The sequence below is a fragment of the Salvelinus sp. IW2-2015 genome, linkage group LG33, assembly GCF_002910315.2.
Source record: "Salvelinus sp. IW2-2015 linkage group LG33, ASM291031v2, whole genome shotgun sequence".
Classification (NCBI taxonomy): domain Eukaryota; kingdom Metazoa; phylum Chordata; class Actinopteri; order Salmoniformes; family Salmonidae; genus Salvelinus; species Salvelinus sp. IW2-2015.
In genome coordinates this window covers 678155-750243 of record NC_036872.1, presented here as the reverse complement: position 1 = coordinate 750243, position 72089 = coordinate 678155, and the positions used below count along the sequence as shown (strand labels likewise).

Sequence of the window (72089 nt, the reverse complement as noted above, 5' to 3'; positions counted from 1 at the left end):
GGCCTTGGAGCAGGAAGTCAACTCTGTCATAAATCTGTGAAGTACTTGTCATTACCTCCTCTAACATAGGTATTTTTAATCAGTCCACCCCCCTAAATCAATATACATCACTATATTGTCCTTAACACTTATTTTAAATATACATACGGTCTCTAAACCATAACAGGTTCAAATATGGTCTCAACTCTGATGGGCTGCTCGAGGCATTGGGGAACCACCCTGACAGCTTCCGAGCACTTTTTGTGGACTCCAGAAAGCCTCCCACTGCCAGGGACCTGTTTAAAGTAACCTATTCCATACCTGAAAGAAACCGGCGGTGTTTGGAGTAGAGGTCGACCGATTAATCGGAATGGCCGATTTAATTAGGGCGATTTCAAGTTTTCATATTTTTGGACACCGATTTGGCCGATATTTTTGATTTTTTTCTACACCTTTATTTAACTAGGCAAGTCAGTTAAGAACACATTCTTATTTTCAATGACGGCCTAGGAACGGTTGGTTAACTGCCTTGCTCAGGGGCAGAACGACAGATTTTTACCTTGTCAGCTCGGGGATTCAATCTTGCAACCTTACGGTTAAACTAGTCCAATGCTCTAACCACCTGCTTTACATTGCACTCCACGAGGAGCCTGCCTGTTACGCGAATGCAGTGAGAAGCCAAGGTAAGTTGTTAGCTAGCATTAAACTTATCTTATAAAAAACAATCAATCAATCATAATCACTAGTTAACTACACATGGTTGATGATATTATTAGTTTATCTAGCGTGTCCTCCGTTGCATATAATCGATGCAGTGCGCATTGGTGAAACAGGACTGTCGTTGCTCCAACGTGTACCTAACCATAAACATCAATGCCTTTCTTAAAATCAATACACAAGTATATATTTTTAAACCTGCATATTTAGTTAATATTGCCTGCTAACATTAATTTCTTTTAACTAGGGAATTGTGTCACTTCTCTTGCAACAGAGTCAGGGTATATGCAGCAGTTTGGGCCGCCTGGCTCTTTGCGAACTGTGTAAAGACTATTTCTTCCTAACAAAGACAGCCAACTTCGCCAAACGGGGGATGATTTAACAAAAGCGCATTTGCAAAAAAAGCACAATCGTTGCACGACTGTACCTAACCATAAACATCAATGCCTTTCTTAAAATCAATACACAGAGGTATATATTTTTTAAACCTGCATATTTAGCTAAAAGATATCCAGGTTAGCAGGCAATATTAACCAGGTGAAATTGTGTCACTTCTCTTGCGTTCATTGCACGCAGAGTCAGGGTATATGCAACAGTTTGGGCCGCCTGGATCGTTGCGAACTAATTTGCCAGAATTTTACGTAATTATGACATAACATTGAAGGTTGTGCAATGTAACAGGAATATTTAGACTTATGGATGCCACCCGTTAGATAAAATACGAAACTGTTCTGTATTTCACTGAAAGAATAAACGTTTTGTTTTCGAGATGATAGTTTCCGGATTCGACCATATTAATGACCTAAGGTTCGTATTTCTGTGTGTTATTATGTTATAATTAAGTCTATGATTTGATAGAGCAGTCTGACTGAGCGGTGGTAGGCAGCAGCAGGCTCGTAAGCATTCATTCAAACAGCACTTTCGTGCGTTTTGCCAGCAGCTCTTCGCAATGATTCAAGCATTGCGCTGTTTATGACTTCAAACCTATCAACTCCCGAGATTAGGCTGGTGTAACCGATGTGAAATAGCTAGCTAGTTAGCGGGGTGCGCGCTAATAGCGTTTCAAATGTCACTCGCTCTGAGACTTGGAGTAGTTGTTCCCCTTGCTCTGCATGGGTAATGCTGCTTCGAGGGTGGCTGTTGTTGATGTGTTCCTGGTTCGAGCCCAGGTAGGAGCGAGGAGAGGAACGGAAGCTGTACTGTTACACTGGCAATACTAAAGTGCCTATAAGAACATCCAATAGTCAAAGGTACTGTATATGAAATACAAATGGTATAGAGAGAAATAGTCCTATAATTCCTATAATAACTACAACCTAAAACTTCTTACCTGGGAATATTGAAGACTCATGTTAAAAGGAACCACCAACTTTCATATGTTCTCATGTTCTGAGAAAGGAACTTAAACGTTAGCTTTCTTACATGGCACATATTGCACTTTTAATTTCTTCTCCAACACTTTGTTTTTGCATTATTTAAACCAAATTGAACATGTTTCATTATTTATTTGAGACTAAATAGATTTTATTGATGTATTATATTAAGTTAAAATAGGTGTTCATTCAGTATTGTTGTAATTGTCATTATTACAAATAAAATTAAAAAATTCGCTGATTAACCTCTAGTTTGGAGAACGACTGGCTGGCTGAGGTGCAAGGTAAAATAGTAAATTGTTCAAGTTTATCGGTAACTGCAAATGATTCCATTTTGTGATTTAAATGTGTATTTTAAATGTTTTACTGTGTACTCCTCAGATGGAGAATATTCTCTAACAGTGGCGATGGTGTTGGAGTTTGCTACTGGGGCAACGGTGGTGCCACCCCTTGGGTTTGAGGACACCCCGACCATCGAATTCCTCCACACAGCGCGAGGGCGTCTCGCTGGGCAGCAGAAGAAAAAGTACCTAGAGGCAAACACGTGTGCTGTGACACTAAAGCTCCCTCTTCATAGCACCTACAATGCCTTTAGGGAATTGTGGTGGCATTTTTCTGTATTACCAAATACTTTTCTTTCTTTTTTCACCTTTATTTAACCCGGTAGGCTAGTTGAGAACAAGTTCTCATTTGCAACTGCGACCTGGCCAAGATAAAGCAAAGCAGTGTGACACAGACAACAACACAGAGTTACACATGGAGTAAACAATAAACAAGCCAATAACACAATAAACAAGTCGATGACGCAGTAGAAAAAAATAAGTCTATATACAGTGTGTGCAAAAGGCATGAGGAGGTAGGCAATAAATAGGCCATAGGAGTGAATAATTACCATTTAGCCAAGTAACACTGGAGTGATAAATGAGCAGATGATGATGTGCAAGTAGAGATACTGGTGTGCAAAAGAGCAGAAAAGTAAATAAAATAAAAACAGTATGGGGATGAGGTAGGTAGATTGGGTGGGCTATTTACAGATGGACTATGTACAGCTGCATTGATCGGTTAGCTGCTCAGATAGTTGATGTTTAAAGTTGGTGAGGGAAATAAAAGTCTCCAACTTCAGCGATTTTTGCAATTCGTTCCAGTCACTGGCAGCAGAGAACTGGAAGGAAAGGAGGCCAAATTAGGTGTTGGCTTTGGGGATGATCAGTGAGATATACCTGCTGGAACGTGTGCTACGGGTGGGTGTTGTTATCGTGACCAGTGAACTGAGATAAGGCGGAGCTTTACCTAGCATAGACTTATAGATGACCTGGAGCCAGTGGGTCTGGCGACGAGTATGTAGCGAGGTCCAGCCGACTAGGTCGCAGTGGTGGGTGGTATAAGGGGATTTGGTAACGGATGGCACTGTGATAGACTGCATCCAGTTTGCTGAGTATAGTGTTGGAAGCTATTTTGTAGATGACATCGCCGAAGTCGAGGATCGTTATGTTTAATATGAGTCTGGAAGGAGAGTTTACAGTCTAGCCAGACACCTAGGTATTTATAGTTGTCCACATGTCTCTAGGTCATACACTATCCCAGGATAAGCGCACAGACATTGTGGAGACAAGTAATTGGTTCCCCATTAATCACGCCATCCCTTCACATGGTTTAAGAATAGGTAAAGACACATTCACATATGAAGACAATGTTCCATTCTGTCCTCTTCCCTTTCTCATATTCTGCATAGCATCAGGGACATGTGAAAGACAAGGCTGACCTCTCCCCTCTCTGTGCCCCAAGTGACTGAGCCCCAGCTGAGGGAAAAGTGCAACTGCCAACACTATAGTCCAAAAGGATACATTCTATCTCACATAAGCATATTATGCAAATAAAACATCTAAATTATCTATGTTACCCAACTAATTCTGATTCATCCGCCACAGAATTCATGACCTCCAATATTGTGAATTCCCCACATTTTGGTGTTGCATTATTATTATTTTTTATTTTTTTATTTTTAATTTAATTTTTTATCCTGACTAGCTCAGATACCCCTCCAGAGAAGGACAAGGGCTCCACCGGGTCCAACTTCCACAGGATGAGCTCGCTGTAAATGGCATTGGAGTTCTTCGACATGGCACCCAGGGACACCCGACAGGGCCTGCCCCTGAGGGCCTGGGAGAGGGCGGCTATGACACTGTCCACGTCGGGGTGCGCAGGGCATTGTGGTGCGAGGTGGTGAGGAGCAGGGGCAGCAGGGAGTGGCAGGACAGGTCATTGAGGTGGAAGCAGTGGCCGCAGTAGCGCGACTTGTGCGACACGCTAAGAACGGTTGAGAAGGCTGACTCCTTGGCGAAGCTGACCGCCCACTGGTTCGTGGAGCCTTCCGCGTGCATGGAGATCATGAGCGCATTGGGGGTGAAGAGGCTGCCTTGCTCTGGTCGTAGGTGATGAGCACCGAGGAGGAGTGGGGCAGGCCGGCGGATGCCATGTTGGATGGCCAGTTCCACGTTCTTGTTGCAGGCGTACATGACCAAGCTGCGGCTCAGAGAGTTGGTTTCAACCGTGGGGAAGGCCACAGGGATCTGAGACACAAAGGACACCTGTCACTGGCCAATGGAAACACATTTGCCAGTCAGTGCTACTTCAGTTCCTCACAAAAATTCCTTAGCATCATTATGCACTGCGTTTTCCGTTGTAAAAAAAAAAAAAAATTCGGCAGCCAGCCCTAATTAACCTGTATGTCACTGCAGATAAAGGAAATTTCCGATTTCATATAATGTAACACTTCGAATATACAGTAATTAACCCAGCGTCAGTGAGAATCCATTAAAATGGAAGCTGTACAATGCAACTGTCAAAATGATTCAATGTTACAGAGACAGCTAATGTTGTTTTCAAAGAGGGGCACTTTGTTTTATGTTATTATTGCACGTATAAAAAGACACGCAAAACAGAAATTATTGGTCAATCGGTCACAGGATACAATCAGTCACACCACATATACTATATCTAATTTATCTTCTATTATGATGGAGAAACCATAGGAGATATCAGTTTTGCTAGTTTGCTGATGCAAATACAATATTTTGACAAACTGCATAGGTCAAAGATGAAATGCATCGTTCTATTGTAATGTATAACAGAAATGTCAGTCAGTTTGCTTTCCTGATGAAGGTAACGTACCTGGACCTGGCGGAACATGCCGGGGTGATACTCATCCAGCATGTCAACGTGCCACTCCAGCAGAGAGCCGTCCATGGGGTGTATACTGAACAGCATGTCCGCCCCTCTGTTCCAGTTCTCCAGTAGCATCTGCACCTGGTGCCTTACCGCTGCAGCAGGCAGCTGGATGGACGCCACGTCGGGTCCTCCTTCTGCCGCACGCCTAGCAGCCTCCTCTACCTCCTGTTCATAGTCAGGCTCTGGGAGACAGACATACACACAGGAGAAAACTCACAGCCTAGTCTTCATATCCACACCACTAAAGGGTAAATACATGATAGGCTCTCAAATGATAAATTATTCATAAGTCTTTCGCTTTCATTTTGGTAAATATTAAACTGCTCTGGAATTCTAAAAATGTTTAGTTAGAATAGAGTTATGGATAACTTCTTGTCATTGTAAAACAATTTATCAAAAGAGGTATATTACACCACAACAAAAAATTGCACTAGAATTTCAAAGTTAAAAGTTAATCATAATCTTTTTGAACGACGTGTTGTGCAATCTGGTCAAGTGTGAGAATGCAGTCATTTAGAGCGCTGGCGTGTGTTCCCTAGGAACCAAGCGGAAGCAAACCGCCAAAAACAGTGAGGGACTAACGTGAACTTTTCCAATAAGAAAATGCTACATTTTATTCTAAAACGTTTTAATTGCTAAACGTTTTCCATTACAAAAATGTTTTCCATTGCATAACGTTTCGCTACGGTGTGCACTAATGAATACACCGCTGCACGCTACCTACCCTCCTGGGAGTTCTTTTAGTTGTGCTGTTCCATGCTGCCCCTGAGCTGCTGCAGGAACACCTCCATGGCTAGGGTAAGGTACAGCTCCTTGTTGTTGAGCCAGTGCACGGTGAAGGGCCCGCCAGGCTCCTCGTCATCCCACCCACACAGTGACGTGATGGAGGGCAGCAGGGGGATATCTGCACCAGACAACACACCCATATCATCACTAACTCTGTACAGTAATGTGTGTGTGTAGGGCCCAGTGTTAACCCTGGTCATGTTACATTGCCAGGAAACACTTTAGAGCCTAAATATGTGCAACAATGACTGATCCGTCAGATGTGCTTGTAAGACCAAGTCTAATCCTATTCTTAACCATTAAGTACAGTAGAGTTTGTGAGGGGCTGGTAAAGAGAAGTTTTATCCTAAAATGAACTGTTACGCAATGTAAACAATGCTACTGAACCTCTTTATTAATGGTGACAGTTGGTTTGTGTCTTGAATACCTGTGACAGGGTTGATGCTGGCAGCGATGTGGAAGTGGCAGAGAGAGTTGGCATGGGGCATGCTGTTGTAGTGTGTGCTCTGCTGGTACGGGAGGCAGCCGTCAGGGAGGGCCGGGCCACACCTCTCAACAGGGCTCTGCATAACTCCTGCAGGTTCAAAATGGCAAGAGACAAAATGGCTCCTAAGTAGGGCTCCCTCTCTCTGGCTTTGGAAAGCCAGATGAACTAAAATAGTAGCTCTGATATCGCAGTCAGTGATTTTAATGAATGATGTCAAACTTTCATCACATTTACATATACATTTTTACCCCAATGTAATTTGTCTCTTGCTTATGTGTTTCTGCGTTTCTGGCGAGACGCATAACCATGTAATGACCATCTTCAAACTTTGTACACTAGAAGTAATGAGGAGAGTGCATCTGATCATACAACTAGTTACTAGGTCACCTCAACAAAGGCCAAAATACATTAAGAAAAAAAGAGCGGAAGTACAGGAATTCAAGAGTGTACTGTACAGTGTCGTGTCTTTGGCTATGCCGGATTAAGTGATATGACATGCTATAAAATCCTTTCTCCGTAATTAATATTACCTGATTGAGCTAATCATGTAAATGTAATTAACTAGAAAGTCGGGGCACCACGAAAGAATATTTATAGAGCTGTTATCTTCCGAATAAACTCTTAAAGACCTAGTAATATTTTACATCAATAGCAGTCAATATTAATCGTCACCTTATTTCAGCCTTATCTGAAAGTTGTAAATTCTTGGTTATCTTCACGAACCCTGGCTAACAAGTTGAATCAGCAATACAAAATTGGGTTTAATTATTTATTTACTAAATACCTAACTAATCACACAGAATTACATATACACAGAATAAATCATACCTTGATTACAAATTATGTCATAAAGGAAAACGTCCCTAGCGGACAGAACAGATATGACAGCTGGTTACACAAAGGAAAATGGGTTGGGTTTGAGTAAAAGAGCGGGAAGACTGAGGAACAAAGGGAGAAGCCGTGCTATCGTAAATACAATATCCTATGCATTCTAAATTACCGCCCATTTGAAAAAGGAAAATGCAATAAATATTTACTCTGAGCTGCGCTTCAATAGGTTGGTGGTAGATGGAAGGCCGTGTTGCCCAACAGAGTCCTTTGTCCTTTGAAGAGTGTCTCTGGTGGTGAACCGTATACGTTGTAGTGTCGTCGTTGTGTGATAGACGGGATACTCTGTCTGTCCTTTCCTAGCCCACATTTACAGCTGCTGTTGCTAACTCAACGGCTAGGATGTCCCACTTCTTTAGTGAATAAGAGTTCAAAGTTCATACCATTCACAACCAAAGCTCACGCTGAGGTTGGCTTAGTTCTGTAGTTGACATGTTAGTCCTTTTTAACGTATGGACCGTCGTCCTCACATCCTCGGAACAGGAGGTTACATTTTCGTCAAGGGCTTTATATAGTGGAGGGAGAAGGGTGTGTTTTCATAGTTTTATAACCCATGTCTCTTCACAGGGGCGGGCCACTGATTGAGCAGAGCCCTAACCTTATGAAAACCCAAATCTCTCATTTGGAAGCMAAAATTACYTTTAATCTTTTCACCAATAATTTTATATTCAAACATTTAAATTGCCCAACAATTCCATGTGAATCTGATAACTATAATGTGTAGACTTTCCACTGTAGNAATCTTTTCACCAATAATTTTATATTCAAACATTTAAATTGCCCAACAATTCCATGTGAATCTGATAACTATAATGTGTAGACTTTCCACTGTAGCGTTTATGTCATCCTATCATTGATGAGAATGTCTCAGATGACAACCGAACTGACATCATATTCATTAAGTACCAACGCAATGTTCAACTGGCCACTCTGTTTAACAAAGGCTATTCAAGAGTCCCTCTGTAGAGTCAAGAGAGAGAGGGAAGGGAGAAAGGTATTCATGGGGGGGTCATAAACCTTACCCACAGGCCAGCGTCATGACAACGGAAACAAGGACAATTTTCTTAATGAAGTTCTCAAGGGCTGCAAATCCTGTAAAACAATCTTCCTGACAGATATCCAATTCATTCTGCCATTTAGCTCTAAGCCAGCTGCTCTCACATCTTCTCACCAGCCTGATGGACTATGCAGCTGCGCTGGAGACACTTTTCCTACCTCCAAGGTGTTCCTGCCCTGCGTTTTGATATGAGAGGGAGTCTTCCTGCTGCCGCCTGTCGATTTGAGCATGTCGCTGTTCTGGCTGTTATTAACATGTCTGAGCGTGTGTCCGGACAGCAAGGTGTCACTGGGAAGCCGGGTCTCGGCCCACAGGCGACACGCACTGTCCTTAGAACAGGTCAGTAGCATATTACCCACAGAAGCCCTGGAGGGAAGGGAAACACAGAGAATAGAGCTTTGTCAGATCAGGTATGGACAAACAAGGACAATATCAGTGCTTCTAAAACCTTTAACGATGGGCATTTCCGTGGCATGTACTTGCTGGTCTTTCTCCAGAAGAAGCCTGTCACAGATTGTGGGTGGGCCAGGTAGACAAACGAGAAGTCCAGCTCCCCCTGAGAGCTGTGCTTCGGGGGGGTAAACAGTTCATGAGCTGAACCGGCTCAAAGACACAAACTATGCTTCCATATTAAGCTGCAATCTGTCAGCAACAATGAAGAGGGGGGACATTTTAATCAACATGAAGACATTGTCACTGATTATACCATGCACATACTTGTGACTTTTGAGAGAACTGTGAGTTGCAGACCAATGTGGAGAGTGAAGATGATCAAAGATGACAGTACTGAAATATGCATCAAAGAAATTAGTACATAAGCTAGCCCAATTGTTGTTAAGGAATCCTCACAGATTGTCATTAGCCACATGTTCAGGGAACCGAACAGAATAAAATCCTACCCAAGGAACAAATATCCAAGAATCAGAAAAATGTATTGGGACCTTAGAAATGTTATGCAATTTTACTTTAAGCATTTTACCACATGCTAAATGTTTTATGTCTACTTAGCATAATTTGAAATCTGCACCAGACCAAATAACTTACACATAGAAATAATGTTGGCCTAACTAATGACTGATCTAAATGAGGTATTTCCATGGCTATGCACAAAATGAACTACAGGCAAATGCTTCCTTGCTTAGAGAATATAGGTTTTGTCTAAGAGAATAGAATATTCCAACTGTCAGGAAGACTAAATGTCATAGAGTATTGAGTCTGAGTCACAGTTGTTTGTCTATTTATTGCTACAATGACAGACTAAGGCTCATGGGACAAAATGACGTATCAGGACCTTTTCCCCCGTCTTTAGTCGCTGGCTGGGTTTGCTTCTGTCACGCCCTGACCTTAGTTATATATGTTTTCTGTATTATTTTGGTCAGGTCAGGGTGTGACGAGGGTGGGTATGCGTGTTTTGTGTTGTCTAGGGGTTTTGTAGATCTATGGGTTTTTTGTAAGTCTAGGTGTTTGTAGGTCTATGGTGGCCTGAATTGGTTCCCAATCAGAGGCAGCTGTTTATCGTTGTCTCTGATTGGGGATCCTATTTAGGTTGCCATTTTCCATTTAGGTATTGTGGGTAATTGTCTATGTGTAGTTGCATGTCAGCACTCATTTGATTAGCTTCACGGTCGTTTTGTTATTTTGTTAGTTTGTTTAGTGTTCTTCGTTAAATGAAAGAAGAACGTATTCAAATCACGCTGTGCCTTGGTCTCCTCGTTATGACGAACGTGACAGAATAACCCACCAAACCAGGACCAAGCAGCGTGAAAAGAAGGAACAACGCATAATGTGGAAATGGACCTGGGAGGATATATTAGATGGAGCAGGACCCTGGACGCAGCCGGGGGAGTATCGCCGTCCTAAGGAGGAGATAGAGGCAGCGAAAGCGGAACGGTGATACTACGAGGAGAAATACCGGAGAATTGAGGAACGGCGAGGATATGAGGGTACACGGCTAGCACGGAAGCCCGAGAGGCAGCCCCAATTAAAAAATGGGGGGGCACACGAGGTGTTTGGCTGAGTCAGGGTGGAGACCTGAGCCAACTACTCATGCTTACCATGGGGAGCGTGTTACTGGTCAGGCACCGTGTTATGCGGTGGAGTGCACAGTGTCTCCAGTGCGCTATTCTAGCACGGTGCACTCTATTCCAGCTCCTCGCATTGGCCGGGCTAGATCCAGCCAGGAAGGAAGGTGCCGGCTCAGCGCTCCTGGTCTCCAGTATACCTCCTTGGACCAGGATATCCTGCTCCGGCTCTGCGTACTATGTCTCCGGTGAGTCTGCGCAGCCCAGTGCGTCCTGTGCCAGCGCACTGCATTTGCAGGGCGAAAATAAACATCCAGCCAGACCTGAGGTGCGTATCCCCAGCCCGGTACCACCAGTTCCGGCACCACACACCAGGCCTAGTGTGCGCCTCGGCAGTCCAGAGCGTCCGGCGACAGTACCCAGTCCAGAGCGTCCGGCGACAGTACCCAGTCCAGAGCGTCCGGCGACAGTACCCAGTCCAGAGCGTCCGGCGACAGTACCCAGTCCAGAGCGGGCCACAGTCGGGCCACAGTCTGGAACCTCCAACGGCGGGCCACAGTCCGGAATCTCAGGCGACGATCCCCAGTCCGGAGCCTCCGGCGACGGTCCCCAGTCCGGAGCCTCCGGCGACAGTCCCCAGTCCGGGGTCTCCGGCGACAGTCCCCAGTCCGGGGTCTCCGGCGATATAAGAAATCATAGCTTTCACCTGATCAGTCTGTCATGGAAAGAGAAGGTGTTAATATTTCATATTTCATATACTCAGTGTGCAGACGCACAGAAACGTCAACGACATCACACCTGCACAGACCCACCTGTTCTCACCCCCATCTCCAGTGCTTGCACTACTCTCCAACCACGCCCTCAAATTGCACCATTTTGTTCCTCACCGTTGCCCATATTCTTTCAATATTTAGATAATGAAGCACAGGATTTCTCCATTGTCTTAACGATGGAGGATCGGTTGATTTCCAGTTAGGTATACATTTTCTCAAGATAATTGATGAGTATCATCCAACCCATCGGGTTTCTCTGCACACTCATATGACATGTCTTGAAATCTGCAGACAGACGATTAAAAAGTACATTTACATTACATTACATTGTGATACTTCTGACAGCCAACTTCCTAACTCCGCCCATAACTTTGACTTTATAGCATTCCCAGAAGGCATAGATTATTGAGTTATTGTTAGTTTACACTTAAGACAAGACTGTCGTTATGCTGTAAAATGTGTGAACTTTGTCTCTTGTATAATAAATTCTATACATAGTTTTAACTGGATTAAATGTACATTATTTCAATAGTTATGTTCCAACATTCCCCCCATCTTGTGCCAATATCAGTTATTTTTAAGTCTTGGTTCCAATAGTTTATTATTATTTTCTAAGAGGTTGTCAGTTGGATAGCCTCTCTGCAAGGTTTTGTATATCTTACCTATCATATGAATATCATTTTCTGACTCAAATAGGATTCCCTCAAGATTGCGCTGATGTCCAAATTATTTCAAAATAAAATTGTGAAATGAAACTTATGAAAATGAAATGAAATGAAACTTTAAAAAAAATCTACATTGATCAGTCCAAAATTGCATTTGAATTCTGTCATGGTAATACATGTATTTACGGTTTCTATGTGGACCAATTTATCGGTGCATTCTGAAAAGCTTTCCAAGGATTGTTCCATAGGGTTGTGTTTTTGGGAGCAACATTGGTTATTGTAGAATCTGTTTCATTCTCTTTCATTTTCTTTAAAACACATTTTTATTTCACCTTTATTTAAACAGGTTGAGAACACGTTCTCATTTACAACTGCGCCCCGACCAAGATAAAGCAAAGCAGTTACGACACAAACAACAACACAAAGTTACACATGGAATAAACAAACATACAGTCAATAATACAATAGCGAAAGTCTATATACAGTGTATGCAAATGAGGTAGGATAAGGGGGGTGAGGCAATAAATAGGCCATAGTGGCGAAATTATTACAGTATGTCAAATTAAACACTGGGGTGATAGATGTGCAGAAGATGAGTGTGCAAGTAGCGGTACTGGGGTGCAAAGGAGCAAAATAAATAAAATAAATAACAATTTTGTGATGAGGTAGTTGGATGGGCTATTTACAGATTGGCTATGTACAGGTGCAGTGATCTGTGAGCTGCTCTGACAGCTGGTGCTTAAAGCTAGTGAGGGAGATATGAGTCTCCAGCTTCAGTGATTTTTGCAGTTCGTTCCAGTCATTGGCAGCAGAGAACTGGATGGAAAGGCGGCCGAAGGAGGAATTGGCTTTGGGGGTGACCAGTGAGATATACCTGCTGGAGCGCGTGCTGCGGGTGGGTGCTGCTATGGTGACCAGTGAGCTGAGATAAGGCGGGGCTTTACCTAGCAACGACTTATAGATGACCTGGAGCCAGTGGGTTTGGCGACGGATATGAAGCGAGGGCCAGCCAACGAGAGCATACAGTTCGCAGTGGTGGGTAGTATATGGGGCTTTGGTGACAAAACAGATGGCACTGTGATAGACTGCATCCAATTTGCTGAGTAGAGTGTTGGAGGCTATTTTGTAAATGACATCGTCGAAGTCAAGGATCGGTAGGATAGTCAGTTTTACTAGGTTATGTTTGGCAGCATGAGTGAAGGATGCTTTGTTGCGGAATAGGAAGCCGATTCTAGATTTAATTTTGGGTTGGAGATGCTTAATGTGAGTCTGGAAGGAGAGTTTACAGTCTAACCAGACACCTAGGTATTTGAAGTTGTCCACATATTCTAAGTCAGAACCGTCCAGAGTAGTGATGCTGGACGGATGGGTAGGTGTACGATCGGTTGGTGTACCAAGGGAATACCCCAAGGCTCATTCCTAGGCCCCACGCTCTTCAATTTACATCATCAGCATAGCTCAGGCTTTAGGAAGCTCTCTCATTCATTTATATGCAGATGTAAGTCTTATACTCAGCTGGCCCCTCCCTGGATTTTGTGTTAAACGCTCGACAACAAAGCTTTCTTAGTGTTCAACAAGCTTTCTCTGCCCTTAACTTGTTCTGAACACCACCAAAATAAAAGTAATGTGGTTTGGTAAGAAGAATGCCTCTCTCCCCACCGGTGTGATTACTACCTCCTGAGGGTTTAGAGCTTGAGGTAGTCACCTAATACAAGTACTTAGGAGTATGGCTAGACGGTACACTGTCCTTCTCTCAGCACATATCAAAGCTGCAGGCTTAAGTTAAATCTAGACTTGGTTTCCTCTATCGTAATCGCTCCTCTTTGACCCCAGCTGCCAAACTAACTCTGATTCAGATGACTTCGTAGTATATCTATGGAAGATGGAAACAAGTTCTTATGTGAGCACATGCAGATTTTCACTGACCTTCTTCAGCTCCATGGTTGGGGTATGCTTGGCATAGCAAGCGCACTCAGATATTCTATACTGAATTCTATGTTAACATATTGTTTAATGGCTCAATCAGTGGAGGCTGCTCATAATAATGTCCAGAATAGAGTAAATGGAATGGTATCAAACACATGGTTTTCATGCGTTTGATACCATTCCATTCACTCCATTCCAGCCATTACACTCCATTCAAGACAGTATTGTGAGCCGTCCTCCTCTCAGCAGCCTCCACTGATCTCAATAAAAAGGTCAGCCATGCCATAGATGTTTTACACTGTAGCCTAGCCAGTACGCCTTAAATCAGGCGGAACTACCACCAATTTTCCCTTGGGGAAAATAGTCTATCCTATTCTGTGCTTTGCAGCATGGGAAGGAGACTCGGCTGCAACATGTATTTGAGGAGGATCTCATTCTGGGCAGTGATCGGACAGATGCTACTCAGGAAGCTCCCGCTACAGACACTGGTAGGATAAGGAAACATACACTACTATAACCTTCACTTTGCTCTTGTGTCCCATCTCATTCAGTGTAATAAACATGTCATTGTGTGTTTGTTTTTCACCTGCATCCTCCTGCCAGCCAGGCTTCTCTGCCCGCTTCTTCCTGGTAGTGGTAGAGTTTACCCAGACTGGCAGGTCCCTCCTGCATATGTGGCATCTGCAACTGGCAGCTCTCCCAATCATTATGGGTGTGTACCAACAACTACACTCAAGGATTAATTTATATCTTAAAGTGTTGTGTGCAAGTCAGCTAGCTTTAACTTGGCTACCAATTTTTGGCTCCCATCTGTTTTTGTGTGTCCTTACAGACGATACCAGCGGTCCACCTGAAAGGGCAAATGTAACCTCATCAACTCTGAATTGCCCCTTTAACTTTGACATGTTCACTTCCCCTGCGGCCCAGAAGAACAAGCCTTGCACATTCAACTTGCAGTGCCTGCCACCTCACCCTGACCACTCACAGGCTGTACAGTTAGGAGCTGGCTCTTCCAGACGATGTGAAAGTGATCAACATCACGCCTTCAGCAGGTAAGAGAGAGCACTGAACCACAGTCACACTGCCCTTCACTCCTGTATAACGGGGCAGTCCAGTTTGTTCCTCCATGGGAATGTAATCAACTCCCAAGGCATTGGCTAATTTTATTGAACGGAACCAGTTACACTGAAATTGGATTAGTGTGGGGGGTGGTCTTAATTGCTAGGCTGGTATTTTAACTGTATATTTCCGGGTTCATATAGCCCAAGTCAATTGTATTGAGTTTTTGTACGAGCTTACCCATGAAATGTGGCTAAACTAACTACCTAATTATTGTTCTTGTTTCAGGTCATCTGAGCGCATCCTCCCTGCAGCCGGCCGGTGGCGCTCCGTATCTCCTGGCCACGTTCTGTTCAGACGTGAAGGTGAGGTTCTGGAGATGCAGGGCGGCTGCAGTGGAGCCAGATGCCCAACACCTGGGATGAGTGGCCTCTGCTGGTGGAAGAGGGGCTGGGCAACAGCCGTGCCGTTACTGTGCTGGGCACACCAGTAGAGCTCAGCTGTTGTCACACCAGCCGCATCGCAGTGGCCTACCGACACAACCCTAGCCCTCACCTAACCCTAACCACCTAAGCCATAACCCTCAGCCGGGTGTCAGAGAACCACTGGTCCACGTAGGGATATTCCAGTGTGAGTCCACAGGAAGCTCCCAATGGGTGCTAGAGCAGACCCTCGTCCTGGATGCCACCACTCCCACAGACAACAACATGGAGAGTGGTACCAAGAAGCTGAATCTGCAGAATAATAATCTGGACATCTACCTGCCCAGCGATGACTGCCAGGGGACCTCTGGTAAGAGTCTGGTCCACCTGGACTGGGTCTCCAGGGAAGACGGCTCCCACATTCTCACTGCGGGGATTGGTTCCAAAATCTACATGTACGGCCTGCTCTCCGGTAAACCTCCCGAGCTGGGACTGTCTGAGGGCCACAGGGAGTAGAGCTCCTCCCATCTGGTCCCAAAGCGCTCCCCGAACCTTGTCTCCTCCGTGGAGGGCTCCCTTCCCATCCCCGTCTCCCTGTCCTGGGTGAAGGACAGCATCCTGGTGGTGGGCATGTACTGCAAGATGCATGTGTACTCCCAGTGGCAGCCTCCTGCCCTGGCCAAGTCCACGGCTCCCAACACCACCACGACAGAAATGGGCAGCGCCCATGACCAGCCTAGCCCAGAAACTGAGTGGTAAGAGGACAGCTTATGACCTGCCTGCAGAGATGGAGGACTAGGGCTGTTTGAGGCAGCGCACCACCTGTTCCCAACGCTGCCCCAATACCACCGGGTACAGCTGCTGGAGCTCATGGACCTGGGGAAGGTCAGGCGGGCCAAGGCCATCCTCTCCCAGCTGGCCAAGTGCATCGCTGGAGAGATCGTGGCCCTCGAAGACGATGACACCAACCAGGAGAAGCGTCTCCGCTTCCGTACCATCAGCACCGGCGGCAGCACCACCAGGGACCCCAAGCCCTTCAGCAAGGGTGAGAGTTACTCAGAGATTGAGTCCATCACTCCACTGCCCTGGTACGCGCTGCTGGCAGCCAACGAGGACTGCTCTCCCAAGCCCAAAGACAAGGTGGCCAGCTTGTGTGGCCACGGGTCCAGTCAGACGGACGCCTACGATGAACTTTTCCAGAGCAGCGGGGTGTGTGTGGAGGACCTGGAGCCCATGAACAGTGACCAGGAGGATGGCGGTGCTAAGGTCATAGACCAGTCCCAGTATCACCTTCTTTGGGCCCGAGCATGCCCAGGTCCTATCCAGCCACCTGCTCCACTCCAGCCTGCCGGGTCTGACCCGCATGGAGCAGATGTCAAAGGCCTTGCCAACACCACCACAAGCACCGGCATCAGGGCGAGTGCACAAACTGCCCTCCACAGTCCTTCTCCAAATAAATGTTGTTTTATGGACTAATATAAACCATATCTCAAAGGGGTGTATTTGTTTCACTCTGGTAGAAGGCCTGTGAGGAGAAGTACTGTAGATGGTAATGTTCTTTTCATTGACTAGGTGGAGAAACTTTGGATGAGTGCAGTCGGAAGTTCCTGCTGACCACCCTGCTCATCGCGCCCAGCTGCTCCGACAAGGTAGGCAAGGCTGAACTCAACAGTATAGAATACAGCACAGTGGGTTTGATTCCTGCATGGGCCACCTATACTGATTTAGCCAATTTATTGTGGGGTTACCCCTTGACATGGTCAAATATACTAAAAAGACTTTAAAAAAACCTTTTCATGAAACATGAGTCAGATTGACTCCAGATTTGGTATATAGACTCAATGAATTGGCCTCTAATTAATTTGAGAATGGTTAGATGCGGCATTCAAAGTCTGCCACGCTACACCACTAGATGGCACCGTATCACACCAGGGCTATAAGAACTGACCCGATGGACATGGGGCCATGAAGTTTGGTATGTAAACCTTATGTATAGCTCCTTAGAACATCATTTCCCAAACTCTGCCCTGGGGAACCCAAGGGGTGCAGGTTTTGTTTTTTGCCCTTGCGCCAGTGGTGGAAAAAGTACCCAATTGTCATGCTTGAGTAAAAGTAAAGATACCTTAATCAAATCAAATTGTATTTGTCACATACACATGGTTAGCAGATGTTAATGCAAGTGTAGGGAAATGCTTGTGCATCTAGTTCCGACAATGCAGTAATAACCAACGAGTAATCTAACCTAACAATTCCACAACTACTACCTTATACACACAAGTGTAAAGGGATAAAGAATATGTACATAAAGATATATGAATAGGTGATGGTACAGAACGGCATAGGCAAAATGCAGTAGATGGTATCGAGTACAGTATATACATATGAGATGAGTAATGTAGGGTATGTAAACATAAAAGTGCATAGTTTAAAGTGGCTAGTGATACATGTATTACATAAAGATGGCAAGATGCAGTGGATGATATAGAGTACAGTATATACATATACATTATATTAAGTGGCATTGTTTAAAGTGGCTAGTGATACATTTTTGATCAATTTCCATCAATTTCCATTATTAAAGTGAGCTGGAGTTGAGTCAGTATGTTGGCAGGAGCCACTCGATGTTAGTGGTGGCTGTTTAAAAGTCTGATGGCCTTGAGATAGAAGCTGTTTTTCAGTCTCTCGGTCCCTGCTTTGATGCACCTGTACTGACCTCGCCTTCTGGATGATAGCAGGGTGAACAGGCAGTGGCTCGGGTGGTTGTTGTCCTTSATGATCTTTATGGCCTTCCTGTGACATCGGGTGGTGTAGGTGTCCTGGAGGGCAGGTAGTTTGCCCCCAGTGATGCGTTGTGCAGACCTCACTACCCTCTGGAGAGCCTTACGGTTGTGGGCGGAGCAGTTGCCGTACCAGGCGGTGATACAGCCCGACAGGATGCTCTCGATTGTGCGTCTGTAGAAGTTTGTGAGTGCTTTTGGTGACAAGCCGAATTTCTTCAGCCTCCTGAGGTTGAAGAGGCACTGCTGCGCCTTCTTCACAACGCTGTCTGTGTGGGTGGACCAATTCAGTTTGTCCGTGATGTGTACGCCGAGGAACTTAAAACTTACTACCCTCTCCACTACTGTCCCGTCGATATGGATAGGGGGGTGCTCCCTCTGCTGTTTCCTGAAGTCCATAATCATCTCCTTTGTTTTGTTGACGTTGAGTGTGAGGTTATTTTCCTGACACCACACTCCGAGGGCCCTTAATAGAAAATGACTGAAGTGAGTCACCCAATAAAATACTACTTGAGTTAAAGTAAAAAAATATTTGGTTTTAAATATACTTAAGTATTGAAAGTTAAAGTAAATAATTTCAAATTCCTTATATTAAGCAAACCAGACAGCATAATTTTCTTTTTTTTCAAATTTACAGATAGCCAGGAGCACACTCCAACATCCTTTACAAATGCAACATGTGTTTAGTGAGTCTGCCAGATCACAGGCAGTATGGATGTTCTGTTGATAAGTGCGTGAATTGGACCATTTCTGTCCTGCTAAGCATTCAAAATGTAACAAGTACTTTTGGGTGTCAGGGAAAATCTATGGAGTAAAAAGTACATTATTTATAAGTTGTCAAAAATATAGATACTCCAAAAAACTACTGAAGTACTTTACAACACTGCCTAGCACTACACAGCTGATTCAAATAATGAACACATCACGCTTTGATTATCTGAATCATCTGTGTAGTGCTAGGGTAAAAACCTAAATATGCACCCCTTGAGGTCCCCAGGACCAAGTTTGGGAAATGCTGCCTTAGAGGCTGTGTGAATATAAAGTTACTGCAACCCATAGAGAATTATAGAGCCTCTTGCGGCCAGTATTAGCATGGGAAGTGCCATTGAGGGCTTCAACCATTTTAATGTAGTCAACTGGGTGGGACTTCCAACTTCATTGGAGTCATGTCCAACCGGGTCATCAGGAGGGATCAGCCAGTCAGTCGTGAGGAAGAAAATTGTCTACTTCAAAATGGAGATTGCTTCAAAGGTGCGGCCCATGCGCACAGACGCCACAATGGGATCTGTATAGGGATGCTTATTTTTATTTATTTGTATTAGCTGAAATCACTTTGGATAAATTACCATAATATTAGTATTATATGATCAAGTTTCAAAGTTTTTTCGTCACGTGCACCGGATACGACGGGTGTACAACAGTACAGTGAAATTCTTACATTGAGAGCTCTTTCCAACAATAGAGTGATAATTACAATAGCAAATTCAATACAAAAAAATAAAATAATAAAAACCACACAAGAACAACAATGAGAGGTAAAGAAACATGAGAATGCAAGTATATACAGGTCAGTGCCAGTACCTTATTCGATGTGCAGGGGAAGTGGAGAAGTTGAGGTGGGTATATAAATACAATGGCAAGAAAAAGTACTGTAGTTACTGGTAGTAGGATATACATGTATAAAGGGCTGAAAAAGTGACTGATAGCAGGAATATATAAATACTTATGGTAATATACTAATGGTATTTGTGTGTGTGTGTGTGTAAGTAAGTAAGTAAGTAAGTAAGTAACAGGAGTAATAGTGACCAGTAGCAGGATAAATCAAACAACCGTAGCTCCTGAGGCCTGGTGCTGTGTAGACTTGTGTGATGATGGATTGTCTGATAACCTGTATTTGGTTCTCCAGGCTTGTCCACCTGTCAATACGCCTGGGCTTTCCACTCTGAGGCTGAGGAGGAGCTTCTCAACATGCTGCCTGCCCTGCAGAAGGGAGGCCCCACATGACCTGAGCTACACGCCATGGGCGTGGGCTGGTGGCTCAGGAGCACCAATAAACTCCGGCGGTATATTGAAGCCCAAGTGCTTTCAGAAAGTATTCACACCCCTTGACATTTTCCACATTTTGTTCCAGCCTGAATTTAAAATGGATTAAATTGAAAGTATGTGTCACTGGCCTACACATAATACCCCATAATGTCAAAGTGGAATTATGTTTTTTTTTTATAAATGTTACAAATTAATTTAAAATGAAAAGCTGAACTGTGTTGAGTCAGTAAGTATTCAACCATGTGTTATGACAAGCCTAAATAAGTTGAAGTTAAAATTTGTTTAAGTCAAATAAGTTGCATGGACTCACTCTGTGTGCAATGGTGTTTAACGTGATTTTTGAATGACTACCTCATCTCTGTACCCCACACGTACAATTATCTGTAAGATCCCTCAGTCGAGCACCCACAAAGACCAGGGAGCTTTTCCAACCACAAAGACCAGGGAGCTTTTCCAACCACAAAGACCAGGGAGCTTTTCCAACCACAAAGACCAGGGAAGCTTTTCCAACCACAAAGACCAGGAGCTTTTCCAACCACAAAGACCAGGAGCTTTTCCAACCACAAAGACCAGGAAGCTTTCCAACCACAAAGACCAGGGAGCTTTTCCAACACACCAAGACCAGGGAGCTTTTCAAAGTTCAACAAAGACCACAGGAGCTTTTCCACCACAAAGACCAGGGAGCTTTTTCAACCCACAAAGACGCAGGGAGCTTTTCCAACCACAAAGACCAGGGAGCTTTTCCAACCACAAAGACCAGGGAGCTTTTCCAACCACAAAGACCAGGGAGCTTTTCCAATGCCTCGCAATGAGTTTGAGTTTGAGTTTATTTTTATTTTTACAGGGACAGTGCACATTAATCAACGTTTCAGTAAAAGTGCCGGTTTTAGCCAGCCGGCTAATTTTCAACCGCAGTCCCTGGGCAGGTTATTAAAAACAATTACAATAGGGCACCTATTGATAGATGGGTAAAAATAAAAAAGCAGACAGTGAATATCCCTTTGAGCATGGTAAAATTATGAATTACTCGTTAGATGGTGTATCAAAACACCCAGTCACGACAAAGATACAGGCGTCCTTCCTAAATCAGCTGCCGGAGAAGAAGGAAACCGTTCAGGGATTTCACCATGAGGCCAATGGTGACTTAAACTTAAAACAGTTAGCGTTTAATGGCTGTGATTGGAGAGAACGGAGGATTGATCAACAACATTGTAGTTACTCCACAATACTAACCTAAATGAGAGTGGAAAGAAGGAAGCCTGTACAGAATAAAAAATATTCCAAAAACATCCATCCTGTTTGCAATAAGGCACTAAAGTAAAACTGCAAATAAATTAACTTTATGTCCTGAATAAAAAGCATTATGTTTGGGGCAAATCAAACACATCACTGAGTACCACGCTTTGTATTTTCAAGCATGGTGTTGGCTGCATCATGTTATGGGTATGCCGGTCATCGGCAAGGACTATGGAGTTTTTTAGGATAAAAATAAAGGGAATAGAGCTAAGCGCAGGCAAAATCCTAGAGGAAAACCTGGTTCAGTCTGTTTTCCAACAAACACTGGGAGACATTCACTTTTCAGCAGGTAAATAACCTAAAACACAAGGCCAAATATATAAACTGCAGTTGCTTACTAAGACAGCATTGAATGTTCTTGAGCGGCCTAGTTTTGAATTAAATCGGTTTGAATATCTATGGCAAGACTTAAATGGCTGTCTTGCAATGATCAACAACCAACTTGACAGAGCTTGAAGAATTGTGAAAACATTAATGTGCAAATATTGTACTATCCAGGTGTGCAAAGCTCTGACTTACCCAGAAAGACTCACAGCTGTAATCGCTGCCAAAGGTGATTCTAACATGTATTGACTCAGGTGTGAATACCTATGTAAATGAGAGATTTCTGTATTTAATTTTCAATACATTTGCAGAAATGTCTAAGAGCATGTTTTCAATTAGTCAGTATGGGTGTGTGTGTGTGTGTGTGTGTGTGTGTGTGTGTGTGTGTTTTATTGTATTTCTTTGTGTGTGTGTGTGTGCATGTGTGTGTGTGCGTGTACGTGTGTGCATGTGCGTGTGCGCGTGTGTGTATGTGTATGTGTGTGTGTGAGAGAAAAAAAATGAAATCCATTTTGAAATCAGGCTGTAAAACAACAAAATGTGGAATAAGTCAAGGGGTTTGAATACTTTCTGAAGGCATTGTACATCTTTATATATGTAATTATTGATTGATTGTCCTACTTTTATATCTCAAAGAATAAGGCAAACTCCGGTTTTGCTGCACTACTGAATTCAGTATTGTAAATGAGCGTGTGTGTGGTATGACCTATATACTAATGTTTTTTTATACCTCTGTTATTCATCAGGTAGCAAAAGCATATTTTTAAAGGCAGAACGATCCTCTGGACGCCGCCATATTCTATCTCGCTATGTAAAAGAAAGCGGTGGTCTGGAGACTGTTCAGGTAATGTCTTTGAGAAGATCTTGAATATCATTCCCCAAAACTCCTGACAAGATTGGAACAATTCTTTCACATTATAGAAAGTCAGTCTAATGTCAACTTGTGTTGTTCCGTTAAGGTCTAAGAAGAATGTCAAAATGACAGCTTTCTTCAGCAACAACTCAAGTGAGGACCGGTGGAGGAAGGTTGCTTTAAAGAACGCCTTCTCTCTGCTTTAAAGAATGCCTTCTCTCTGCTTTAAAGAATGCCTTCTCTCTGCTGGGGAAGCAGCACTTCCAGTACTCTGCATCCTACCTCCTACTGGCAGGCTCCCTCAAGGGTGCTGTGGAGGTAAACATGTCCGCATATCGCTGTAAGCAGATAGATAGTGTGCCACCTTTTTCATACAAAGATTTTCAGGAGAGAGGTTACCTACTTTAATTTTGTACTTTTTTTTCTTCTTAAATAATAAATTATAAAGGTGTTTTTGAGCATTTTATGCAAATTATGTCTGGCCAGGCCAAGGGTAGAGGTGACCTTGTTGGATATTCCTGATATTCCTGGAGGTATTTTTCTGTTCTGCTACTGCAATTGCTTTCAACACTAATGCTGGGTGGGGGTTGGCTTGCCTTGTTCAGGTTTGCCTGGAAAAGATGCAGGACCTGCAGCTGGCCCTGGTGATCTCCCGGCTATACGAGTCTGAGTTTGAGACGTTCTCCACCTACAAGCACATCCTGCAGAAGCACATGCGAGGAGGCTGTTCTTTACGGCAGCCTACGCTCACATGCAGGCCGGCTGCCCTATGCTGGCCCCGGAGGTCCTCCAAAATGCCCAAAGTCCTCAAAAGATCCATGGGACAGCGACAACGAGGAGAAGGACGATGATTATGAACCAAAGGGCTTGAACATGAAAAACACCAGCACTAATAACAGCAGCAGTGTCCTCCAGGACGCCGTCTCTCAGTTGACGGAGACACCACTAGAAGAGGACAACATACTCATTCCCTCAGGGGACATCCTGGCCACAACTCAAGTTCAGCGCCCGCCTGAAGATCCTGACCACAGAACTACGGACGCTGTCCACGGGGTACGAGCTGGACAGGGGGAAGCTGCGCTACCAGGTGTGCCAGTGGCTGAAGAGGGAGGTGGTTGCCCTGCAGAGGTGCTGCAGCTACAAGCCCTGCCTGCTGGAGCTGGCCCAGGGCATGGCAGGACCAGGGAGAGAGGAGGCCCAGGCCCAGCCTGGAGAGGTCCAACACGCAGATACTGGCTCCAGAGCAACCAGCCTCTCCTGCACATGTTCCTCAGCTACTGCAGCCTGCACGGCTCCCACGGGGAGGCTTTGCTTCTGTGCGCATGGAGCTCATCCTGCTACTGCAGGAGTCCCAACAGGTACAGCACACACAATGTATTTTGTAATTCTTACACATAGGCTACATGTTGTCAATCGTATCATAAATATAAACAAATTGATGCCATATCTGCGTACTAGTATCTGCATATCTGAAAACCCTTCAAACAAAAAACTATGAACACAACTAAGAAAAAGGCTCTTGCATCTCGGTACTTGACAGCAAGTGTCAGAGGAGGGATTGGGAGGAAGCGTAACTACACAAACACTAAAGCAAAGAACCATAACAAAACGAAAGTGTGTTGTTTAGTCTGAGGTTGGTGTTTGCCTTAAAGTAGCAAACCGTGGTTTCCAGCGGGTGACTGTGGTTTCATGTAGCTGATAGGTGCCATCAATGACATCTCCAGTGTGTGGCTGTGTGACAGGCGATGCAGATTCTGATTCTCAAATCTCTTCCCTTCTGAGAGGCCTCGTCCTACTTTTAGGGAGATTTGGAGAAATATGATTTGCGTCACAGACACCAGGAACACACACACCGCTCTCCTCTGAAGCCTTCGTAACATCAGATGCATGACAGGAACTCCTCTGACTCGACTGTCTGAGATGACTTACTTTTTGTTTGACATCAAAGCAGCAAGTCTCTGATCTGACGCGTGAACCGCAGTGTGGTAGCCAGCATGGAATTTATTAGCAATTTTTATTTCCAAGCTTAACTTGAGAGTTGTTTATGATGTTCATTCAGTTTATGTATTTTCTTTGTGTGTGTGTGTGTGTGTGTGTGTGTGTGTGTGTGTGTGTGTGTGTGTGTGTGTGTGTGTGTGTGTGTGTGTGTGTGTGTGTGTGTGCGTGCTGATGGTCTTCATTCAGTCACGCCACGCTACTCTATGTCCACAGGATGACCATGTCCAGAAGCCATAGCCTCCTACCTCCACCACTCCTGCTGGCCTGCACTGCCAGCGCTAAAATGGTGGTGACCAACCCCATCGTCCATCTGACCAACCTCACCCACGATATCCTGCACACCTTCAATGCACTGGACTCCCCACCACACCCAGATGTCATCAACAACGAGGTCAGACACATGCCTATACACCCGCCAAGGCTATCATGCACTTTATTGAACTACACACAAAGATCATGTTAATAAATTGGAGCAGTAATTGTGTCTTGTCCCTTTTGGTAGTAATGTGCTTTAAATATGAGAACGGGGGGGGAATAGTCTGAGCGTTTGAGTTTAGATTTTATGATGTGAAGATCAGTGATTGGTTGAGTTGGCTGATTGGAGGGAGTGTTCCACTGATCTTAATGTATCTGTATTAATTCCTCCTGCTCTTTCAGATCTATGTGATGCACACACTTGCAGCCTCACTGTCTACCTGCATATACCAGTGTCTCTGTGATGGCCACAACTACAGGTGAGTCTAGATCCTAACACTCACCTCTTTGCTCTGTGCACTTGATGTCTGTACTAGAACGGCACATAACCATGAGCATGCTGGGAAATGCACACTAGGCAACATTTCAGACATTTGAACTACACAGTGCATCTGATCTTGAGAATCTACCTGTCAGTGTATGTAATAATGATCATAAAAAAATATAGTTCTGTTATCTGATCCTAGAACAGCAGTTCTGCAACAAGGGAAAAAGTGTGTAAAGTTAGTGAAGATGCTTTTTTTCTTACTCATCTCGTGGTTGGAATGACATTATTAAAATAGGACCCATGTTGTTTATTTATTTAACCTATATTTAGCTCGAGCCCATGTGACCAGGGCTCGAAACTAACTTTTTTCCTCACCGTCCTGAAGTGCGATTTTAACCACCCCAAATTAAAATACTTACTTTTTTAAATGATTTGATATGCCAACATGGGTCTACTTTAGGACCTAGGTTTAAAAGGATAATAAGAGTAGCCTACTACTGAAATAGATAAATGGGGCTGTTAACTGAACCAGAAATTCGCATAAAAACATTTGCCTCTAAAAAGGCCGACATTGAAATCTATTGTGCATAAATGTACATAAATAAGGATGATTTTTTTATGAGCATGGCCTTGTTTCTATTACAGCATATTGGATGACTGTCATTCATATTCCATTCACCCAGCTCAATGTTACATCGATAGGTTTAGGCTACTACATGATACTCAAATTTTCCCAGTACCCATCATGAGGTTTCTACAACCTAGCCTATGAATGAACGTTTACAACATAGGTGTACAGGTCGAGAGAAATTTTAGTAATCAAGGTGACAGACATTGACACGTTCAATAACGCCTTGATCACTCTTGGCTGCATCTAGCTGATCTAGGGTGTAATCATTAGTCCAACAGTTGCAAACAAGAGTTTCTATTGGACAAATTCCGGTATGTTTATCTTCGTTCCGTTTGCTTCCGTTTAAGAACGTTTTTCATCAGAATCGGTGGAATGAATGCACCCTTGATCATACGCAAACACAGTTCACTTTAATAGCAGCCTCATGATACCTGATACCTTGGATCGTTGTCTTCTTTCGCGCATATACACGCTTTCCTCTCACTTTTTCCCTCCGCTTGTGGACTTCAGTGCACAACATATCAGCTTCCGGTGACCAGGCGAAAAAACCGTGCATGCTAAACCATATCATAACCGCTAACCGCTACACACAACCTACATCTTTGTCACCATATTACTGTCATAGTTCTAGTAGCTATGTTGACTAACGTGTTAGTAAACCCCCTACAATCATTTTTATGCAGTACAGTGTAAAGTCAGCAGCAAGCAGTCTTGGAGTTACACCGGTGTGCCCCGGTGGCAATTAATTTATAAAACCAAAAGCTTACCTTGACTTGGAAGAGTTCCAGTGTTGTATAGCCAGCTAGCTAACATAGCATCCCTGTCTGTTTGAGCTGGTTGTTTGAGTAGGCTAAACTAGCTAGCTGCATTTGCTAGCTAAGCATGTGAAAGTTTTAAAAGATTCTAGCTCTCTTGCTTCTCCATTTTTCTAATAAAGGTATTTGTTCAAAACTTCTGTCTTTCTCTCTTGAGTCAACTACTCACCATATTTTATGCACTTCAGTGCTAGCTAGATGTAGCTTATGCTTTCAGTACTAGATTAATTCTCTGATCCTTTGATTTGGTGGACAACATGTCAGTTCATGCTGCAAGAGCTCTGATAGGTTGGAGGTTGTCATAATTACTGTGTAAGTCTATGGAAGAGATGAGAACTATGAGCCTCCTAGGTTATGTATTGAAGTCAATGTACCCAGAGGAGGACAGAAACTAGCTGTCCTCCGGCTACACCATGATGCAACCCTACAGAGTGCTGTTGAGGCTGCTGTAGACCTTCAAAACGGTGTGTTCTAATCAATAATTTGGTGACGTGAATATATTTAGTATAATTTCCACTGCCTAGTTGACTTGCGTATTGGCTACAGCCTCATGTCCACACACACACACAAGGGATACGCCAGAAAATGTAGCCAAACTTGAATGAGACTTTTTTATTACATAAATATGTTAAACGCCAGTCATGTTTGACCAATATAATGCAGAATAATTAACATTAACGTCTAAAGGCTTGATTCTGTTCACATACTCCAGGCACGTTTCGTTCAGATCAAATGGTCACGAGTGGTGAGAAAGACAAGTGCCTATTGCCCACCTTGCAATCTGAGTGGAGGCAGTCAGCATTTTTAAACTACACTGAACAAAATATAAATGCAACATGTAAAGTGTTGGTCCCATGTTTCATAAGCTGAAATAAAAGATCCCAGAAATGTTCCATATCCACAAAAAGCTTATTTCTCTCAAATGTTGTGCACAAATTTGTGTTACGTCCCTGTTAGTGAACATTTCTCCTTTGGCAAGATAATCAATCCACTTGACAGGTGTGGCATATCAAGAAGCTGTGCAGTTTGGTCACACAACACAATGCCACAGATGTCAAGTTTTGAGGGAGCGTGCAATTGGCATGTTGACTGCAGGTACTGTTTGTCCACCATAGCTGTTGCCAGAGAATGTTTTAGAGAACTTGGCGGTACGTCCAACCGGCCTCACAACTGCAGACCACGTACGTGTATGGCAATAAAATGTTTAAATTACCATCTTACCAATAAAATTACCATGTTTCAGCATGGTAATGCCCGGCCCCATGTCGCAACGATCTGTACACAATTCCTGGAGCATGTTTGGGATGCTCAGGATCAAAGTGTACGACAGCGTGCTCCTTTTTTCACCAATATCCAGCAACATCGTATAGCCATTGAAGAGGAGTGGGACAACATTCCACAGGCCACAATCAACAGCCTGATCAACTCAATGTGAAGGAGATGTCGCGCTGCATGAGGCAAATGATGGCCACACCAGATACTGACTGGTTTTCTGATCCACACCCCTATCTTTTTTATGTATCTGTGACCAAAAGATGCATATCTGTATTCGCAGTCATGTGAAATCCATAGACTAGGTGCCTAATACATTTTATTTTATTTGACTGATTTCTCTATATGAACTGTAACTCAGTCAAATCTTAGAAATTGTTGCATGTTGCGTTTATTTTTGTTCAGTGTGTGTGTGTGTGTATGTATATATATATACAGTGGGGCAAAAAAGTATTTAGTCAGCCACCAATTGTGCAAGTTCTCCCACTTAAAGCTGAGAGAGAACTGTAATTTTCATCATAGGTACACTTCAACTATGACAGACAAAATGAGAAAAAGAATCCAGAAAATCACATTGTAGGATTTTTAATGAATTATTTGCAAATTATGTGGAAATAAGTATTTGGTCACCTACAAACAAGCAAGATATCTGGCTCTCACGACCTAACTTCTTCTTTAAGAGGCTCCTCTGTCCTCCCTTCGTTACCTGATTAATTGGCACCCTGTTGGAACTTATCAGTATAAAAGACACCTGTCCACAACCTTCAAAACAGTCACACTCCAAAACTCACTATGCCAAGACCAAAGACTGTCACAAGGACACCAGAAACAAAATTGTAGACCTGCACCAGGCTGGAAGACTGAATCTGCAAATAGGTAAGCAGCTTGGTTTGAAGAAATCACTGTGGGAGCAAATTATTAGGAAATTGAAGACATACAAGACCACTGATAATCTCCCTCGATCTGGGGCGCCACGCAAGATCTCACCCCGTGGGGTCAAAACATGATCCAAGAACGGTGAGCAAAAATCCCAGAACCACACGGGGGGACCTAGTGAATGACCGCAGACAGCTGGGACCAAAGTAACAAAGACCTACCATCAGTAACACACTACGCCGCCGGGACTCAAAATCCTGCAGTGCCAGACGTGTCCCCCTGCTTAAGCCAGTAACATGTCCAGGCCGTCTAAGTTTGCAGAGAGCATTTGATGATCCAGAAGAAGATTGGGAGAATGTCATATGGTCAGATGAAACCAAAATAAAACTTTTTGGTAAAAACTCAACTCGTCGTGTTTTGGAGGACAAAGAATGCTGAGTTGCATCCAAAGAACACCATACCTACTGTGAAGCATGGTGGGAAACATCATGCTTTGGGGCTGTTTTTTCTGCAAAGGACCAGGACGACTTGATCCGTGTAAAGGAAAGAATGAATGGGGCCATGTATCGTGAGATTTTGAGTGAAAACCTCCTTCCATCAGCAAGGCATTGAAGATAAACGTTGCTGGGTCTTTCAGCATGACAATGATCCCAAACACCACCGCCTGGGCAACGAAGGAGTGGCTTTGTAAGAAGCATTTCAAGTCCCTGGAGTGGCCTAGCCCAGTCTCCAGATCTCAACCCCATAGAAAATCTTTGGAGGGAGTTGAAAGTCCGTGTTGCCCAGCAACAGCCCCAAAACATCACTGCTCTAAAGGAGATCTGCATGGAGGAATGGGCCAAAATACCAGKAACAGTGTGTGAAAACCTTGTGAAGACTTACAGAAAACGTTTGACCTCTGTCATTGCCAACAAAGGGTATATAACAAAGTATTGAGATAAACTTTTGTTATTGACCAAATACTTATTTTCCACCATAATTTGCTAATAAATTAATAAAAAATCCTACAATGTGATTTTCTGGATTTTTTTTCCTCATTTTGTCTGTCATAGTTGGACCACACATACGGAGATCATCAGTTCACCTACTCTGCGTCTCACAAAGACACGGCGGTTGGAGCCAAAAATCTCAAATTTGGACTCATCAGACCAAAGGACAAATTTCCACCAGTCTAATGACCATGAGCTCTTGTTTCTTGGCCCAAGCAAGTCTCTTCTTATTATTGGTGTCCTTTATTAGTATATATTTTTTTGCAGAAATTCGACCATGAAGGCCTGATTCACGCAGTCTCCTCTGAACAGTTGATGTTGATGTGTCTGTTACTTGAACTCTGAAGCATTTTTTGGACTGCAATCTGAGGTGCAGTTAATTGCCGATTTCTGAGGCTGGTAACTCTAATGAACTTATCCTCTGCAGCAGCAGTAACTCTGGGTCTTCCTTTCCTGTGGTGGTCCTCAAGAGAGCCAGTTTCAATATATTGAATATATTTTGATTTGTTTAATACTTTTTTTGCTTACTACATGATTCCATACAGTATGTGTTATTTCATAGTTTTGATGTCTTCACTACTAAAGAAAAACCCTTGAATGAGTAGGTGTGTCCAAACTTTGACTGGTACTGTATGCCTCATCACAATTCTTTCGAAGATTTATTCAGTTCCTTGGACTTCATGGTATAGTTTCTGCTCTGACTTGCACTGTCAATTGTCAGTACTTATATGGGCGTGTTTCTTTGTAAATCATTTCCATATATAGACAGGTATGTGCATTTCCAAATCATGACCAATCAAATAAATTTACCACAGGTGGACTCCAATTAAGTTGTAGAAACACTCATGGATAATCAATAGAAACAAGATGCACCTGAGCTCAATTTCGAGTACATTTTTTCATATATATATATATATATATTTTTTTACAAACATTTCTAAAAACCTGTTCATTGTCATTATGGGGTATTCTGTGTAGATTGAGGATTTTTTTATTTAATACATTTTAGAATAAAGCTACCGTAACAAAATGTTGAATAAGTCAAGGGGTCTGAATACTTTCTGAATGCACAGTATTACAATCTATATGGTGAGACAGCGTCGAGTACCAGCCCTTGGCTCCAGTCAGCGTGTTCATACTGTTCTCTGTCTGGCAGTGTCCTCTCAAACTTTGTCTCTCTGTCATTAGTGATGACTTCCATGCCCGGGACGACATCAACACCCTCCACGGCACCACCCCCTACATCCACAGCAGCCCAGGGACGCCCATCAACATGCCCTGGCTCGGGAGTGCAGACGGGGAGAGGTGCTGTTGTGGTGAGGCACATAGTGCCTTTGCTCTGGTTCCTTGTTTTTACCACTGATATAGCGTAACACAATGCAGTAAATTCTACAAATTCTACATTACCAAAAGTTTGTGGACACCTGCTCGTTGAACATATCATTCCAAAATCATGGGCATTCATATGGAGTTGGGCCCCCTTTTGCTGGAAGGCTAATCTGAAAACAAGGCTCCCTACATTCTATCAGCATATCGATTGCGCAACCCGGGCTGGCAAAACCCTGGATCATTGTTATTCTAACTTCTGCAGTGCATATAAGGCCCTCCTTTCAGAAAAGCTGACCACGACTCCATTTTGTTGCTCCCAGCCTATAGACAGAGACTAAAACAGGAAGCACCCACACTCAGGTCTGTTCAACGTTGGTCCGACCAATCGGACTCCACGCTTCAAGATTGCTTCGATCACGTGGACTGGGATATGTTCCGCATAACGTCGAATAACAACATTGATGAATACGCTGATTCGGTGAGCGAGTTTATTACCAAGTGCATTGGTGATGTTGTACCCACAGCATCTATTAAAACATTCCCCAACCAGAAACCGTGGATTGATGGCAGCATTCGCGTAAAACTGAAAGCGCGAACCACTGCTTTTAATCAGGGCAAGGTGACCGGAAACATGACCGAATACAAACAGTGTAGCTATTCCCTCCGCAAGGCAATCAAACAAGCTAAGCGTCAGTATAGACAAAAAGTGGAGTCGCAATTCAATGGCTCAGACACGAGAGGTATGTGGCAGGGTCTACAGTCAATCACGGACTACAAAAGAAAAACCAGCCATGTCGCGGACCACGATGTCTTGCTCCCAGACAGACTAAACAACTTCTTTGCTCGCTTTGAGGACAATACAGTGCCACTGACACGACCCGCTACCAAAACCTGCGGGCTCTCCTTCACTGCAGCCAACGTGAGTAAAACATTTAAACGATTTAACCCTCGCAAGGCTGCAGGCCCAGACGGCATCCCCGGCCGCGTCCTCAGAGCATGTGCAGACCAGCTGGCGTGTTTACGGACATATTCAATCAATCCTTATCCCAGTCTGCTGTTCCCACATGATTCAAGAGGGCCACCATTGTTCCTGTTCCCAAGAAAGCTAAGGTAACTGAGCTAAATGACTACCGCCCTGTAGCTTCCGTCATCATGAAGTGCTTTGAGAGACTAGTCAAGGACCATATCACCTCCACCCTACCTGACACCCTAGACCCACTCCAATTTGCTTACCGCCCCAATAGGTCCACAGACGACGCAATCGCAATCACACTGCACACTGCCCTAACCCATCTGGACAAGAGGAATACCTATGTAAGAATGCTGTTCATCGATTACAGCTCAGAATTTAACACCATAGTACCCTCCAAACTCGTCATTAAGCTCGAGACCCTGGGTATCGACCTCGCCCTGTGTAACTGGGTCCTGGACTTCCTGACGGGCCCCCCTCAGGTGGTGAGGGTAGGTAACAACATCTCCACCCCGCTGATCCTCAACACAAGAGTGCGTTCTCAGCCCTCTCCTGTACTCCCTTTTCACCCAGGACTGCGGGGCCATGCACGCCTCCAACTCAATCATCAAGTTTGCAGACGACACTACAGTGATAGGCTTGATTACCAACAACGACGAGAAGGCCTACAGGGAGGAGGTGAGGGCCCTCGGAGTGTGGTGTCAAGAAAATAACCTCACACTCAATGTCAACAAAACAAAGGAGATGATCGTGGACTTCAGGAAACAGCAGAGGGAGCAGCACCCTATCCACATTGACGGGACAGCAGTGGAGAGGGTGGAAAGTTTGAAGTTCCTCGGCGTACACATCACGGACAAACTGAAATGGTCCACCCACACAGACAGCGTGGTGAAGAAGGCGCAGTAGCGCCTCTTCAACCTCAAGAGGCTGAAGAAATTTGGCTAGTCACCAAAAACACTCACAAACTTTTACAGATGCATAATCGAGAGCATCCTGTCGGGCTGTATCACCGGCAACTGCTCCGCCCATAACCGTAAGGCTTCTCCAGAGGTAGTGAGGTCTGCACAACGCATCACCGGCGGGGACCAAACTACCCTGCCCTCCAGGACACCTACACCACCCGATGTCACAGGAAGGCCAAAAAGATCATCAAGGACAACAACCACCCGAGCCACTGCCTGTTCACCCCGATATCATCCAGAAGGCGAGGTCAGTACAGGTGCATCAAAGCGGGGACCGAGAGACTGAAAAACAGCTTCTATCTCAAGACCATCAGACTGTTAATTGAGTGGCTGCTGCCAACATACTAACTCAACTCTAGCCACTTTAATAATGGAAAAATGTATGTAATAAATGTATCACTTGCTACTTTAAACAATGCCACTTTATATAATGTTTACATACCCTACATTACTCATCTCATATGTATATGCTGTACTCTATACCATCTACTGCATCTTGCAATCTTGATGTAATTAAATGTATCACTAGCCACTTTAAACAATGCCACTTTATATAATGTTTTCATACCCTACATTACTCATCTCATATGTATATACTGTACTCTATACCATCTACTGCATCTTGCCTATGCCGTTCGGCCATCACTCATTCATATATTTTTATGTACATATTCTTATTCATTCCTTTACACTGTTGTGAAATTGTTAGGTTAGATTACTTGTTAGATATTACTGCATGGTCGGAACTAGAAGCACAAGCATTTCGCTACACTCGCATTAACCTCTGCTAACCATGTGTATGTGACAAATAAAATTTGATTTGATTTGCTATTTATGAATTGTTGTAAATATTTTACAATACTGGCTGATTATGATGGAGAATTGGATTTCTGTTTAATTTTCTCCGGGGCAGACAGACCAAGCACTATGTAATTAATTTATTACACAGGAATACATCATGGTATACTCATCATTGCAAAGCAATTGAATAATACTTTTTTTAACAAACACCTAATGTTTATTTATCAGACAAAGATTGATTAGGGGATATGATTTATTAATGTTAATTTAACGATACAAATTGCTTAGTGTAAGGAAACGTATCTAAGTTCAAAGCTATTGCAGATAAATGAGGAATCAACAAGAACCATAATCCGGAATGGGTTTCATGCTGTTTCTTCCTTTAAGCTTTGAAATGTGAATATGCTCAAATCTAATTATATGGATCTATTGTAAATCTGACTATATACATGTAATATATAATAAATCACCATAATGTAACATGTACACTTGTTTTGTCTATTTTAAATAAAATAAAAATGTCTCCCCCATAGCAACCACATGATCAAACTGGACAAGATTTATTAGAAATAAAATGTAGCATGGTCACATACACATGGTTAGCAGATGTTAATGCGAGTGTAGCAAAATGCTTGAGATAGAAGCTGTTTTTCAGTCTCTCGGTCCCAGCTTTGATGCACCTGTACTGACCTCGCCTTCTGGATGGTAGCGGGGTGAACAGGCAGTGGCTCAGATGGATGTTGTCCTTGATGATCTTTTTGGCCTTCCTGTGACATCGGGTGCTGTAGGTGTCCTGGGGGGCAGGTAGTTTGCTCACGGTGATGCGTTGTGCAGACCGCACCACCTTCTGGAGAAAAAAAAAGTGTGAGTACGTTCTGAGGGTTGAGCTTCTCCTGCACTACCTCCATTAAATCCTCATTGGATACAGTAATTGTCACGTCTGTTTTGCCACTGTATGGGCCTTTTTATGAAAGGCACCAGAATACAGTCTTGTCTGACAACTCAGGAAGGATTTCTGCGGAGTCATCAGCAGCATGTAAGTCCACGTAGGCACCTGACAAGATCACAGCATTGCTGTATTTGACCTGAGGAATAAAGCAGCTGATCAATCAATTCAACAACATGTATATTCTGTATCGCATGCAAAGAGATTCCTGGACTTCATTTGGGTCATTCTATCATTCTCAATGGATCGCTACTAACTTCTAGCACAACCATAATAAACTGCTTACTTTGCACAATGTGAATTATGTTTCCTTTATTTACACATCTGTCTGTAGGGACTGGCCCGGTAGCACTGGCTTTACAAAGCGAACCTGAGGGATATGGTAGTGACCAGGAAAAAGCAGTAGTTTAAAGACATAGTTAGGACATATAAATGTTTACATTTTAGTCATTAAGCAGAGGCTTAACTTCTTGTTAATCCAGCCGCTGTGTTAGATTTCAAAAAGGCTTTACGGCGAAAGCATACCATGCTTTCGCCGACAGCGCCCCGCATACAAAAGCATCAAAAACATATTTCAACCAGGCAGGTGCGCCACGAAAGTCAAAAATAGCGATATAATAAATGCCTTACCTTTGATGATCTTCTTCTGTTGGCACTCCAAAAGGTCCCAGATACATCACAAATGGTCCTTTTGTTCGATAATGTTCAGTTTAGCTGGCACGCTTCAGTCAATAATCCACCCAGTTTCCCTCCATCAAAATGCAAAATAAATCCCAAACGTTACTAATAAACTTTTCCAAACAAGTCAAACAACGTTTATAATCAAACCTTAGGTAGCCTAATACGTAAATAAACTATCAAATTTAAGACAGAGAATCATTATTGTCTTTACCGGAGAAAAATACCAAAGAATGCGCTCTCTTCCACGCGCTTGGAAACACTACAGCCAAAATGGGAGCCACCTAGAAAAACTACAATTTCTGGCTCATTTTTCCAAAAACCAGCATGAAACTCTTTCAAAGACTGTTGTCATCTAGTGGAAGCCCTAGGAACTGCAATCTGGGAGGATTTAGCCTTATAATAAAAGTGACAGCCATTGAAAACAGTGGTAGGCTGAATTTTGGGGGGGGTTGGTTTGTCCTCGGGGTTTCACCTGCCATATCAGTTATGTTATACTCACAGACATAATTTTAACCGTTTTATCCAAATCTACTGATTATATGCATATCCTAGCTTCTGGGCCTGAGTAACAGGCAGTTTACTTTGGGCACGCTTTTCATCCGGGCGTGAAAATACTGCCCCCTACCCAAGAGAGGTTAAAGAAGATGGTAGGTATCAACCATTTATTTCTAGAAAAATAATTGTACTTCTGAAATGTCACAGATTGGAAGAGTTACCATTATCAGATGTTCTCTTTCCTCCAAAGCCATCAGCCCCCACGATAAACAGTGAATACTGGTTGTAGAACACCAACTCTTTCCCACTGTACGTGTGGACTGTGGAGAAAGACAGCTATGTTGTCATAATGTTCAGAGTCACCAATAATGAGAAATTATAAAGACCATCCACACGACACGTAGAGAAAATATTCTTTCAGCTTTTTCTGAAAGAATATCTAGATTGCATGTATTTGATTACCTTCAATTCTTAAATTCCTCCGCTATTTGTTTAATTCATTAATCCCACCGAGTCATTTCTCTGCTCATCTCATGCAACCCTGCTGAACATCAACCAAAAATAGTAATTCTCAATATATACCGCAACAGAAGCTCAACACAATTTTTCCCTCTAATTATCAGAGAAAGGGAAGAGTTACACAACTAACCATCCAGAATGACTGCTCCAGATCCTTTGTCTAACACATCTGCGACTGCAGCCTGAGAGGTCAGATTCCTGCAAATGCAGACAGAACTATTTCAAATCACAGGCTTTTGTCAGCAGAAAATGATGTTGTGCTCAGAGATACTTAGAATCTGTAATGGGACATACCCAAGGTGGGTAATGGAAAAGCTCCAGCTACTGCTCTCTATGCAACAACTGCGAGAGAGTGACAATATCAGAACGAACAAAGGTGAGTTCATAGATAATTACATAGCGGTTTCAGTTAGCATTTCCCATTCCATTTCAAGCAATAGAACATTTTAAGCTATCAAAATGCGTGATTTGCCCACTGAATGAACTGTGCGCAAACAGCAACACTATACGTGCTATTCAGTGTGTTAAACCAATAGATGGTTGCCAATACTGTGTCGGATGACTGTTTCCTGGAGCTTTTACCCTGGTGAGGTCAAAGTTGAGTCCAGGCACGGAAACCCAGCCCTACATCATGGCCGCCTGGGAGGGGATGACACCGAAGGTAGGCAAACAGCTGAAGTCCTCGTGGCCCTCATACAGGAACTTGAGGTATTCGTCGTCCTTGGTGGACAGGCCCACTCCCAGGTCGTACAGGATGCACTGAGCTTGGGAGTGGAAGCTTCTGTCCCACCGCCTCCATCTGTAGAGGAAGCACAGCTAAAATCAGCACAGTATGAAGTGACATGAGCCATGATGTGACTCATCATTGCCTTTAGACAGAACCAGTCCCTGTAGGCCAACTGGGGACACACTGACTGACATCAGCCAGAGAGAGTTTGACTTGGCCACTTGGCTTCAGAAAGACACTCCAAACAGACAAACGTGTGTCTTTGAAGACATTGGTCCACAGTAGGAGATCACAGAGCATCATTATGGGCCCATCTGTCACCAACAGGCACAATGTCACTTCATTCCAGCCCAGTACGGTTGACCTCTCCACTCACAGGACTGATCCCGGATGCAGCAGTGGCGGCAATAGCGCTGGTGGGGTTGGGGACGGTTCCCGACAGCACCTCCACCAACGTGTGGAGAACAAATAAACAAATAAAGAGCACTACAAAGTCATGGTAATGGGAGACTTTGGGAGACTGCCACCCCCATGCTGCTGCTGCACATCCAAGGGCAAGCCGAGGGAGAGAGAAGAGAGAATAATGATGAACACTTGCCATGTTCTCGTCTCTGCCTGACCCCTAAGGCGCACTGCACCGCTAGATACTGTACTGTACTTTTCCCTTTGTTCAAAGATGGGGGGGACTGGTGGTGGTGTAATTTACATTCCGTGTCATAGCAGCACAAGCCAATGTGTTTGTTCACTGAAAAGCTAGCTTGTTGTCTCTTTTCTCTCATCGGTTTGTGCCCTGATGCTCCTCTATCTTTGTTTACACTTCAGCATACTGTTTAGAACTTGGACCTTCTCCCATGAAATCAGTTTCAGTACAGTGCCTCAATGGTTACAACATCAAAAGAGTTCTGGCATTCACTGCCAGTGGAATATTATTCAGATGTTTGATTTAAATCTACCTATTAATTTTCTACATTTTGCACTATTGTTTGAAAAAACGTATGTTGGTTTGAATTCAATATGTCCATGTATTAGTCAATGGCAATTATCAGTAACATATCTGGCAGAGGCTAAATATGGCGTAGGTGTTATGGTCTAAGGGCTGCGTGAGTTTGTTACCACTGATGTTGGCAGGTTTGGTGGCATTGGTGAAGTCACAGATGTTGTGCCACTGGTCTCGCACTGCCTCAGGAGACATGCCCTGGTTCTTGTGCCTCACGATGCGGCCCTGGGAACGCTCGCATCGCACTACACACACACGCACATTTGTGGAAATTTAATATTGTAGAACAATGCAAATACTCCCAAAGAAGAATAATAAATTCTACATACATTTTCCAATCCAGCCAGCCCCAACCTGAACAGGGAGAGAACATCAAAAGAATAATCAGTAAACATTCAGAGTAAGACGAAAGGCATAGTGAACATGTGATACATTTCTCTTACAAACCTCCAACAGGCCGCCATTTTCTTGACACTGCTCATGAGACAGCCATAAAACAAGGGGGAAATGTATTCGGCTTTCAAGGACTCCAAGAGGTCTATGACAGAAAAAGTATAGTAGTTAGTTGCTAATATTATGACATGACAGAGTATACCAATCATGATGATAAGCCAGCCCTTTGTTTTGATATCAAACATGATTTTTTTTATTGAATCTGTCTCTTAAACTCTAGGGAAATCAAGGTTACTGACATATGGGACAATATCACACTTGACTTTCATACTGGGTATAAAAGGACATCATGTGGCAGATGCCAAGAAGAAAATTACAGATGCCAGTCTGCCAAGCAGAGGCATCAAAACAATCTACGACACCTCAGTAAATGCTCAATCCACAAATCAACAAGGTCATTTTTCAGAGTGTATGATTGATTCATCTCTATTTACTCATTTTGTGCCTGCATTTGTTTGACAATAGCAGGTGACTTCAAGTATCACATTTACATGTCGATATTAATTGTAACACATGTAATATTGCATAATTATGCAACAGATCAACTCAAATCATTGAGCCTTATTAATAAGATGACAGTAATGTGTGCTACTCAGCCTATGTTTAGAGCCGTTTCTCAGCGACGACTCTGACCTGGGGGCATAACAGTCTCTGTGAGGCGCGAGCCCGCGGTCGGGGTGATGGTGTTGTAGTGGATATTGTGCTTTTGACCCTCAATGGCCAGGGTGTTGGCCAGTCCCAGCTTCGCCGCGCTGTAGTTCGCCTGCCCAAAAATTGCCATAGATGCCAGCAGCCAATGATGTCATAATGATCCTGGGCACAGACAGGGCACCGTGAAATGTCAGTTTAATTCAGTGCGACAGTGTTGAATCAATGTGCCACGGCTGGTGCAGTCGCGCAGCAATAACAAGAAAACACAATATGACACAGCAACTGCAAAGAAATCAGACCGCTTCACTGCCTGCAAAATGTCAACAACGACCACAAACAAAACATTTTTAGGGCCGTTTTGTCACTCATTCTTGGTGCCATTGCTGCAAATCAAAGGGGATCATAAGGATGGATTTTGCTATATGAATCCGTAAAGGAAGGGCCCACCTGTGCTAAAACCTGCAACAGATGTAGAAAGTTATGCTCTATAGGCAACCTTATTCCTGGAGTGCCGCAGGTACTAAGCACCACACCAGGGGTGCGTTCAGTTGTCTTTAACAATTGCTACTCTACGGTACGGTTTGTACTGAACGACACGTTTTCCCAAATCGTTGTTGTACGTTTTTGAAAAAAAACTGCGATACGTTTGCGCTGTTCGCTGGGTGTGCCGAGTTGTGGCTTGAAGCAATGAGTGACGTTTTTAAAGGGCAGCAGGGCATTTTGAACCCACAACCCAACCCCGTTATTCAACTGGTCCTTCAGTACAGCACCGTTTCCGATCAATTGAACGTTCTATTACGTGTTTATGTACTGAACGCAGCCCTGACCAACTGAGCTAATTTATCAATTCAGTGATTAGCCTAAATTCAACACACCTGGTCTTCCAGGTCAGTTAAATCAAAAACATGAAGTGTCTGCAGCACTCCAGGACCAGGGTTGCCTAGCCCTGCTCTGTACTCTGCACCTGTCATTGCCTAATTGCTTTCTGAAAAGCAATATTTATTTATTTTTTAAATTTTTATTAGGATCCCAATTAGCTAATGCCGTAACGCTAGCTAATCTTCCTGGGGTTCAACACCAATTAACAAGACATTACAAACAACCATAAATCAAGACTTCACAAACATTCAACAAGTAGACAATACAGACAATTAAAATACCTGACAGGAAACACATTTAACATTCAGTTGATGCTTTCTATTTCCTGTCCAGTCATATGGTCTATCGCATTAGATGTTCTTTTATTTTTTTCTTGAAGGTGGATTTACTTTTCCCCTGAGAAATATGGATTGGTAAAGAGATCCATTCAGCTATGGTTTATATAAAACTGTAGATTTAAGGCAATTTGTCCTTGGCTTGGGTTGTCTTAGCTGCCCTGAATTTGCCTGTCTGGTTTGGTTGTAATGCGTGTTGCTAGTATGTACTAACTGGCTTATCAACCCATAGGCACTCGCAATTTGGTGAGAATTCAAACCAAGCTATCAGAAGGCAAGATTAAGCAATTGCTTTGTTGCTTATCCCTATCCCTACAGGAGTGCCTAGGGGGTAATTTGGATTTCAGCAGAGGAGTCTGCTCTATTTCCTTTTACATAGGCAACATGGTGCTGGGTCTGACCCTTGACCTTTACTGTACAGTACATTACCTCCCAAACGTCTGGTTCTTCATGTGGTTCCAGGCAGCTCTAGTGACCAAGGAGCCTCTCAGGTGAACTCTATGGATGAGGTCTGAAATACAGGGAACGAATGTTGCATTAAATCAAATCAAATGTTATTAGTCACATGCGCCGAATACAACAGGTCCTTCAGTACAGCACCTCACAGTGAAATGCGTACTTACGAGCCCCTAACCAACAATGCTGTTTAAAAAAATACGGATAAGAATAAGAAATAAAAGTAACGATCGGTGGTTATGCTGATCTAGGATCAGTTTTGCCTTTCAGATCCTAATGAATAAGGTGATATGGACAGGGGGGACCTAAACATAGATCAGCACTCCTACTCTGAGACACTTTATGGATACAGACCCTGGTCAATCTCATTACTACTTAGACCGCAACTATAATTGTCATTCAATTCTCTATTCTATTTGAAGCTACACTGTTGGTTAGGGGCTCGTAAGTAAGCATTTCACTGTGAGGTCTACACCTGTTGTATTCGGCGCATGTGACTAATAACATTTGATTTGATTTTGAATTATTTATAACTTGTCAGAAATGTCCAGATCAACTAGCCCATGTCAGCTAAAGTTTTTTTTATTTCGTTTTTTTAGCCCATAGATATTGTTGTAATTTTTTTGTCACTCAAATATCACACGAATACACATTAGACATGGAAAAATGTATAGAATTGCAAGAAAATTTGCTTTAAAACTGCAACATTTTCTTTGCACCATGACAAAATGTGTAGAAATGCAAGAAATAAGCTTTAAACCTGCAAAATTCTCTCCCCCAACAAGAAGGGAGTGAACAGTTTGTCTCATGAACTGTACTTGTGCTCATAGAAATAGATGGGCGAGGCGTGGGATGTTCCCCAATGCTGGAAGGGGGACCCAGAGTTTGGGAACCCCTGGTCTACAGTACAATTCCCTGGTAGTTTCAATGAGGGCTAAAATAAAAACATAAAGAGGTGAAATTGGACACTGGAAGGATGGAATTTGAGACTGCATCAAGGCTCTGTAATACTGCCCTTAAACGTGCAAACTGCCTACATAGCCATGAACTTAGCCTCAGATTCCAGGCCTCCAAACAGGATTCAGAAGGATGGCCACACGAGTCTACCTTGAACCATGTGTAAAATATCGAATGAAGGAAGATAACTAGGTCCAAACTACCCACCATAGTTAGCCACTGCTTTGCCTCCGTTGGCTTTTATCTCTTTGTCCACTTAATCAGCAGCAGCGGAGCTCTTCCCTCCCCCTTTAATATCTCTTCCAAGGTGTGTGGAGAAGAAATTTTGAAGTTGCGCCTGGTGTAATATTCTTACACTCAATAGTAAATTGAGACCTGATTCAGTTCGGGGAAAAAATATAAGCGACCGCTAATGTTGCTTATGCCTGGAACCGGCACTGACTTTAATACCCTTTACTTTTTCCACATTTTGTGTTACAGTCTGAATTTAAAATGTATTAAATAGACATTTTGTATCACTGATCTTCACACAGTACCCCATAATGTCAAAGTGAAATTTGGTTTGTAGAACATCTTAGAAATGAATAACAAATTAAAAGCTTTAATGTCTTGATTCAATAAGTAACGGCATTGAGTTTCCTAAAAATCTAAACAAAACCGTAGAGACCCATCCGGCTTAGGTACTAAAATACAGGGAGAACTCCACGTACTGTTGCCATGTTGTGCAATGCCGTGTTCAAGCATGAACTCCACCTCACTGTAGAGCTTCGCTCTATTTTTAGGATTCACTCGATTGGCATGTTGTTTGATTAGGGCAGAGTCCGAAACGTCAATGTCATGCTTTAGTACATTTGTCTGAGTTGGCACATCTGAGAATAAACCCTGATATTCTAAAAGCAGGACAACAATGTCGCCTTTTTCCAACAGCAGATACAGTTGACCGGGGCAGCTCTAGCAGGGCAGACATCTGACAAACTGACTTGTTGGAAAGGTGGCATCCTATGGCAGTGCTACATTGAAAGTCACTGAGCTCTTTAGCAAGCCCATTCTACTGCCAATGTTTGTCTATGGAGATTGCATTGCTGTGTGCTCGATTTTATACACCTGTCAGAAAAACAGCTTTTTCTCTTTCTCATTTTTCTGTTTCAACTTAGGCCACTGAGAGACGATGTGTCCTTTCTCACGGTGGTAACGACAAACTGGAAGATATAAAAAAAAAAAAAACAGTTCTCTGACGGTCTTTATCTTTGGGCAGTGTAGAAAAAGACTGAATCCTCGTAGTAGGAGGTGACTTTTCTGGATTGCTTTGCCGTAAGGATGCAGCTAGCAACTGGAACGGGCTGCAACAAACACTCAAACTGGACAGTTTTATCTCAATCTCTTCATTCAAAGACTCAGTCATGGACGCTCTTACTGACAGTTGTGGCTGCTTTGCGTGATGTATTGTTGTCTGTACATTCTTGCCCTTTGTGCTGTTGTCTGTGCCCAACAATGTTTGTACCCTGTTTTTGTGCTGCTGCCATGTTGTGTTGCTACCATGTTGTTGTCATGTTGTGTTGCTGCCATGCTATGTTGTCATCTTAGGTCTCTCTTTATGTAGTGTTGTCTCTCTTGTCGTGATGTGTGTTTTGTCCTATATTTCTATTTCATTTATTTTTTATTTTGAATCCCAGCCCCTGTCCCTCCAGGAGGCCTTTTGCCTTTTGGTAGGCCAGTCATTGTAAATAAGAATTTGTTCTTAACTGACTTGCCTAGTTTAATAAAGGTTAAAAAAAGGATAACTATTGGGTGTTTTGTTTGTGAAGGTAGTTTTATGTGTCAACACAAACCCATTTGCAAGAACTGCAGCTTTCTCAAGAGTGAGATCCTTTTGCTCATAAACGTAGGTAGCAACCCGTTCGTGAAGGCAATTCTTGAACTGCTTGAGAAGTATGAGTGACTTTAAATCCTCAATGTCCTTGACCTCTTGAGAACCACACCACCGATCAAAAAGACATGCTTGTTCCCTTGCGAACTCAACATGGCTTTGTGATTTTGTTTTTTCGTAATTTACGGGAACTGTTGTCTGTATGCTTCTGGGACTAACTTGTAATCCCGAAGGATAGCAGCTTTAACAGTCATAATTTGAATTCTGGTCAAGAGATAAAGCAGTGTACACTTTCCAAACCTTTCGCACAAGAACACTTTGGAGGAGCAGTGACGTGGCAATTCACTCAAACAGAGTAAAATATACATCCTCTTTTTCATTGAAAGCGGTACAAGTCGGCTATTCCGACCAAGGTCAAACTCTGTTGAGGGTGCAGGATGGCCTGACTGGATTCAGAGTGTTTCCGGATCTATCTCTCTTAGTCGAATGGGATGCTCATGTTCCTGTTCTTGTGGTCTGGCTGCATGTTCACATTCTTGTTGTCTTAGCCTGTGCTCCAACTCTAAAGTATGTTGCCCCAATCTCTCCTCACGTTCTCTTTCCTTGTGCTCAAGCTCTAATTTCTGTTGCTCCAATTTTGCCTTTAGTTCTAACTCCCTCAGCTGCACATCTACAGGACTCACCCCACTACCTGTAGCACACTTTTCATCTCTCTCCGAGAGGAATTCCTTCTCCGCCAAAATAATACCTATCAACTCTTTGACTACTGTGTTTGGATCACCAGATGCCACTTTGGTGTCATAATACTTTGCAATGATGAGCAGATTCACCTTTATACATTTATCTAGCATCTCACATGTAGGGCTTTCCAAAGAAATGTCAAACTTTAAGTCCATGGCTTTTTTATTTATAAGCCTGTGTGTTTACGCAACTTTTAAAATGATTCCACCAGTCTTATTACCCCTTTGGGTGGATGTCAGTGACAGAAAACTACCACAAAGTGTATTTTGAACACTCAACTATCTGGGTACAGGAGAGCTTCTAAGAAGGTGATTAGAGCGACTATCATACTCATGGGAAACAAAATCCCAGACGACCCGTTACGTTCCCACAAGACAAATTCCAAATGTAGCTCACAACAAAGGGAGCAGATACCTTTATAAAACAAATGGGCCTCAGGATCTCGTCCCGGTATTTCTGTGCATTCAAATGGCCATTGACAAAATACAATTGTGTTCATTGCCCGTAGTTTATGCCTGCCCATACCATAATCCCACTGCCTCCATGGGGCACTCTGTTCACATCATTGACATCAGCAATTCTCTAAAACGACATTGTGGAAAACCCTACATGTGAGATGCTAGATAAATGTATAAAGGCGAATGGTAGAGAAATTAATGTTAAATTCTCTGGCAACAGCTCTGGTGGACATTCCTGCAGTCACCATGCCAATTGCACTCTCCCTGAAAACTTGAGACATCTGTGGCATTGTGTTGTGTGACAAAACTGCACATTTTAGTGGCCTTTTATTGTCCAAAGCATTAGGTGCACCTGTGTAATGATCATGATATTTAATCCGCTTCCTGATATGCCACACCTGTCAGTTGGATTGATAATCTTGACAAAGGAAAAAATGCTTACTAACAGGGATGTAAACAAATTTATGCACAACATTTGCACAAAAAAACTATTCCATATAGCTTAGTAGAAGCCCCCCCCCCCCCCCCCCCCCTTAGACAGGGCTTAGACTGTAATGGGTTAACCTAACTCCCAAACTTGACTTTAACCCTAGCCTAGCTAACATTAGCATGCTAGCTAACATTAGCCAACTAGCCACCGAGCTAGAATTCGTAGCATATCATATGTTTTGGAAAGTTTTTAACATATTTTACATTTGTAAATTCTTCAAATATAATACGAACTGTAATTCGTAACATAATATGAAATGGATGATGGACATCCACAAATGAATACATACCATACGAAACGTAACATATCATACTAAATGTGGTGTCCCGGATTTACGTACAGAATAATACGAAATGCTCTGAGACCAGGTTGTGGACACAGTAGTATAGTTTTCTTCTAACTCTCCATCAACTCCTAGCTGAACCCTACATCACAGCCACTGACCACGCACATGCTTGCAATCCTTACATTGTAGCACAGCAGGGGGGAGTGATTTCATCACTGTAGCACATTCAGAGATCAATTTATAGCCATTATTCTAAAATAATGAATAGATTTATTTATATCATAGTCGGACAAGGTTAATATGAGATGAAAATCTAGTGCCTAATGAGTTCAGGAAGCCAAGCTAGTAGAGCTCTGTGAGAAAGAAGTCCACAGCTATGGGGGCAGACGTTTTGATCGAGAGACCTTTACAACATATGCACATTTTCTCTAACACTAAAGGACTGTATATTTTTTATAATCAGTGGTGTAAAAAGTACCCAAAAGTCATACTTGAGTAAAAGTAAAGATACCTTAATAGAAAAGGACTCAAGTAAAAGTGAAAGTCACCCAGTAAAATACTACTTGAGTAAAAGTCTAAAAGTATTTTGTTTTAAATATACTTAAGTATCAAAATTAAATGGAATTGCTAAAATGTATTTAAGTATCAAAAGTAAAAGTAAAAGTATTAATTTCAAATTCCGTATTTTATGCAAACCAGACAGAACAATTATCTTGTTTTTTATTTTATTTACGGATAGCCAGGGGTACACTACAACATTAATTTACAAACAAAGCATGTGTTTAGTGAGTCCGCCAGATCAGAGGCAGTAGAAATGACCAAGGGATGTTCTCTTGATAAGTGTGTGAATTGGACCATTTTCCTGTCAAAATGTAACAAGTACTTTTGGGTGTCAAGGAAAATGTATGAAGTAAAAATTTAATTATTTTCTTTAGGAATGCAGTGAAGTAAAAGTTGTCAAAAATATAAATAGTAAAGTACAGATACCGTAAAAAACGAATTAAGTATTACTTTTAAGTATTTTTACTTAAGAACTTTACACCACTGTTTATAATGAGGGATACCTGGAGAAAATCTGACCTCTCTGAAATGAAAATGTATGGCCCTCCCTTCAGTGAAATGTATTGATATGGATTTTCTTACACAGGGACACTCGACGTCAATCTTCAATCAATCATTGTTTATTGTTAGCACGCAGGAGACGTTCCAACAAACTTGATGCACTGTCAGGAGCTCTAATGGGGCAGTCCTATTAGTTATCTTATACACTTACACAGAAAGTGATATTTGCATGATTTAGCTTATTCATAATAATTTATCATTAACGTTTGGTTCATTCATGTGACCGACCAATACTTTGTGAGGCTTCTTCTCTAAGCTGAGATCTTGAAACTTGAGATATCTTTCATTCTCAAAACAAGGGTCTGGGCGTACTGCCAAATTGCAGATACTGATAGTGAGGATTCACTCAGTCAGTCACTTGCATGAACACAGAAAACGGTTATTAGAAAAGCACAAACATAGAACACAGAAATTGGTAAATAGAAAAGCAACAACATAAAATGTTCCATCACAATATTGTCGTGGAAATTCAACACAGGTCAATATTAAATTAATCGTTCTTTATTATCAGCAAGCTGGGGAGGTCTTAGGCAAACTTAGATGCATAAAATACCAGTCTAAAGTGAGCTCTCCCGAGGCAGTCCCGTTAGTTATCTTATATACTGCGTACACAGACACGCTACATAGGAATGGTTCCTAGGGTTGCTTCCAGCATGTCTCTAGCACGTCTCCTGTCTTAATTTATACAACATATTCTGGGCGTTCTGCCAAAGGGTCTGAGGAGGGAGTCATGACCGTCTCCCCCTCATATCGCGTCTCAGCACCTGCAGGAACACATGATTGTATGAAACAATATGTACAATTCAAGGCGGTCTCCAGACTATACATTTTTCCTCCACAATATTTTTACCCTCCCGCAACGCTTGCAAAAGAAAGGTGACTCTCCCCTATACCCAAAATAATAATTTTAACATAAAGTGGATAGCAGAGAACATGCCTACCATTTACACTCACTCCTAGGACGGGCCAGCCTTACCTGCCCAACCTTACCTGGTTGAATGCTCCCCGTAGCCAGGCCAGTGCGGGGTGGTGGAATAACCCGCACTGGGCTGTGCTGGCGAACCGGGGACACCATGCGTAAGGCTGGTGCCATGTACACCGGCCCGAGGAGACGCACTGGAGACCAGATGCGTTGAGCCGGCTTCATGGCACCTGGCTCGATGCCCACTCTAGCCCGGCCGATGCGAGGAGCTGGGATGTACCGCACCGGGCTATACACACGTACAGGAGACACCGTGCGCTCTTCCGCATAACACGGTGTCTGCCCGTATTCTCGCTCTCCACGGTAAGCCCGGGAAGTTGGCGCAGGTCTCCTACTTGACTTCGCCACACTCCCCTTTAGCCTCCCCCCCAAGAAATGTTTGGGGCTGCCTCTCTGGCTTCCAGCCACGCTTCCGTGCTGCCTCATACCACCGCCTCTCGGCTTTAGCTGCCTCCAGCTCTTCACGAGAGCGGCGATATTCTCCAGCTTTAGCCCAGGGTCCCTTACCGTCCAGAATCTCTTCCCATGTCCAGGAGTCCTGTGTAATTGGCCGCTGCTGCTGCTGCTGCCGCTGCTGCCCGTTACTACGCTGCTTGGTCCGAGTTTGGTGGGTGGTTCTGTAACGGCAGCCTTCCTCCTCTTCGTCTGAAGAGGAGGTGTAGCAGGGATCGGACCAAGACGCAGCATAGTTCGTGCTCAACATATTTAATTAAGACGATAAACGTGAACACTTACAAAAATAACAAATGTGGCAAAACCGATACAGTCCTATCTGGTGTAGAGAACACAAAGACAGAAGACAACCACCCACAAATCCCAACACAAAACAGGCTGCCTTAATATGGTTCCCAATCAGAGACAATGACAAACACCTGCCTCTGATTGAGAACCATATTAGGCCAAACAACAAACCCAACATAGAAACACAAAACATAGAATGCCCACCCAGCTCACGTCCTGACCAACACTAAAACAAGAAAAAACACAAAAGAACTATGGTCAGAATGTGATATTTACTTCGATATGAAGGCTATTATATCAATATTTGCGCATAAAAGCGTTTCCATTGACATTTCTCATATAATTAATTTTACCTATTCAAAAAGATGTCACCTTGTCTAGAGTACTTAGTTTTGTACACATTTGGAAAGTTTACCAAAAAATGTTTGTTTCATCACGCCTGTCTACATTTTTTTCCCGACCTTTACTCGCGTAAAAAGGTTGGATGGACACCTGGTTATTGTCATACTGAGATCAATCTGGTCTTGAATTCAAACAAACAATAGCCCAGGCCAATGAAGGAACACACATACTGTACAATATTAGGAGGCAATATACCGTATATATATCATAGGCTACAATAGGCTACTAAATACAATTTCCAGTGGCACACTGACGCACCTAAGAGGAAGATGAATCCATAGGTTACTCACGGTGATGGCCGATGCGCTCGTAGTGGCAATAGATGAGCTTCAGTACTTTGAAAAACAGTGCTGCTGTGAGCTACAATTTGGAGTTGTTGAGAAAAATATATATATTGGTTCTACCGACAGATAGTCTTCTCGTTTCAGCAGTAGGCATTTGCTTTCCAAACTGTACGTTTTTCCTTCATTGTATTTTGCAATCTGCAAAAAACAAACCAACCATAGAAATAAATATAGGTCTAATCCATAGATGGCAGTTCCTAACCAAATCAGGACTGGCATCAATTTTTTGTGTACCTATAAGTTTAACAGTCAAACTGCAAGGGTAAGAGGTTACAAAACCATTCTATGGATTACAAGGCAACAAGCTGTAGCCTATATTTAGCGAGCATGCTTCCCAAACTGCAGCCTTCCCGACTGTAGGCATACTGGTAACTGCCAAAATAAAGGAAAACACTTGAGTAAACATACTGTATACAAAGCATATGTTATGTATTTTCCTGGCATGGTTTAGGTCCACTTGTAGAATCTAAGCCAAGGTGCATTGAAGCTGTTCCAGCAGCTTATGTTGGAGCAACACCCTTTAAGACACGTCATGATGGTGTTACCTTAATTTTAGCAGATTTTTTTATTTGACTAGGCAAGTCAGTTAAAAACAAATTCTTATTTACAATGACAGCCTAGGAACAGTGGGTTAACTGCCTTGTTCAGGGGCAGAACAACAGAGTTTTACCTTGTCAGCTCGGGGATTTCATCTAGCAACCTTTCAGTTACTGGCCCAACACTCTAACCACTAGGCTACCTGCCACCCCAGGTCAGTCAATCTGGAAAATGTGCTTGTCATAATACTTAATACGCAGTTCTTTTTATAAACTATTGATCCTCTGTAGCTAAATTGTGCTCTCTGGTGTATTTTGAACATTAAGAGCGGGCTCCTGTGGCTGGATGAACAATTATAACACTGTAATTTTATTTATATATTTTTTGCCTCTTGGGCCCCAGCCCCTGTCACATTTATTTATAATGAGGTTAATTTTTTATTTTGTATTAATTAGTTACCCAATCAAGGCAGGGCCCCCAGTTACCCACGTGGGCCCCCAGTTACCCACGTGGGCCCCCCTACCTCCTCTCCTCCCCCATCTGATGATTAGCAGAGTGGCAGCAGAATGCTGTCTACACTCATTGAGAGCAGGATCTTGAGTCTTCCTGTGGTTGGCAGTTGCAGTAAAAAAATATAAAATATATGCTCTAAGGCACTGCATCTTAGTGCAAGAGGTGTCACTACAGTCCCTGGTTTGAATCCAGGATGTATCACATCCAGCCGTGGTTGGGAGTCTCATAGGACGGCGCACAATCGGCCCAGCGTCGTCCAGGGTAGGCTGTCATTGCAAATAAGAATTTGTTCTTAACTGACGTGCCTAGTTCAAAAAAGTCCCAGTCAAAAGTTTGGACACACCTACTCATTCAAGGGATTTTCTTTTTTTTTCTATATTGTAGAAGAATAGTGAAGACATCAAAACTATGAAATAACACATATGGAATCATGTAGTAATCAAAAAAAGTGTTAAAAAAAACAAAATATATTTAACATTTTAGATTCTTCAAAGTAGCCACCATTTGCCTTGATGACAGCTTTGCACACACTTGGCATTCTCTCAACCAGCTTCACCTGGAATGCTTTTCCAACAGTCTTAAATGAGTTCCCACATATGCTGAGCACTTGTTGGCTGCTTTCCCTTCACTCTGCAATCCAACTCATCCCAAACCATCTCAATTGGGTTGAGGTCGGGTGATTGTGGAGGCCAGGTCATCTGATGCAGCACTCCATCACACTCCTTCTTGGTCAAATAGCCTGGAGGTGTGTTGGGTCATTGTCCTGTTGAAAAACAAATGATAGTCCCACTAAGCACAAACCAGATGGGATGGCGTATCGCTGCATTATGCTGTGGTAGCCGTGCTGGTTAAGTGTGCCTTGAATTCGAAATAAATCACAGACAGTGTCACCAGCAAAGCACCCCCACACCATCAAACCTCATCCTCCATGCTTCACAGTGAGAAGCACACATGCGGAGATCATCCGTTCACTTACTCTGCGTCTCACAAAGACACAGCAGTTGTGAAACTCTGTGAAACATTTATTTGGGCTGCTATTTCTGAGGCTGGTAACTAATGAATTTATCCACTGCAGCAGAGGTAAGTCTGCGTCTTCTGTCAGTTTCATCATAGCGCTTGATGGTTTTTGCGACTGCACTTGAAGAAACTTTCAAAGTTCTTGACATTTTCCAGATTGACTGACCTTCATGTCTTAAAGTAATGATGGACTGTCGTTTCTCTTTGCTTATTTGAGCTGTTTTTGCTATAATTTTGACTTGGTCTTTTACCAAATAGGGCTATTTTCTGTATAACACCCCTACCTTGTCACAAAACAACTGATTGGCTCAAACGCATTAAGAAGGAAAGAAATTCCACAAATTCACTTTTAACAAGGCACACCTGTTCATTGAAATGCATTCCAGGTGACCACCTCATGAAGCTGCTTGAGAGAATGCCAAGAGTGTGCAAAGCTGTCATCAAGGCAAAGGGTGGCTATTTGAAGAATTTCAAATATAACATATATTTTTCATTTGTTTAACACTTTTGTGGTTAATACATGATTCCATAAGTATTATTTCATAGTTTTGATGTCTTCATTATTATTCTACAATGTAGAAAATAGTAAAAATAAAGAAAAACTCTTGAATGAGTAAGTGTTTCCAAACTTTTGACTGGTACTGTATGTAATATATAATGTATATATAATATACAATATATATTTCCTTAATTATTATTATTAATAATTTTTCTGCCTCTTGGTTCCCTCACAAGCCTGGGCACAGGGGCTTCGGCCCCGGTAAACACCTGCATTAATCCGGCCCTGAGGCTATAGATCATTTGATTGAGACCACAATAGGCACACTTGATATTAGCGCCCAGCAGAGAGTTAGGGATGAGGGGCAGCATCGGACACACATCAAGATATAATAAGCAACTAATTATCAAACACTGAGCAATAGGACATTTCATCAATTATAAGTGACATGACCCTCCCCTGGACTAAATAAAAAAATACTAAACCCTCCCCCTGACTGAAATTGAAAAAGCATGACCCTCCCCCATTTTTTTCCTGGTAACAATTGGATATATTTCGACCTCTCACTTATTGGTTAAAGCAGTTTTCACTATTGTTGAATCAGGTGTGCTAGTGTTCGAATGCCTAGATCAAATATGAGGGTCATGAGGACCATTTGGGATACACTGGGTTAATTCAAGGTAACTAAATGTAATCAAAAATGTAATCTACGTAATCCCTAAAAGTAATTATTTATCATGAGAGGGCCATAAACAATAACTAGTAATTCTTTATACTTCAAGAAAGGCTCAAGTGCACAGTACAAATACTGTATGGTAAATAGGATGTATTTCCTATAAAAAAAACTATGAAAATGGCTTGAAATGACTTATATGCTTTCTAAATATAGTATAATACAATTATAAAACGACTAACTATAAGATTTCACCTTCGTTATAACTGTAAAATACATAATTGTATGTTCAACGATGGATCGAAATTTACAGAATGTTTACTTGGAGGAAAATGGGGAAGGGTCATACTTTTTAAATTTCAGTCAAGGGTAGGGTTTAATATATATATATTTTATCTAGACCAGAGGAGGGTCATGTAATCTGTAATTGATACAATTTTGATATTTCTCAGTGTTTTAGAATTAGTTGTGCCCGATGCCGCCCCTCATCTCTGATTTTCAGCAGGCTATTTAGTGTGGTCTCAATCAAATGATCCATAGCCTACAGGCTATGAAGTGCATGCTCGGAGAAGCACGGAGCAAAGTTATATTTCTAAGATAGCTGCTGGAATGGTGTAAATTAAACTATGCTGCATTACACACTGCAGTGGATATTGCGGCCTGCTCTGCTCTTGCTGATCAAAAAAAAATTTGTGCCGCATACCCAATGTTGTGCTGAGTAGCCCTACCGTGGCAGTTCAGGAGTAGAGTCAAATAATTCTTCCACACATTTTTGGGGATTATGCCTATTCCAAAAAAAACTATATCTTGCCTTGGACTAGCCTATATCCTATGTTTTATTCCATTTGAGAAGGAGAGCGCAAAGATGAAAACGAGCCAACTTTGATAGCTTGCTACTACTATAATGTATTTGAATAAAAACAATATGTTTCTTGCTCATTATATATTCATCACAGAGTTATTGACTTCACAATAAGCCAGATTCGAGTAACTTACTTTGTGGTGCTGATATTTGAAGCATCAGCCGCGGAACAATCAATCAGAAATGGAAAGCTCATGGTGCTGAAAGTAGGCAAATTGGAGTAGCCTAGGCATAATTCATTTAAACCTTCTTCATTTAAATTAGACTTTACTAACAACGAACAAGAGGGCTTTGTGTTGAGGCGTATTTATTCCTAATAAGAGATAGGCCTACCTGTTTGACAGACGGAATTAGGATATAGGCTGCTATATCCATAGATTTTCCGGCCAATTCCTCCACCCACCATGCACTCTTTAAAATAGCCTGCCTCTGTGTCAGTAAAGGGCTGTGAAGTTAAAATCAGGACTCGAATTGAGGAGGTTTGAGAGAGTATGCCATAGGCCTACCTTTTATAAAAGAAAATGTCAAAACAGATCCGATTATTTACAGCGCTTTGGTCCGTGATGCTTTATGCTAGAAACAAGCTGTAAAATACCCGGGGAAGACGTGACAATGATTCATATGGGGATATCATTGTTTCATTTATTTGACACTGAGGCTGAGCTACAACCTTCTATAGCCGAGGAAACCAACAATTGACTTTAATTGAGAAGTAATTTAATTCTGACACTATCAATTAATTAAGACATGAACTTTCTGTTTAAATGCAGACAGCTTTTAGGGAATCACTTGTGACCTTTTCTGGTTGGGTTAAGCCACGGAAGAAGAGTAGCCAGCAGTTAACTCTTAGCGCACGGATCCCGTCAACGGGATCAAAATCGACAACATCCGGTGAAGCTGGAGCGCGCCAAATTCAAATGACAAGATTGTAATATTAAACTTTCATGAACAAACAAGTGTTCTACATCATTTAAAAGCTTAACTTCTTGTTAATCTAACCGCGTTGTCAGATTTCAAAAAGGCTTTACGGCGAAAGCATACCATGCAATTATCTGAGGACAGCGCCCCACATACAAAATTTACATTTACATTTTACATTTACATCCCAGGACAAATTAGCTAGCATGTGCAAGCTAGCTAGCTAAATTGCCATACATGTTTAATGCTTTTTGACCTGTCCCCAAATTAATGTAATTGGTTCAGAGTTTGTTTTGATATTTTAACCTGCGTGTCGTGATCGCATTTGGTGTGGGGGGACAACATAAATGTATGCACGATGGCGCACGATGGCGCATGCGCACAGCCGGTTTGGGTTCCGTGTAACTATAGGTGAATAACTGCTTATTGTGAAGTCTACACAATGTCTCCCCCTTGTGGGAGTAAGAATACTTTTGTAACTGTATGACCAATATTTTTTTTATTTTTTTGGGAGGTTAATAATGGGATGGAAATCCTTTTGAGTTACATTTCCTCAGGAAAAGCTTATATTGGCATAACAAGGTTGTTGGTTGAAGTTTATGTCTTTATCTCTTTGTTCAATTAATGTCAGGGGTATTTGTAATTTACTCAAGCGTAAGGCTATTTTCCTGTATTGCAAACGGTTAAATGCAGACTTTTGCAAGGAACTTTTAACAAGGTACACCTGCTAATAAAATGACGGTAGGCCTTCATTGTAAATAAGAATGTTCTTAACTGACTTGCCTTGTTCAATAAAGGTTAGATTAAAAAAAACTTTAAATATTGAAATGCATTTCAGGTGACTACCTCATGAAGCTGGTTGAGAGAATACCAGGAGTGTGCAAAGGTGTCATCAAGCCAAAGGGTGGCTACTTTGAAGAATCTCAAATATAAAATATATTTTGATTTGTTAAACACCTTTTTTGGTTACTACATGATTCCATACGTATTATGTCATAGTTTTGATGTCTTCACTATTATTCAACAATGTTGAAAATATTATAATTAAAGATAAACCCTTCAATGAGTAGGTGTGTCCAAACTTTTGACTGGTACTGTATATATATTTTATTTATTTATTATTATATATATTTTTGCTAGAAAGGTAAGGTAGAGCTCAAAACAGGTGTGGCTCTGCTCCTCTTGCCCTGAATGACCGGTTGCCACTGCATGTATCCGTTATTATATTAAATGGTATTCACTCCCTAATGGCAAATGGCTGCATTCTTGTTAATATTTTTTCCCAGTTGTTTATGAATAAGCTTTCATCATATCCCCCATTTGCACAAAATACTTACTTGCCAGCTTGCAATACAGTAGGCTATTTTTGCCAATAGTAGATGTGTGTACGCATGATCTAAAGTTTGCTGGGATGTGAGCACATTCTCATGTCAAGTACATTTTTTATAAATGCCAACTTTGCGTGAAAACTGGGGCACGCACATTTTGGGGTATATTTTGTACATACTGTACACATGGTTTATAAATGAGGCCCCAGGTGATCTGCTTCTGCGGCGCGTGCGCGTGTGTTATGCGACTACAGCTCTAAGCGCAGCCGTATAGAGACCGTTCTCTCCCCCGACGTCGGCTATCAAACACCATGGAGGCTTCGATGAAGAGGCAATGTGAAAATGGAATGATTTTCACTTGTCATTTATTCAGTAATGTAACTGCAGTTTATGAATTTAACCTATACTATATCGGACTGTCGTTGTGTAGAATATAAATATATTTTTGAGAGAGAATCAACGGGGATGCCTGGCGCAGCCAACGGACCGTTATGATTAGAATATTGGGCATGGATTGGATTGCTGTGTTCTATCCTATTTGCCTTGTTCCTTATCATTCAGTTATCATGCTGGACCTGACTAGGCATCGTCAAAATTGTGAATTTGCAGTGCTTGCCACAAGGAAATGTGACTATCAGCATTTTAGTTTTTGAGAAAATGTGAAAGGTAACAGTGGAATGATCATGAGCGACTGTCGACAAACACCTCTTCAGCAACATTATATTGTATATGTTTCTTAAGATAATAGTATTTTTGCTATGCTCTATTGCGCAGGCGTGCTCGCCGGGACGCTGTCACTGCACTTCACTACATTCTTGCGTGATGTAGCCAATAGGAATGTGAAGAAAACTGAGCAATAAAATGCATCGACAAAATGGTCTTGCTTCGCCGAAAGGATTTATTAGTGATCCTTAAAATACATTGTGCCAACGAAGAATGTCAGGGACATCAAATGCAGAATCTTCCGAAGGAGTAGTCTCCAAAGTGAAAGTAAAAAAGCAGATCAAGACAATCATGAAGGATTTGGAGACCATCCTGGGAGACTTGAGGGATGTGGCCAAGGAACTCAAAGAGGTTAGTGGAATAGGTTTCCTTATGTCTGGCTTAAGTGGCTTTTAGACTGTTTGAGATGAACATACATGTTTTTTTAATTTCATGCTGGTATGGTTTGGCTATTGTTTTTCTGTTGGTGGGGAGCAAAACAAGCTTATTCTATAATAAACATCTGAAGGCTCAGATATAAATAATTAAGTCCAGGGCCTACAAACATTGCATTGGCCTATCATATGTGACAATATATCTTATCAGTGAACATGAAATATATTTAGGACAGGTTGTCTATACAGAGGATGACAACGCCTTGGTGCGCATGCTTTGATTTAAGCACACAAATTATTCATGATTAATTGTTCATCTTGAAGTTCCCCGGAATGGTTTTGCATTTCATGTCATCATCTTAATACTGTCTAGCCTAGGCCTGCTGTTTCCATGAGATTTGTCTCCTGTCAAAATATACAGCAGCTCTCTCCAGGCACCTTTTTACAATATCAGGATTTTGACAGTGCTGTCATTGGGTCCAAGTTATTTAAGCTGAATAACAATTGCAATTTTACTGCATTTATTCATTCATCTCATGCTTTCTTTGTTTTATTTTAATTTCACACATTGATCATAATAATCCTTGTTGTCTACCATCTTCCATAACCCGCAGTCTAACGTGCTTTGACATGTGGATGTCGCCAACCTATATGCTTTTGTAAGAATAGAGCTGTCCAGCTTGCTGGGGCTGAATAACTCGCCCCTATCTGACATGTTGTCACTTGGATAAGACCTACTTGCAAGATTTTTCTTACATCCTGAATTAAAATGGATATACGGCACACGTGTCCTCTGAAATAATGTATTTGAATGGAATAGTAGCAGGGTCAGTGTGTTCTATTCAGGGAAGCATACACAGTCTGTTAGTCTAACAACACTGCTAAAACAACCAACCTAGAGGACATATTACAAGATTTCAGTCAATCCCATTCAAATGCAGTTATCTACTGCAACTCACACACTATACTGGCTGGATTCAAGCCTATGTTTAAGGGGAGCTGAACCCAGATGCTTGGCACGGAGAGAGAATCAACATGCCCTACAGCATGTGGCACTGGATACTGTGACTCTTTTTTTTGTGGCCCACTAAATGATCGATTTATGACTGTGCATGGAGATTTCACTCTACAGGAGCTTTTCGCCCAGCCACAGTTTAATATTCCATGAAATGTAGATATGCGGATATTGCTTCAATATTACATCAATGTCTTTAATTACTTCAAAATGTAATGATTTTTAAAAAGGTATACTGTATGGATACTGTTCACAGACATGGTTTGGCAAAGTATTGACTACCCTTGTATTGTGAGTAGTGAAATGTTTTCATGATATGTAAATGATCTCCATAGGTCTTAATAGGTATTGTGTCAGTTATGGGTTACAAAGTCATTTCAGACTATCCATAATAGTTCTGAACATTGTGTCTTTTGATGCATGCATTTCAGTAATAAGGGTTTATTTCTAGTCAAAATTAGTAAAGATACCTCAGGGCAGATGTAGTCATTCACTACGACACTGACTATGTAGTATATTATTATCACCTCAACCATGAATGTATGGGAGGCAGAGTATGTGCTTTCAACAATTTTAAATTGAATATGTCCACTATGTGTAAGTGCATACACACAGAATGAATTCTTATCTAAACAAGTTAGTACTGCTAATTCATAGCCAGAGGGTCCCACTTTTGAGTCTGAATACAATTTGGTGGGTTGTGTGGTAGTTTCCCCTTACCTTACAAATACATAATGAATCAGATAATATTGTTGTGTTGCAAGTGAATCCGGCTTGAGAATACCAAATGTTAAACGTTATTATAATAATGCATTATTTTAATAGCCAGGTTGCACATCAACAAGTGCTTCATACGGTAACATTTTGGCTGCTGCTGTATTTTGTACTCTAATAGTCTGTTATTTTGATGTCTGTCAAGCTAAATATAAGTACTGTCCATGATAGCTCTTTTTCCTTTCTACTGGTGCAGGTTGTGCATGAGATCGACTCCCTCACGTGTGACCTACAGCTGGAGGAGGAGATGACAGACAGTTCCAAGACAGACACCCTGAACAGCAGCTGTAGCAGCAGCACCACCACCACCACAGCCTCCAGCACTGACAAGATCAAGATCTACCCTGACGACGCTATCTTTAGGCCCCCGTCTGTCAGCCCTGCTGTCCTGACTGTGCTGAAGAAGCCCCACCCTCCTCTGCCGCCTCCCAGGCTGACATCTATCAAAGCGGAGGAGAACAACAAGAATCCTCCATCAGGGAACCTACTAGCCAAGGCTAACGGGACTCTTATGCGCAATGAAGTTTTCACAGGGAAGCCAAACAGAGACTTATTGTACTGCATCTCAAATAGTATTCCAGAGAAAGGACGTACGCGCATGCCTTTGCTACGGCACGAAGAGAGCAAATGCCACCAGGCCACCAGGGAGCGGGTCCGATTCAGTGAAAAGGTCCAGTATCACGGGTACTGCCCTGACTGTGACCTGCAATATGACGTCAATAACACAGATATACACTTACAGACAGAATTGACTGATGAAATGAGCCCTGTCCATCAGTGCTCCTCCTCCTCACCACCACCCCAGCTCCTGTTGGAAAATGGCAGCCTCAGCGTCAGCCATAGTTTCCCTCCTGCAAACTCGCCTTGTGTGCCTCATCCTAACCCTACCTTGAAACCACAGAAAACCATCCTCCGAAAATCAACCACCACAACGGTTTGAAAATCAACCACCACAACGGTTTGATGTTAATTACCCTTAATTAAACATTTCAAAATTATTTATAGTGTTCTATTTCTATTTTACCAGATTTCTACTCCAGTCAAACGTGGATTATCTAAACAATGAGAAAAAAGAGAGACAGATAATGCACAAGGAGAGAATGAATGGTGAGTGAGTGCCAACCGACAACTGTCCTTGGAGTGTAAGGGGGTTTGGCAGGGTTGGGTTGAGAGAAGTAAAGTTAAATTGACTCATATTTTTGAAGGGATTCAAGAAACAGGAAGCTGTGTTAGAACATGTTATTAATTTATGCTCTAGGTTAAACAAGAAACCTAGCTTCCCTCAAATCCGTCCGCTGCACAACACACTCTGTCTGACAGTATGGCAATAAGGTCATACCTTTTCTCACTCAATATCGCTCCACTCTCACACTTCACTTGAAGGATACAAATACTGAGCTATATTGTATGCTCAAAAAAATTGTTAATTGGCCACAAAATCAACATTTTGCAATGGTCTTCTCAGTCTCCGGACTTAAACCCCATCGTAAACCTGTGGTTTGAATTGAATAGGGCAGTCCATATGAGCCGATGAAGGATATCAAGGATCTGGAAAGATTCTCTATGGAGGAATGGTCTAGGAAGCTTTCCAACGTGTTCTCCAATCTCATAAAACATTTTAGAAAACGGCTGTGTCGTTATCCTTGTAAGGGGAGGGTGCCTAGAGAATTATAAACAGGAGTGCCAATACATTATCACCCCTATCTTTTTGAGATTTGCTTTTATTTCTTGTTGAACAAAATGTCTTTCTCTGAGCAATTGTATTAGTATAAATACATACAATGCCTTCAGAAAGTATTCATACCCCTCAACTTATTCCACATTTTATTGTGTTACAGCCTGAATTCAAAATGGTTAAACGAAACAAATACATGTCCACCCAGCTACACACAATAGCCCATACTGACAAAGTGAAAACATGGTCTTAGAAATCTTCGGACATTTATTGAAAATAAAATACAGAAAGATCTCATTTACATAATAAGTATTCACACCCCTGAGTCAATACATGTTAGAATCCCCTTTGGCAGCGATTACAGCTGTGAGTCTTTCTGGGTTAGTCTCTAGGGGCTTTGCACACCTGGATTGTACAATATTTGCCCATTTATTCTTTTCAAAATTCTTCAAGCTCTGTCAAGTTGGTTGTTGATCATTGCTAGACAACCATTTTCAAGTCTTGCTATAGATTATCAAGCAGATTTAAGTCAAAACTGTAACGCGACCACTGTCTTCTTGGTAAGCAACTCCAATGTAGATTTGGCCTCTCCTGCTGAAAGGTGAATTCACCTCCCAGTGTCTGGTGGAAAGCAGACTGAACCAGGTTTTCCTCTGGGATTTTGCCAGTGCTTAGCTCCATTCTATAAATGTTTGTTTATTGTGAAAAACTCCCCAGTCCTTAACAATTACAAGCATGACACAGCCACCACTATGCTTGACAATATGGAGAGTGGTACTCAGTAATGTGTTGTATTGGATTTGCCCCAAACATAACGCTTTGTATTCAGGACAAAAAGTTAATTGATTTGCCACAATTTTTGCAGTACTATTTTAGTGCCTTGTTGCAAACAGGATGCATGTTTTGGAATATTTTTATTCGATACAGTCAATTAGGTGAGCATTGTGGAGTAACTACAATGGTGTCGATCTATCCTCAGTTTTCTCCTATCACCATTAATCTCTGTAACTGTTTTAAAGTCACCATTGGCCTCATTGTGAAATGCAATAAGTGGTTTGCAACTGAGTTAGGAAGGACGTCTGTATATTTGTAGTGACTGGGTGTATTGATACACTCTCCAAAGTGTAATGAATAACTTCACCGTGCTCAAAGGGATATTCAATGTCTTTCTTTTTTTTTACCCATCTACCAATAGATGCCCTTCTTTGCGAGGCATTGGATAACCTACTTGGTCTTTGTGGTTGAATCTGTATATGTGTTGAATACTTGACTCAAGACATTTCAGTTTTTCATTTTTAATGAATTTGTAAAAATGTGTAAAAATGTCATTTCACTTTGACATTATGGAGTATTGTAGGCCAGTGACAAAAATCTCAATTAAATCTATTTCAAGTTCAACACAAAAAAATAGGAAAAAAGTCAAGGGGTGTGAATACTTTCTGAAGGCACTGTAGCTCCGTTTTTGTAATTATTTATTTTATACAGTCTTTTTTGCTCATCTTTATTAAGGCTGCCAATAATTATGGACCTGACTGTATATAACCATTCATCAGATGTTGGTATTTTGGTCTTAATTGACCCCATAAATGAATAGAACTGTAGTCAACCAGTCATACCCATGTGTGTATGTGGTAGGGCTTTACTATGTTATTATGCCATTCAAAACGTATGAAAACAAAGACATTTAGAACCTAAAATGGTTATTTTGCTGTCCCCATAGGAGAACCCTTTGAAGAACCCTTTTTGGTTCCAGGTAGAACCCTTTTGGTTCTAGGAAGAACCCTTTTGGGTTCCAGGTCAAACCCTTTGGGTTCATGAATTACCTTTTCCACAGAGGGTTCTACATGGAACCCGAAAGGGTTCAACCTGAAACCAAAAATGGTTCTCCTATGGGGACAGCCAAAGAACCCTTTTGGAATGAATTAAATTAGGCATACCCTGGAGGTGGATGGAAATAGGGGCACCTCCTACTAACAAGGCTTCTAATGAGCAGGACTAGGCTATTACTATGCTGATAGCAATCTTTCATACTGCCTTTGTACCAACACAAATGTTGACAATGCTCTAAAACGGACATGGAAAAGCAGCGTGTGTTTGAAATGTGTGTGAGTGTGAACAAAGAAAAAAAGCGGGGCGTGAAATTTTATGTTGATGTGACTCAATGCATGATCTCTTTACTCTACTGGACAAGCTTACTAACTGCGTTCACCATTTAGATAAGGATTTGTGCTTATTCAAGCATTTAAAAAATTATGCCATGAAGGATGTAGCAATGTCAGGCTTGTGTGCCCGGTCACATTGTTGATGAGATTAGTAGAAACATTTTATTCTAGAGAAATCAATGTATTTACCTTCATCAAGAAGTACAGTGCTATTGAAAACTAACAAATTAAGAACAATTTCCAGGAAATACATAAATACATAATATAGCCTACTGAAAGGAAATGCTGAGAGATCCGTGTTGTGAGAACTTTAAAAGAGCTTCCACAAGAGTGTGCCCACACGAGCCATATAAAGAGATGTCTATCGCAATGATGAGAGAGAGAGAGAGAGAGAGAGAGGGCATGAGTTTGAGAAATGTTGTTGTGAAGCCAACTTAATCAGAGATTATTATGCCCCTTTGGAGACTATTAAAAGCAGAGACATCAGCTGCATCTCCTTTTTTTAAGGGAAAACAATATTACAATTTGGACTTGTTTATCACAGCTATGGTGACACAGCTGTCCAGATATACACTCAAGAATTTGTCAAGTGTAAGAATTGACCAAGAGGCTATGAGGAATGTATGAAACCACACACATTTAGGAAATACAGTTAGGCCTTTTATGTCACCCCAAAACTTTACAGAAACTGTAAAAAAAGGGACACTATCAACATTATACTGTTATGTGTAATCACCGTTGATGTAAGCCATTTGACTCTGACAATTAGATAAAGACAGCCCAATCTTCAGTCCAAGTACAAAGCATTCAAGTTGACCAACATCTGTGAGTTACAAACTGTTAGGTTCCAACAACATACAGGATTATTGATGTTGGCTATTATTCTGTTGCTGCATGCGCATGTTTTATAAGAGAATGTTCTATTTTGTTCACTCTTTTGTGATTAGATGAAAAAAAGGTGTACAATGCAGCCTTGAATGCTCTGAAAGGAATTGTGCAACAATGTCTGACAAAAAAACGTTTATTTGAATTGTGGTCGTGTTCTTTTTTTAATCTGTTCATTCCCATAGCTGCAGCTGTTTATGCAATTCAATTGCATTTCCCTCTTATTGTCAGAATGCTCATATGCATGTGTTTTCCTTGTTTCCCCTGCAGGTCCTTCTGGGTAAGAGTGGAAACAGCCTTCACTGACATTAAGCTGATCAACTACAGTTCATCATACAGTCACTGAGAACGATGCCCCCTACCTCTGACAGAACATCCCCCAGAACCCCCGAGCCATGGCCAAATAATTCATCCTCACAGAGAGAGAACATTGGAAGTCCTCAAGTCATAGTCTTACTCACGGAGAAGTATGGCAGAAGTTCAAATGTAATGGAAAAATAAGATGAAAACGTGTCCAAGTGGGACTGGTTCATTTACAACTGAAATTAAGATTTTCTGTTTAGTCATAGGTTAAACTGATGTCCCCAGCATTCGGAGAACTCTTCCAGGTGGAAGTCTACTCATAACAGTCTCAACTCCTGTTGAGAGGGCAAGAGAGAGAGCGTGCGTGAGAGAGAAAAAACCATGGCCAATATTTTAAAGCCATAATTTGAACAAGAAAAGACCCACTCAGTTACAGTTTTTAGCTCTGTGAATTGTGCTATATTTGCCTTGAAGATAACATATTTGACATAAACATCCAGTGAAATCTGGTAATCTGCAGTGACTGCTCTGAAGATAGAAGCCGCAACATGGTCCTCTAACGTCTATACTGTAGTAGGGTGTGAAAAACATAAATGTGTCCTTTTGCAAATCCAACATACAATATGAGGCAAGTTGAATGGCTCAGAAATTGTAATGGAGGCTGGTCACTCATTTGTGTTCAGAATATGTTGTGCATATTGAAATCTATGTATGTTCAATGTCATGCAAGTTACTTGCAAAGATATGGCATACAGCTTTAAACAACTCTCAAAGACAGAATCATTTGCATCAAATTGTATTTGTATATATTTAGAGTAATTTTCTACAGAGATTTTAACATAAAAAAATCTAATATTTTTGATATTCCATGGGATGAGAGTAGTATTTTGAAGAAGACTGTCACACTTTTGAAATACATTTATCTCTGCAGGGCATATGTGGATATTCTATTTCTATAGTGAGAGAGTATTTATATAGATTTAAAAAAAACATGTAATCGTTATGTTACAGGGGTGTAAAAAAATGCTTAGCACATGAAAGCAAACTAGATTAAACCAAATACAGTACATTGTTGTGCTCATCAGAGGAGGCATGATGCTGAATGAATGCACGACTGATTCTTCTTCCACCTCATCCTGTCATCACTGTGGTCTCCTATGCATTTACTGGAGAGGCTGTTGAGACATGCTGCCCCTTCCACAAACTGGAGTGCACCTCACTTTTGCCCACCCTTAGCTGATGTGGACTTTGTGACTGTGTGTCCTTGTCTCTCTGGACCACTAATGACTTTGCTTTGAAGAGGATGGAACGTAACAAAACAAACTTTGTCAATGACGTGTCGGGAAAACAATGTACATGTCCACATCTTTATAAATAATTTGCACTTTGCACTTATGTTAGTCTTTATACTTTGTGGACTTTTCCCTTTAATATGTGAATTACAGGATAATTTCAAGTATGTGTGTTTATTGTGTTGATTGTACATGTCAAAGCTTTTTGAAAGGTCAATGACCTACAGTATATCACCCTCTGTAGGTCAAATGAAAAAGTAACTATTACAGCAAGCTACTACAATGTCATTATCTCAATCTCAAACATAAGAGGCAAAAGGAAGAAAAACAGAATAGATATTTTAATAATTGTATTGCATGAACCATGAGCTTGTGTGATCCATCCATTGTCCCAAGTAGACCTTCAATGTAACTTCCACCGACTTCACTCCTCGTCTTTTGTCTAAAGTCAGTTGCTTTCGCCTTACCACTCAAACGAGTCCAATGACTGTGTATATATGAATGGACAAAGCCATCGATCAGGTGACACCATTCGTTCCTATGGGAAGACTCAATAGCGCATTGAAGCCAAATGAAGTCGGTTAAGACGGCGTCTCACGGAGACATAACATGCGCAGTTTGAGCTACTCCAGGAAGTCAAGTTGCAGGCTAGCTCAGTGCTGCCTCCTCTCATTGAGTAACTCAAGTTGAAGGCCGACCGGGGCACTGCAGGCTGCCATTAGCAACAAAGATATCCTTATAACTACTTCTGTGTGCGATTTTTAAAATCATCAGTTCAAGGACTTATAACTGGTGTATTATAAGCAATTATTGGTACCGTGATTGTCTTCCAATTTTTGTTTTTATTTACATGAAGATTGACCACGAAGACTGCGATTTTTCTATTCACTATAATAAGGGATCCTGTTTTCTGCTAACAATGTCATCTTGAAATGTTTGCCCCCTCTCATTGAAGGTACGTAATTTTCCCCACGCAGTTACCCATACTTGACCAAAGATGGTGGATAAATTAAGATAGTTCACGCAGAACAGTTGAAACTGTAGCAGCAGCACGACCAGGTGGACTGGGGACAGGCAGGAGTCATCAGGCCAGGTAGTCCTGAGGCATGATCCTAGGGCTCAGGTCGTCCGGTAGGGGAGGGAGAGAGGGAGAGAGATAGAATTATAGGGAGCATACTTAAATTCACACAGGACACCAGATAAGACAGGAGAATTACACCTGATATAACAGACTGACCCTAGCCCCACGGCACAAGGACTATTGCAGCATAGATACTGGAGACTAAGATGGGTGGGTCGGAGGACACTATGGCCACATCCGACGATACCCCCAGACAGGGCCAACCAGGCAGGATATAACCCCACCCACTTTGCCAAAGCACAGCCTCCACACCACCTGACGGATATTAACAGACCTTCAACTTACAACTCTGAGACCAGGCTGAGTATAGCCCCTGAATTCCTCCTCCACCTCACCTCACGAGCCCGAGGGGGCACAAAACCGAACAGGAAGATCACGTCTGTGACTCAACCCACTCAAGTAACGCACCCCTCCTAGGGACTGCATGGAAGAGCACTAGTAAGCCAGTGACTCAGACTCCGTAATAAGGTCAGAGGCAGAGAGTCCCAGTGGAAGCCGGCCAGGCAGAGACAGCAAGGGCAGTTCGTCGCTCCAGTGCCTTGCCGTTCACCTTCGCACCCCTGGGCCAGACTACATTCAATCATAGGACCTACTGAAGAGATGAGTCTTCAGTAAGGACTTAAAGGTCGAGACTGAGTCTGCATCTCTCACACGGATAGGCAGATCATTCCATAAAAATGGAGCTCTATAGGAGAAAGCCCTGCCTCCAGCTGTTTGCTTAGAAAGTCTAGGGACAATAAGGAGGCCTGCGTCTTGTGACCGTAGCGTACGTGTCGGTATGTACGGCAGGACCAAATTGGAGAGATGGGTAGGAGCGAGCCTATGTAATGCTTTGTAGGTTAGCAGTTAAACTTTGAAATCAGCCCTATCCTTAACAGGAAGCCAGTGCGGTGAGGCTAGCACTGGAGTAATATGACCAAATTTTGGGGTTCTAGTCAGGATTCTAGCTACAAAGTAGCCTATGCTTACCTGGCAGAATATCATGATTCTTTGCATCAATCCAGTGGCCATTTGTTTTGCAAACTCCATCTCATGTGCGCTACAGAAACACCGCTAACCAAACAACAGTGCAACGTGCCTGCACACTTGAATTAAATGGTCACAACTAAAAAAATCTACATTTCTTGTCTTTTTCTGCAGACCTCAAAAGTGGTCTTGTGATGTGATTTAAGCATTGTTGTGAACTTAGAACATCCAATTTAGTTGTTTTTCTATAAAAAAGTGTTGATTTGAGAGATAAAGTTTGGAACCACCAAGACTCTTCCTAGAGCTGGCCGCCCGGCCAAACTCAGAAATCGAGGTGCGAAGGGCCTTGGTCAGGGAGGTGACCAAGAACCCAATGGTCACTTTGACAGAGCTCCAGAGTTCCTTTGTGGAGATGGGAGAGCCTTCCAGAAGGACAACCATCTCTGCAGCACTCCACCAATCAGGCCTTTATGCTAGAGAGCCAGATGGAAGCCCCTCCTCAGTAAAAGGCACATGACAGCCCACTTGGAGTTTGCCAAAAGGCACCTAAAGGACTCTCAGACCATGAGAAACAAGATTCTCTGGTCTGATGAAATCAATATTTAACTCTTTGGCCTGAATGCCAAGCTTCAAGTCTGGAGGAAAGCTGGCACCATCACTACGGTGAAGCATGGTGGTGGTAACATCATGCTGTGGGGATGTTTTTCAGCGGCAGGGACTGGGAGACTAGGCAGGATTGAGGGAAAGATGAACAGAGCAAAGTACAGAAGGATTCTTGACAAAAACCTACTCCAGAGCGATCAGGATGTGGTGGATTAAGATTAATCCAATACAAAAAAACGTATCTCTATCTTTTAACTGACAGATTTGATGTTTTTACATTTTATTGTGCTAATTACAATTCCACGGGGGTGTGGACATCGACTTTAGTCTTTTTTCAAACCAACTTGCATAAACCTAAAACGGACCCTTACCCTAACCTTAACCAAACCCTTAACTCTGACCCTAACCCTTACCCTAACCACATTTTTTAAATAAATTCTGTCCTTATAGCCTTTTCCAATTGACACACTCCTCGAGCACTTATCCAGGTATTGGTCTTCGGATTAAGGAAGGAGAGGAGAGGCCATTGACCCCCAGAGGTCTGATGTCTCGTTCCCTCTTCCGTCTCTGGCTTCAACAACACTGCAAGGTATGAGAAAAAACCCTGATGGACATGGGACAACTGTCATACCCAATTTAAAAAATATATATATAAATATTACCAACGTAGCATAAAGTAGGCTACCCTGTTTTACGGTGAGCAAACTGCACTTGCTGAAGTTTACTGTCTGGACCAAAAACATTTAGCTAGGCAGATAGTAGGGGCAGCAAACTAAAGTTTTTGTTGTGACCGTTGTCTTTTTTCTACTTTCCCTGGTTGGATTGACTAGCTAACACTGGGGTGTATTTATTACGCTGATTATGTGCCTAGCATACTCCCTTAACTATCTACTACTAACCGTAGCTCTAACCATAACCATAACCCTTATTCTAACCCTAAATTTAACCATTACCCTAGCCTTAGCCCTGTCCCTTACCCTAACCTTTATTCTAATTCAGCGTAATCCCAAATGCGGTCCTGGGGACCCCAAGGTGTGCATGTTTTGGTTTTTGCCGTAGCACTACACAGCTGATTCAGTGTAATATTTTGCAGTATACTATTTTCTGTTTCAACTCCAGCAGAAGGCGAGAGGAGGGATGTTGAATTCTGAGTTCCAAGGCTGTTGTGAGGTTAAACTGGACTGTGAAGGATTCACTTACTGGATATGAGATAGACCTATGAGGATACCCCTCGTCTACATCCAGTCTTTGACGCACCAATTGACTGAAAATGCTGTTAAATGTAAAAGCACATTTTTGTACCCTAACCCTGTAGTAGCCTAATACTTAAAAAATGCATCACTGAAAAGACTTGTCTGGACATGTGAAAGCTACTGTATGTGGCAGAGCACTCGCCTTCACCTGTCCAATCATATTACGTCAATGCCATTAGGCTAAGTGGATCTAGCTAGCAGAGACCGTTACAGTGACCTCTTGCATGACCCCAGGCATCTCGTAAACAAATCCAAATAATTCAAGACGTTGCACTACACTACTTGTAACCTACAATTGGGTAGACAGGACGTTTGTTTACAGTAGTCTAATCCTAGACGCTTCTAAACCGTATTGTGAAAGATGATTACCTAAATAATTCATACATCATCTTATTGATGAGTTTGACTAGTAACCAGATGCTGTATTGTACTTTTTCTATTATTAAGGACTCCCCTGTGGAGGGAGAGTAATGAAGCTGAACAAATGTAGTGTGGCTCACTATGCCACCTGCGGCTCGCCCCCAGACATGATGGGTTTTCTGTTCAAGAAGGGGGAGTGGAACACAGCCTACCACAGGCGCTGGTTCATCCTGAAGGGCAACATGCTATTCTACTTTGAGGAGTGTGAGAGCCAGGAACCCAACGGCATCATCGTGTTGGAGGGCTGCACCGTGATGCTCTGCAAGAGCTCGCCTTTACCATCAAGTTTGACTGCGCCAAGGTGTGTGTCTACAAGATAGCGGCGAAGAACCAGGCAGCCATGGAATCTTGGATGAAAGCTGTGTCACGAGCCAGCTTCGGCTACATGCGCCTGGTGGTGTGGGAGCTGGAGGAGATCCAGGATGGGCCTGGACGGCTGCAGGGCATGCCCAAGTCCTCCAGGAAGGTTGTGGCGGTGGCACGCTCCAAATCAGGAACATCATCCAGTGCTGCCCTGGTGCCCTCTTCCCAGGTTACAGGTTCAGCTATCGCACAGGGGGAGACTCATACCCTCAGCCTTCAGGAGGAGGTGCAACTCCTTTCAGGCAATTCTAAAGAGAGTAAGCCCTCTGCTCAGGTCAATGGGTGCGCAGACTGCCCCCCTCTGGTGTGCCGTGGGAGGGGAACAGAAATGGGAACGGAGGGGGCGATGTGGTCAGGCCTCCGCCTGTGCCTCCGCGCAGTAGGGGTGCGTCTCTCTCCTGAGTTTTGCTTCTCCAAATTTCACGACTGGTACAGAAAATAGGTTGCTGAACTGAGGGTGGAGTGGCTTCAGAGCTAGTTAGGCGCCCCTCCCTCCCACCTCACAGCCCAACATTAGAAAGGGTACTTGTCACCTCGCACATTTGATTTTAATGTGAGAGTGTGTCCTTGTAATTCCAAACACTGTCTTGGGGCAGTCTGGGAAGCTGGCTGGTTTGCTAAAAGCAGCACTTTCCCGGTAGTTTTAGCTGTCATGGGCCATCGGTAGTATGATGTGTGTTGTCATATGACTTTACTGTCACTTAATTTTATATGTGAGTATGGTATTTCAAAGAAAAGCTTTGTATTTACACATTTCTAGTTATTTTGTATTTTTTAAATCTTAAACTACAATTGAATCAGCTATTTTATCACGTTTTATATCATTGTTGTTTTCTACCATTTTTCTATACACAAAGGATGACCCCTGAATGTTACTGAATTGAGTATGTCTGACAGATGATAGAAATCAGTATATCGGTACGTACAGTACCAGTCAAAGGTTTGGACACACCTACTCATTCAAGGGTTTTTCTATTTTCTTGTCACGTAGCTAGGAGTGGTGGGTGTGGAGTCAGGCGCAGAGAGCAGAGGTTTCGGGAAAAAACATATTTATTTCGGTAAGTAAATGGTCACGCCAAAACAACAGGCGAAAATAATGACCGACCCAAAACAGGACACCAAACAGTCCGGAAAATACAAAATATAACCATCCACAAACAAAATAGAGAACAAGCCCGCACAAAAGCAGGCTGGCATAAAAGGCTTAAATAGCCCTGAAACAACCCCCAAACAAGAAACAGGTGAAACCAATACAGACATAACCAACAGAAAAAGAAAAGGGAATCGGTGGCAGCTAGTAGACCGGTGATGACAACCGCCGAGCGCCGCCCGAACAGGAAGAGGAGCCACCTTCGGTGGAAGTCATGACATTTCTACAAAATATCATCTATATTTGAGATTCTTCAAAGTAGCCACCCTTTGCCTTGATGACAGCTTTGCACACTGTTGGCATTCTCTCAACCAGCTTCATGAGGTCACCTGGAATGCATTTCAATGAACAGGTGTGCCTTGTTAAAAGTACATTTGTGGAATTTCTTTCCTTCTTATTGCGTTTGAGCCAATCAGTTGTGTTGTGACATGGTAGGGGTGGTATAGAGAAGATAGCCCAATTTGGTAAAATACCAAGTCCGTATTATGGCAAGAACAGCTCAAATAAGCAAAGAGAAACGACAGTCCATCATTACTTTAAGACATGAAGGTCAGTCAATCCGGAAAATTTCAAGTACTTTGAAAGTTTCTTCATGTGCAGTCGCAAGAACGATCAAGCGTTAGGATGAAACTGGCTCTCATGAGGACCGCCACAGGAAAGGAAGAGCCAGAGTTAAGTTCATTAGAGTTAACTGCACCTCAGATTACAGTGCAAATAAATGCTTCACAGAGTTCAAGTAACAGACACATCTCAACATCAACAGTTCAGAGGAGACTGCGTGAGTTGTTTGACATTTTTTTGGTTACTATGTAGTTTTCATTGTTTTGATGTCTTCACTATTATTCTACAATGTACAAAATAGTTTTAAAAAATCAGAAAAACCCTGGAATTAGTAGGTGTGTCCAAACTTTTGACTGGTACTGTACATTGTTGAAAATATGCATTTTATGATGTTTTACCAGAAGTCTTGAAATGGGGTCCATTGAAGAATGAACACGGTTTCATTATTTCTTTAAACCACAATGATTATGCTCATGCTATGGATTACATAT

The 72089-nt window shown here is 42.3% G+C and overlaps 1 protein-coding gene and 3 pseudogenes across 2 annotated transcripts; 3 read left to right on the top strand and 1 right to left on the bottom strand.

The window, feature by feature from the left end:
* Nucleotides 1–14313: 14313 nt before the first annotated feature.
* LOC111958069 (dmX-like protein 1) lies at nt 14314–35357 on the top strand (annotated as a pseudogene).
* A 1028-nt stretch (nt 35358–36385) lies between these two features.
* On the bottom strand, nt 36386–42318 carry LOC111958068 (peroxisomal multifunctional enzyme type 2-like; annotated as a pseudogene).
* Nucleotides 42319–56226: 13908 nt separating this feature from the next.
* Nucleotides 56227–65308, top strand: LOC111957453 (protein Largen-like). Of its 2 annotated transcripts, XM_023978282.1 has the most exons (4): nt 56227–57012; nt 59021–59758; nt 59852–59931; nt 63817–65308. In XM_023978282.1, the coding sequence occupies exons 1-3, from the start codon at nt 56875–56877 to the stop codon at nt 59888–59890; spliced, it is 915 nt and encodes a 304-aa protein (XP_023834050.1). In that variant the 5' UTR covers nt 56227–56874; the 3' UTR covers nt 59891–59931; nt 63817–65308. The 2 variants fall into 2 exon arrangements, with proteins under 2 accessions (XP_023834050.1, XP_023834051.1); XM_023978283.1 differs by lacking the exon at nt 59852–59931 and having other exon boundaries at nt 59021–59782.
* Nucleotides 65309–69574: 4266 nt separating this feature from the next.
* Nucleotides 69575–70365, top strand: LOC111958067 (sesquipedalian-1-like; annotated as a pseudogene).
* The last annotated feature ends 1724 nt before the right edge of the window (nt 70366–72089 follow it).

Coding starts and splice junctions, on each gene's coding strand:
- LOC111957453 (XM_023978282.1), top strand. CDS start 56,875: ATGTCAGGGACATCAAATGCAGAATCTTCCGAAGGAGTAGTCTCCAAA. Junction 57,013..59,020: donor TGGCCAAGGAACTCAAAGAG/GTTAGTGGAATA, acceptor CTACTGGTGCAG/GTTGTGCATGAGATCGACTC. Junction 59,759..59,851: donor GAAAATCAACCACCACAACG/GTTTGAAAATCA, acceptor CTATTTTACCAG/ATTTCTACTCCAGTCAAACG.